This window comes from Chiloscyllium plagiosum, unplaced genomic scaffold (genome assembly GCF_037043375.1).
Source record: "Chiloscyllium plagiosum isolate Xiang-an unplaced genomic scaffold, Cpla_swu_hap1 HiC_scaffold_3, whole genome shotgun sequence".
Taxonomy (NCBI): domain Eukaryota; kingdom Metazoa; phylum Chordata; class Chondrichthyes; order Orectolobiformes; family Hemiscylliidae; genus Chiloscyllium; species Chiloscyllium plagiosum.
The window spans coordinates 6,859,802-6,931,890 of record NW_028270141.1 but is presented as its reverse complement, the minus strand read 5'-3'; positions in this window follow the sequence as shown (position 1 = coordinate 6,931,890).

The window sequence follows — 72,089 nt, the reverse complement described above, 5'->3', positions numbered from 1 at the left end:
TATGGAATTCTCAGATGGCTGCGGGATCTTCCCTCTTCCACATTCAGCTGTCCTAGCTTGCAAAGCTAAATGACCTGTTCTCTCTGTTGGCTGCACATGATCTCTGCTGTCTGTCTAAATTCATTGATTTATATGTAAACACGCAACCCTCTACCTTCTTTCCCACATCAATCCAAAAAGAAATATATGTTCCTCAATCAACATTAAATGAACAAGCAGGTCACCTTTGTCAATTTGAATTGGCAATATGCTTTTTAAATGAATTGCATTGCCCTAAAGTGTTTTGGGGTTCACTGCGGTTGTGAAGGGACCAAGCGTCAATTTTCTTTTCAATGACTACCAACATTCCAACCTTCTTAAGACAGTAGGAGAATTTCAACATTCCCTTGAAACAGATATAACACTGCTATACTGCTTGCTTAAAGCCAGAATTGTAAGAACTTAATTACTTGCAGGTTCATGCCTTCTTCGAAGGTACTCATGATTATGGAATATATACGTCTTTCTCTCTTGGTTTCTCACCTATCCTCTGTGAAGCCTTCCCTGTTGTCATGAAACCCATCTCCCTGTTCCCTCAATCCTATTACTACAAAAATGGCGATCACTAAAGTTCCCCTTCCAGCCTTCATATTAGCCAATATTGCAAATGGTTCTTTTTTTTCAGGTATTATTCCTGTCTGTTCGACCTCACTGGAGTAATGTGCTGAAATGCAAACCCTGCTACACAGGAGGCAGCACAACAGGTAAAGATTATAAAACAGTACACAATTTATTGGCTTTTATACCTAAATTGACAAAAAACATGGACTGGTTAAAATGACAATTGGTCACAACAAAATAGATTAGCTACATGTTGACAATTATAAACCATTGGCATGTAAATCTAGTAGTTAAAGTTCTAACCTCCTTATAAACCCCTACCTACACACACATAACTGTTACTTTTAAGGGGTCAATAATCACAGTAACCTAATGTAGGCAGTTGATGATTTGTAAGTAATTTTCTGGTAGTTTATTGACTTTGTTAAGAATCGGCAGTTTGGATGTTAAGTGGATAAAGGAAATATACAGCCCTAACAATTAAAGTTGGTTCTCTGTTAACAAAGGACACACAGGCTGTCAGCACAGGAATGTGTTGGTCTTGTTAAAGTTGAGGCAGGAACATACTGCCCTCTCTGTGAGGTGTTAGGGAACTCTTCCTTGGGTCTTCCTTCTCTTCTTTCAGTCCATCTTCCGCCTGCTTCATGAGGTTTGTTCAATGAAGAATGCTGTCTGGGAACCACCAAGGCCTGCTTGAAGAGAACTGTCCCCTGCCCTGAGCACTTAGGTCATATTTCTAGGTGTAGCGAACATATGTTGTGTCAATCAGCTGTTTGGACCCTTTGACCAATCGTCATGGGACAGACCATTGTTGCTTGCCACCATCCTCATCTGAGGGTTACTTAAATATTCTTTCTAGGAACAAATGCTTCCTGTTTTTCGAAAACAACACATTGATAATAGGGTGAGTTTGGTACCAGATAAATCATTGACCCTAGTTCAATCAACATCCTGACCTCTGTATTGTTTGTAATTTTTCCCTTTATTCTCATATGTTTGAATTTTGGAAAGTTAATTACAGTTATAATAGCTGTTGAATAAACTCTCATGCTACACAGTAAATATTAGGAAACACCAGTTTCTAATGGGTCACCACTTCCAACAATACAGGTAGACATGAACATGTGTGTTACACATAGAGGGGAAGCCTGGGAAGGCCGCTGTGCGGTTCCTGCCCTCAGGATTTGCTGAATGATTTGTGTTTAAAAATGTGTTGCTGGAAAAGCGCAGCAGGTCAGGCAGCATCAAAGGAGAAGGAGAATCGACGTTTCGTGTATAAGCCCTTCCTTATGCTCGAAACGTCGATTCTCCTTCTCCTTTGATGCTGCCTGACCTGCTGCGCTTTTCCAGCAACACATTTTTAAGCTCTGATCCCCAGCATCTGCAGTCCTCACTTTCTCCTGAATGATTTGTGTGCTGATCAGAATGCAGCTTCTCAATCTATCTTCTCCAGAATCTATCATCACTCTGTGTGTCTACGGTCTTCCTTTCTCACTGATGAAGGAGCAGTCCCCTGAAGGCTAATGTTTTCAAATAAACCCATTGGACTATTGTGTGATTTTTGACCCTGTCTGTAGGAGGCATCAGGTGACTAGTTCACACTCATGGAGGACTTTGATTATCGATTAAAAGTCTTAGCTTACAGCAACTGAAAAAGGCAAATAAAATCGCTATCCTCAAGCTTATCTACTGCAAAGCAAACACAACTCCTTCTCCTCTAGAGGTCTGCCAGTTTCTGCCAAAACATTCATAGCCCCAAACTGGTCAATATCCTGGGAGCCAATCACATAGTTGTTGGCAGGGAGAAGGCCCATTGATAACTGGTTGCTCAACCACACACCAATTAGTCATTTGTTGCCAGACAAAAGTCTATTTGTAAATACCCTTGGCTCCAGCTCATCTGCAAACTAGTCTTCCATTACTGCTTGAACAAGCAGCTGTGTAAACAGTGCTTACAATGAGTTTCAGATCATCTTGTTGAAAAAATAGCGCAGCAATCCTTCAACAATCCTTGAGCTTTATAGTAATGCATTCCTCATATTAGTCCACAAATCAAAAATACTGAAAAAATGTTAAAAAGAACACATTGTTTAGATGTCCTTTAATCTGTTTTCATTAGCCCTTTGCTCAAACAGATTTAATTACCTCTCTATTCTCACAAAGTATCATTTCATCTTCAATAGCTCCTTTCTCTCGACAATTCTTGAGCATGTTTTGCAGACCAAATCCATTTCCGTGTTTCCTGGAACTGAATGTTTGAATCAGATTTCTGCTGTTACACGGTACGAAAACCATGAAGTGATACAATATGACATGACATGCTGCTATTTGCATTCTGCATTACCAGCAACTGACAACTTGTGTTTGAGACATAGTGTTGCTGCTGGTCCTCTCGCCATGCTGAGGCTTGGACCTAACTGATTATTATTAACAAACGATAGAGACTGATGAATGCTGAATCTTAACAAGAAGAGGCTTTTGTCTTAAATGACAAGAGGCAGAGTTTTGCATTGTAGCAGTTATACCGAAAATGCATAATTACATAATCCTCAGGAGCCGGAGATGACATATTGGGTGGCACACTGGCTCAGTGGTTAGCACTGCTTTCTCACAGTGCCAGGGACCCGTGTTCGAATCTAGCCTCAGGTGACTGTCTGTGTGGAGTTTACATGTTCTCCCTGTGCTTGCATGGATTTCCTCTGGATGCCCCAGTTTCCTCCCACAATCCAAAGATGTACAGGTTAGCTGAATTGGCTATGCTAAATTGCCTGTAGTGTTCAGGGATTGTGTACGTTAGGTTCATTAGTCAGGGGAAATGTAGAGGAATAGATCTGGGTGGGATCGTCCTTGGAGTGTTGGTGTGGACTTGTTGGGCTGAATGGCCTGTTTTCACACTGTAGGGATTCTATGATTCTATGATTTCCTTCAGGACTTTGTGCTAGACTGTGACATTCTCCACTCAGACAACATCAGATTGGATGAAGCAAACTGTGATTTGAGCATTAATCCTTTCAGAACCATTGCCTTATACAGTACACACTGAGTGACTGTGACAATGAAACACTCCTGCTTTAGCTCCTTGACCTGTCTGCGGCCTTTGACATAAATGACCGGACCTTCCTCCTCTACTGGCACAACCACCTGATGAAGGAGCGGTGCTCCAAAAGCTAGTGCTTCCAATTAAACCGCTTGGACTATAACCTGGTGTTGTGTGATTTTTAACTTTGTCCACCCCAGTCCAACATCGGCATCTCCGAATCTTGGTTAGTTCTAGAATTGATTATCCCAATATGCTGCCAACTGATCTCTCACCACTATGCCAACTTTACAAGAATGCGCAATGTGGTGAATTGCCTGTCCTCTGGCAGCCAGTTAGCATTTAATTATTCAATTAAGATTCAAAGGTAACTAGGGAGGGGCAATAAATAATCACTTAGCAGGCAATGCCCACATTCTATCAATGAACAAAGAAAAAGTATTATGGATGAAACAGAAGTTGCTGGAGTAAAGGACAAAATTTACAAACGAAGCACAGAGGATGAGATTTCTAAACATTGAAGTGATGACTGACTTAATTGATGGATTGTATTGTGTATTATGAGAGAAGGCAAGAGTTCTCTGTTGCCAATGTTATCTTAAATTATCTGAGAAGCAAAGTACTCAAAGCTCTTGTGAACCATTGAGATTATCCTAAGTGCACATCAATTATGTAAAATGTAATTCTCTGTGGCTTACTGTGCTGTACGTAAGGAAATGGAGGAGGATCTGGATTCAGTATTGTCTGCAGCAAACATCTATCTGGAAATTTAGGATGCTTACTGTGATTTCCCTTTTTCAGAATTTAGTGATATCTACTTAGCATTCATTGGGTTGATTCCCCAGTTTGGTATTTCTGATCAGAATCAGTGTCCACAGGAAACCCTGACTGGACAATCGGGGTCTATGATGAGGAGGTGGAGAGAGAGCAAGGCTACTGCAGTTATAAATTAGATGGTGAAAGCTACTTTACCGACAGGATCTCATGGTCATCGCTTTACTCCATTTCCTGCCTGAGAAGCTGTGCGATTGACAGTTTGGGTAGCTGCCAGACTGGAAATCCAACACAAACACAAAGGTGATCATCGCACAATCGAACGCCTTGCCTCTGCGAAAATGGCATCCTCTGCAATATAAATTCCCAAAGCTGGGCCAATTATCTAGAGCCTAGATCTGACCTCACTTTATGACCATTGAAACTGGGCCAGATGTGAGCTGAAATTACTCCCTGGCATACCCCCTCCTCCCATGGGAGGGAGGGGAATGATTGAAATGAAGCACTTTAACTGACATGGTGATGGATTTCCTATCTAGCTGTCCAGTACAATCAGAGGCCTCCCACTATCGGAGGAACTCTCAAATGCAGCACAAGGTAGGTGACAGAGAGGCTGCGTAAGTAAAGGCTCTTTCTCAGCTCAATCTCAATTGCAGTTTAATGGTTACTTGCTGCAGTTTCAGTTATTATTGCTCTCATTCCCTCCAGCAGGTCCAGCTGGGATCTTGCTTGTCCCTTGTGATTCAACACCATTCCATAACCTCAGATAAAGCTGAAAATGTACATCAATCTTCTTTCCTTCTGAAAAGCGCTTTATTGCTCAGATAACATTTCCAATATGTAGGACTTATTGTGACTTGATGTTAGTGTGGACATTAGCTAGCTGCCAATGATAGGGGAGTTGGGTTTGGAAGGCAGTGTGTACAATGAGGTGAAGATTGAGAGTTAGACGGTGATCAGTCGCTTGCAATGGTTAGGAGAAGGTCTATTGGAAAGGGCTAGGGGAGCATATTTGCTTTGAAAAACATTCAGATCTGACCACTCCAAGCACCATTTAGTTTTGGAAGTCTAGCCAGTCAGTATTCTATTCAGTTCAGGCTCCCAGACTTAAGTGTGTAAGGATGGTGTAGGCATATATACTTGTTAACTTATGATCATCTGACAGAGTCAGCATGGATTAGCAAAAGGAAAATCATGTTTAATCAATCTGCTGTAATTTGTTAAGGTTATAATGAGTAGAGTTGTTAAGGTGGATGCAGTTTATTTGGACCTTCAAGAGGCTTTTGATAAATTTCCATATAAGAGATTAACATGTAAGATTAAAGTACATGAGATTGTAGGTAGTGTATTGAAATGGACTGACAACTGGTTGGCAGATAGGAAACAAAACATAGGAATAAATATGTCATTTTCTGAGTGCTAGGCAGTGACTGGTGGGATACCACAGCATCCCTGCTTGCACCCCAGCTATTCATAATATTTATGAATGATTTAGATGAGGAAACTAAATGTAATATCTCCAAATGTGCAGAAGACATAAAGCTATGAGGAGGATGTAGAGATGCTTCAGTGAGATTAACTTAGATTCTCTACTGTGTTGAAACAGGCCATTTGGTCCAACAAGTCCACACTGACCCTCCAAGGAGTAACCCACCCAGACCCATTGATCTGAAAAGAAGCACATTGGTGCAGCAGGCAGCAAAGAAAGCAAATGATATGTTGACCTTCATAGTAAGAGGATTCGAGTACAGGAGCAGAAATATCTTGCAGACAGATTCCTGGGATAGCAGGACTGACCTTTGAAGAGAGACTGATCATATATTCACGGGAGTTTAGAATAATAAGGGGGCAATTTCATAGAAGTCTATAAGATTCTAACAGGACTACAGGGTAAACACAGGAAGCATGTTCTCAATGACCTGGAAGTCTGGAACCAGATGATACAGTCTAAAGTAATGTGGTAGATAGTTTAGAACCAAATGTGGAGAAATCTCTTCACCCAAAGATTGGTGCGCCTATGGAATTCTCTGCACAGAATGGTTGAGGCCAAAACATTGTGTTTTCAAGGAGTTAGATATAGTTCTGAGGGCTGAAGAAATCAGAGTATGGGGTGAGAGCAGGAACAGGATATTAAACTGGATGAGCATCCTTAAGCCAATTAAATGATGGAGCAGGCTTGATGGGCTGAATGGCCTACTCCTGTTCCTATTTTCTATGAGTCTATGAGTTTTTTTTACATTTTAATCTACCCCCACTTCCAACACTCTCCTATTGATATCTGGGGAGATGGGAGGATAATATTTTCCCTTGTGTGTTATACATTTCAAATAAACTTTGTACTGGGATGATTTTCATTTTGGCTACAATTCAGCTTTCAGTGTTCTTTCTTCTTCTGAAATGTACAGTAGCCTCATGGGGAATGTCAGTGTAGGTCCTGATTGATTCTGGCTCAGGTTTATCTTTGTATTGAGTTCAGGAAATCCTATTGAAATGGATTGAGAATGAGGCTGACAAAGAGGCGAAAATGCTATTGCAAGGCTCGTATCTTGACTGCGCCGTGGATTTACCATCAGACCCAAGGTTTTGGTTAATGGTGCATAATCCCTTGTACTTAGAAAGAACTTGCTACCCTGTTCATTCATTCTCTAACCCACATCCTCTGATGATCTGACAACCCTGGTGCATTGAACAATCTTCAACATGTCAGAAAAAAAACATTGAAAGGTAAAACATTGCGTGACATTTAATCTTCATGATCTGCCTGCAGGGCTTGTTGGGGAAGCGTTAATGTGCAGAAAACTTGGAAGTCTTGCATGCCTTAGAGTGTTAACTATAAAGGTTTAACTCTGTAGGATGTGTGCGATATCACTGACAAGTTCCTTGCTCAGAAACCAGGCTGATTGACAGGGAAGTACTGTCTCATTCCTAAGTGTTGGGCAAAGGGAGGGAATCTTGTTCTTTATTTGCAGGGAGGTCAAATTCCCAGGGCACCTGAATGGGAGGCACAAACTAGATGCCTTCTTTGGGGCTTACACAATTTGAGGTCTTGATGGTAAATGGAGATCTAATGGAGGAGATTGATGGGGGGTTGAAAGTCACAGAGATTTGGATAGGCAGGCAAATTGAACCCATGAGAAGGTATTTACCTCCAGATCCAACTTCAGTGTAGCTGGTGGATTTCCAAAGCCCTGGCCAACCAGGGTTATACTTCAAATTCTGAATGAAGATATGACACACAGCCTCACTATAATATTGAAGGTGCTAACTCACCTACCTGGAGTGGGTTTTCACCCAACAGTCAACCATCCCACCTTAATTCCAGCAGCAATGAATGGCTTGGAGCCAGGTTGGGATTGGAATTCTGACTCTGTAAGCACATGCCGTCAGCCCCTAGCCAACCCAATCCGCTCCACCAGAATCTGCACATTTGTAGAGTGTTGTAACTCCCCATTGAAATGAATGGTTATGCCAGAACTGAGACATACAAACTGTAAATGATGCAAATGATGAAATGCTAAGGTTGTGAATGCTGATACGAAGACATTAATTTTAACTCCTCATATTTGGCAAACATTTCCTGCTTTTTATTTGGTAAGTCCATAAGTGGAATGGTGGTGTGATCTGATCATTAAAATGATCTGAACTTGTCTGAATTTTGCTCCTCATCAACTTTACTTTATGTTTCCCTCCTGGAGCCACTCAGAAAGTACCATCATGGCTGACCTGTAAATTTCCATGGTCATCAGTAGCTATTACACATATGAATGCTGTACAACTCAACAACTGTACCATGGTGCTGCTATATTTCCTACCTCACAGGCAAAACAGAATATCACTTGTGAGTCATGAATCTGGCAAACTGAATTTGGAAGTAGTGGCATATTTACCCTTCATAACTTGGGAGAGAAGAATCGGGTCGACCAAGCTCACAAAATGACTGATGGCCCAAGTCTTTCTGGACAGGGATGGAAATGATTAAATTTGATGATAATTGAAAGTGGTGGCACTGGAAAAGCACAGCAGGTCAGGCAGCATCCGAGGAGGAGAGGTGACGTTTCGGGCATAAGCCCTACATCAGGAATGCCCTGATGAAGGCCTTCTGCCTGTAACGTAGACCCTCCTGCTCCTCGGGTGCTGCTTGACCTGCTGCGCCTTTCCAGTGCTATCCTTTTTGACTTTGATGATAGTTGAAGCCAAACCAATGAAAATTGGTCGATAAAATGAATTTATTCATTGAAACCTGGCAGCAGTTTTTTGAAAAACATCGGGCATTGTCTTCAAACCAACAAAGAAGCTGATTATTGATTTGAAAAATTATTTGCTGATACAATACTTCTTTAACTGAATGAAACAGATTTTATGCAAAAATTTGCATAGGATCTCAAATTGAAGTTTTTAAAAATATTATAATTGGTGTGGATTTCTATCCAAATATATTAGATTCATAATGATGGAAAGTGCAAAAGATATGTAGTTGATTCCCTAGACTATTATAATTTAGGCTGCACAGAGCTCTTTGCAGAGCCCACATTCAATTCAAGGTAGAAATCACAGGGATAAAGGTTTTTACTTGTCATTCGAAGACATCAAGTTAATTAATTTAGTACCCTAAACACATTAGAAAAGCTAAACTAATGTAATTTGCAGGTAATGGACTGAGAGATATGCTGCAAACTTATGCAGTCATGGCTTTCTTCCAGACAAACAAAAATAAACCCTTGAGAACTTCTCATCTGGATTCACATTGCCAAGATGGGATTTGAACCCATATTGTTTGGATTATCAGTCTAACAATTGCTGCGCTGGACTTATTACACTTTTAACCAGCAAACTGCCTGTTAAGGAATATCGTTCAGCTTGACATCTTGCTGGTTTAATTTAGAAGTCACATGACACCAAATTATAGTCCAACAGGTTTTTTTGAAATCACAAGCTTTCAGAGCACTGCCCTTTCATCAGGTGGAGTGACTTCACCTGACTAGAGTAGTGCCCAAAAGCTTGTGATTACAAATAAACCTGTTGGACTATAATTTGGTGTTGTGTGACTTCTGACTTTGTCCACCCCAGTCCAACACCGGCATCTCCCCATAAAGATTTAATTTACATTAGGCCCGTCTGTGAAATTTAATGTAGACACCACTCTGTTTTGTGTGGACTGTACAAATTCCGTGTATACTCAACAACAGCAATTCATTTATATAGTGTCTTTAAGATTAGCAAGAGGCGTTTCACATAAGCATTACAAAACAAAGTATAATACACAGCTATTTAAGATGATATTAGATCAGGTGACCGAAAATCTTGGTATAAAGATAGATTTTCAGAGTATCTTAAAGCAAGTAAGTGAGGTACAGAGGTGCCGATGTAGGGAGGGCATTCCAGAGCTAGCCACATCCCAATAGATTTCTGCTTTACATCATGCATGTACCCGTTTGATTTCTAATTATTTGTTGATCTGGAATCTAAATGTTTGTCTGATGAAATGCTTGTTCAGCCTATCTTTTGAATGAAACTAATATGTAGTTGCTAATGATTTATTGCGTAAATTAGTGTAAAGTATACAGATTTCTGCATTATCCATTTCCTGAGAAGATATTGAGAAGGAAATGGCACACTCTAATATGCTGAGACACAGGGTCTGCCAGGAGTGGTCAATGTAGCTGAACCGAAGTAAAGTATCAAGAGCAAAATCTCGATGACATGACAGTGGTAAGAACTTACTGTGTTAACATTGTTTCTGCTAATTTCTGGAGGCTGGGTATAATTACTACACGTTTCCCAATTTTCTACATTAAAGATGTTATACCGTTAAGAGCCATTTGGATAATACTTAAGGTGAAATTGATCAATAAGCAATTTGTTTTATAAAATATCTTCCCATTGGACTGGTTGGGACCGTGTTCTCGGCAAGGTAAACTGGAGAATGTTCAGAAAAAATTTGCAGCCGTGAATAGAGAGTTTGACTTATAAAAATAAGCTTAATAGGCTTCGATTTTTTTACTGGAGCATAGGTGGCTGAGGGGTAACCTTATAGAGGCGTATAAAATCATAAGGGGAGAAATATAAGGTGAACAGCAAAGATCAGCGACATGTGGAGTTGAAATGCCATGAGCCATGATTAAGTGGCGGAGTGGACTCGATGGGCCGAATGGCCTTACTTCCACTCCTACGTCTTATTCTCTTATCCTTTCCCTAGTTTGGTGGAATTTGAATTAGGATCATTTTTTAAGGTGAGAGGAGAGATGATTTAAAAAGAGTATGAGGGGGCAACAGTTTTGCACAGAGAATGGTTCATGTGTAGAATGAACTGCTGGGGAAGTGGTAGGTGCAGATACAGTTACAACATGAGAAAGACATTTGGATAAGTGCATGCGAGGTGCTGCATTTTGGGAAAGCAAATCTTAGCAGGACTTATACACTTAATGGTAAGATCCAAGAGAGTGTTGCTGAACAAAGAGACCTTGGAGTGCAGGTTCGTAGCTCCTTGAAAGTGGAGTCACAGGTAGATAGGATAGTGAAGAAGGTGTTTGGTATGCTTTCTTTTATTGGTCAGAGTATTGAGTACAGGAGTTGGGAAGTCATGTTGTGGCTGTACAGGACATTGGTTAGACTACTGTTGGAATATTGTGTGCAATTCTGATCTCCTTCCTATTGGAAAGATGTTGCGAAACTTGAAAGGGTTCAGAAAAGATTTATAAGGATGTTGCCAGGGTTGGAGGATTTGAGCGATAGAGAGAGGCTAAACAGGCTGGAGTTGTTTTCCTTGGAGCGTCAGAGGCTGAAGGGTGATCTAATAGAAGTTTACAAAATGTTGAGGAGCATAGACAGGATAAATAGACAAAGTCTTTTTCCTGGGGTGGGGGAGTCCAGAACTAGAGGGCATAGGTTTAGGGTGAGAGGGGAAAGATATAAAAGGGACCTAAGGGGCAACATTTTCATACAGAGGGTGGTACGTGTATGGAATAAGCTGCCAGAGGATGTGGTGGAGGCTGGTACAATTGCAACATTTAAGAGGCATTTGGATGGGTATATGAATAGGAAGGGTTTGGAGGGATATGGGCCAGGTGCTGGCAGGTGAGACTAGATTGGGTTGGGATATCTGGTCGGCATGGACAGGTTGGACTGAAGGGTCTGTTTCCATGCTGTACATCTCTATGACTCTATGAATAGAAAAGGTTTGGAGGGATATGGGTCAAACACAAGCAGATGGGACTAGTTTGGTTTGGGAACATAGTCAGTGTGGATTAGTTGGGCTGAAGGGTCTGTTTCCGTTTTGTATGACTCTATGACTACTCACAGAAAACTTTAAAATGCTTTCCGCTAGGAGCTGAGTGTGGATCTGTGTAATAATGGCTTTTAGACATTTTCTTCTGGAAAATACTTTTTATCCAAGCAATTCTGCATCTGTTTATTTCAATGAATTGAACTTCACCAAATTAAATGAGATATAAGCAGATGTGGAAAAATGAGTTTGAACACTGGAATCAGGAATACTCAGGTCTGCTCAGTGATGAAATTACAGTTCAACACTTTGGGTTGGATTTTCATGGAGGGAACAGGAAGGATCAGATTGGAAAGCTTCCAGAACCTGCAGAGCCACCCCTTGAACAAGCTTGCACCACCATGTCTTCATTCTGGGGAGTGAGCGATGAGCTGGATCGAGACCTTTGTTCAGCCATTCTGACAGGCTGCCAACGCTGTTTACTGGGACATTGGTCCAACTTCAGCAGTGACTGTCAGACCCTCAATGCTCTGCAATGCCACCTGACCGGATGGCTGATTGGTGACCGAAGCCTGGGACAGGTTTGAGAGAATGCCTTTGACTAACTATGCTAAACCCCCTGATTCACAGATACCCCATGGACCCCTCCCCAAAGACTTGCAGATGTGCAGCATTGCTTGTTGCAGATGCTGTATGTTTGGCGTGTATAATGAGGTTGTGTGGCGCAGGTTAGAGTGGCACAGCATGCTGGCATTTGACAAGATGCACATGCCTTCGACTGATGACTGCTGTACTGCATGACCACCTCTATGTTCTGGTCACGACTACATTAATTGGCATGGCAAGGCCTGTACACTGTGAGTATGGCAGTGGGCCTGATGATTGGGTGCTGACAACACTAGTTGATAGCCTGCCGCACTGGTGCCAGTAGCTGTGCCACATGTGTACTCAATGCAGCTGTACAGTGTTGGTTGCTGGTGTGCCCTACAAAGCAACTGTACCCTTGCAGGGAAGATGTCAGGACGGTAGTGATGGCTGAAAGTGAAGTGTCAATATGCACGATTGAAGAGTACAGGTGCTGATCAATTGTACCTAACACTACAGTGGGCAGGGAGAAGGTCTCTTAGAGCAAGGGGTGAGTTGAACACACCAACAACTTGTTCTCGTTTCCATGTTGAGTTTTCTCGATGGCTGGTTTGGAAATTACATCATCAATGCAGATCCTCCACAATTTTCGGTTTGAGGAGCCTACCTGGGGCAGTGACTGAAGATAACATGTGTACTTATGCCACTTTGAAAGTGCATAAACTTGTTTTCTGTTATCAGCCATTTACCAAGACAAACACAATTACAGGAAAGCCTGAAGAGAAATCTACATTGAAGGGACAATGTGGTTGGTGCATCTGAAGGGATTCAAAAGTATGTTAAATGTTGAATTCCTACATTCAAACTGATGCGTACTTCCAGTTGCTATGATTTAAAAAAAAATTGTTGGGAAAGGAAACATAAAAGTGAGTTTGGATTTTATGTGTTGTCTGGATGTAGACAATGCTGGCAAATTTGTAGTTTGTGCCCAAACCTGTTGATTTGTGAAAGCTGGGATAGTTTTTAACAGATGGAACAAGCCATCACTTCACTAAAAAAAGTTAGTTTCCCCATCCCTCAATTACTCCAGTTTAATGGAACTTTAACCCATTCAGACCTAACTCTTAAATACATTGAATGGACTTTAAACCTGCTCAGAAGTTGGCAGCATTGTACACAAGCCATGCCCATTGCTATAGATCTCTGCTAGAATCTTGGCAGGGATAGGGCACATTTTGTGACGCCTGCCCTTTGGGTCATTTGAGGCCTATAAGTGTCCAGTTCATGATCACTGAAAGACGTCTTCACTATTGCTGGTGGCATTTTACCAGCAGCAGGAATGTCCAGACTATTAGCAATGCTGCCAATCTGGCAGTCTCACTCAGGATCCACCAAGAGCAAAGGTTTGTCATCTTCAGACAGCCCAATGGAAGATCTTCATTCCCCCCTCCCCCCAACTATCCACTGCCAACCTCTATCCAGAAGCACACTCAATGTTGACTGTCATCCTCAGTTCTCTCCCTCCAATCCTTGGCTGCCCAATTTCACTCCCCACATCCCTCATGTCACTTACTTTGCAATCTTGCCTAAGGCAGAACTGATTGCAGTGTTGGCAGTGCCCCATGCTCCTAGAGATACTGTTGAGACTTCAATGGCCAGTAGCTGTCATTAGTTGGCTGTTCCCAGAGTTGAAATACTCGCACAGACCTCTTCTTTAGCTAACCCATACGAGATTAAAAATGTTAACTCTGTTTTTTTCTCCACAGATACTGCCAGACCTGTTGAAATTCCCCAGCATTTTCTGTTTTTATCCCAGGAATCTTCTTACATGGATTACTGTTTAACGAAAAGACCTCCAAATTCTTGCCACCTTTTATGTCATAGAATCATAAAGTACACAAGTCTTTCAGTGCCCCCAGTCTGTAAGGCCAAAGATATACTGCTACCTATAGTCATCCCATGTTTCCCATTCTGAGGGTTCTCGCCTCAACCACCCTCCCAGGCAGTGCATTCCAGACTCTCCCCAAATTTGGGGGAAAAAAGCTTTCCTCTAAACTTCCTGCCCTTCATTTTAAAATTATGCCCCCTTGTTATTGACCGTTCAACTGAGGGGAGCAGCCTTTAGACTTTTGAAAAGGCCTCTCAAATGTTAATTCTGATCTCTCCCTCTGCACCTTCTCTGCAGCTGTGGCACTGTATTCTGCAGTCTGCCCTGCTCATCTGACACATTGTCTATGATATGATCTGCCTGTATAGCATGCAAAACAACATTTTTCACTGCATTTCGGCACACATGGAAACGATATATCAAACTCAAACTAATCTGCAAAATTTCAGAAAGTGCAACTTTAGTTTATATATTTCTCTTTGTAATGTAACCTCTGGAATCCAGGTATAATTCTGCTAAAGCTATCCTCCACTCCCTCTCAGACCAATAACTCCTTCCACAAAGGTTCACTGATCTGTGTCACCTCAGCAAATAATTCAAATACATTCATCAGATCTGACGTACAAATTGCCTCAACTGGAAGTTTTTAGTTATTGTCCGCTTGCTGATGGGGGCTGATTCTTGCTGCCCATCCCCCCAGGCCATCAGTCTCAAGACTGAGATTTGAAGTGGGAGCTGGCCTGGAGATTGACTGGCTCGGGAGAAATAGACGAAAGTGAGCTCTGCAGATTCTGGAGATTAGAATCTAGAATGTGACGCAGGAAAAGCGCAGCAGGTCAGGCAGCATCCGAGGAGCAGGAGAGTCGACGTTTCGAGCAAAAGCCCTTCATCAGGAATGAGCCTGACCTGATGTGCTTTTTCAGTACCACACTCTTGGGCTCAGGGAGAATGCTAATTTGGAGTTGCCATTTCTGGTTCAAGCAATTTTCACCAAAGCAAGGAAAGTGTGGGCCTGCCATCCAATTCTCCTCCCAGTTGAGGCCAATTAGGTTAGTTAAAAAGGTTCATTAGGAGTTTACTGGCGGAGGGGAGTGGGTTATCTAATAGGTGCATGGATTATGATCCACCTCTAGGTTTACTAGGACTTGAGCTTAGACCTTCTGACACAGAGATTGGAACACAAGTGAGTGACCTTTTTTGTAAAGCTTTCAGAAGCTGCTGGTAATGAGTCATGATTCCATTTGAGTTAATTGCCTAATGGTGTATGAATATTTATCTAACAGTGGTCATCCGTATTTCAAATGAACAAACATGACAAAGAGTCTGAATTTAGGTGAGGCTGACTTCACTGTGATGAGACTGCCCACAGAAATGGTCAAGCCAATAATGAACTTGCCAAGGCAAAGTTGAGCTGTTCCTCATTAGTCAAACATTTGATACAGTATTAAGGCATTGTTGCTATTTTAAATATGCGCACCATTGGATGAAATGAAGATGGTTGAGCAAAGGTGGTTTGTACTGTTAGTGTGCTCCTTAATCCAAATGTTGAAAATTGCATTTGATGCAATCCTTGCTTCACAAACTTGATCTTGTCTTTTCTATGATGTTGATCATATTTTTCTGTTGATATTCTGATATTAAGTTGCTATATTTGCAATACCAATCCCATTTTTTCTAGGGATCTGTGTGATATGGTTGTAGGATTTGTCCACCAGGTGGCTCTGTGGGCAAGTTCCTGAGGTCCCCCAAACTCTTTTGCTATCTTATAATTGAAAGAAAATCACATTCAACAATTAACCATGGGCAATGCCACAGATTATTAAAATGATCTTAAATAATACTAGTATATTAAGCTATATATGTTTAAAAAATGGTTTTCAAAAATCTTTACTGTCTCCAACCTGTACATAAGACTCTTCATTAGCATTTAAGTACCCCATTATTGTGTTTGGTGAATTGAAATTCAACAATACAGTGAGAATAAACTTATTTTTGATAGGGCAAGAAATATCAAAATGAGTGCAGATTTGAATATTTATGTAAAAAGTAACAATTCTGTGATTAACATATCACTCATCTATAATTAAATATCTCTGAATATCAATATCCATGCAAATAATTGATTAGTGAATGTTAGGAAAGGATGGGGCGCTGACTTGTTAAAATCCAACAATTGGAAATTCATGTAAACTATGCAGCAGGAGATGATTGCTGATCGCATGTTAGTTTAAACTTGGCATGAGGGAAATGTGATGATGCTGTCACTTTAAAAGGCTGCTTTGTCCTGGTTTTCTCATTGCAAGGCAGAGGTATCAAGCTGCCAGCTGAACATCACTCGAGTAAACAGCTTGGGCGGTCTTGGGTTTATTTTAAATGCAGCTTGCAATGGTGTGGGCTAGCTCTCACAGGTTGGGATTGCTAGTTTTTAAAAATGTTTTTAGGTTTAGCTATTGGGGTCTCAACAGAGTTGGAAGCTTCAGTGAATGTCTCCTGCTGCTACTCTCTCTGTATTTTCTCTTCATGCTTTTTTCCCTCTTGGATGGGAGTACTGCATATAAGAATCAGTGTATGAACTTTCCTTTTTGCCAAGGCGTTTGTTTATATTGGAACAGTTAATTAGTAATAGGTACTGTGTCTGTTATTCAGTTAAGCTTTCCAATAATTAAGTTATTCAAAATTCCTCTTTCTTTGATTGTATTTTTACTATACTGTTTAAATAAATTGTGTTTTGCTTAACATCGAACAGTTTGACAAGTCACAATGCACCTGAAACACAGCACTTCACATTTGCCTTTAAAATAAGAAAACATTAGGGTCTAGGTTACCTACTTACAACATTTTGAGGGAGTCTGGTCTGGTCCACAACAGAAGGGGAAGAAAAAACGTGCCCTTCAAAAGGCAACTGTTCTCACTTCTTTTTATTTATTTATTAAGAATTAACTGCACAGGTCACTGTCATAACACTAAAATGTGAATTTTTAGGTAGAGACTGTATGTCAGAGGGAAAAGTGCTAGTGGAAATGAGAAAGCTGCAAATAGATCTCCAAACATCCAGGAATAAAATGTATATTTTAATAAGTATCTAGTACTGATAAAATCAGATTAAACAAAGTAACTGTTTACTGCAAATGGTAATGGTTTAACTACAATTTCTGGCTGAACAATTGATCAGGAGCTGATTTGTAAATTTTTCCATAACGGTCCCTACATTTATTCAAGATGAGTTCAGAGCTGCGAGCTCAGTACTGACACTGGACATCTCTGCCCATGGCCATCTGCTTGATCTTTATTCGTTTAGGATAAATAGATAAGATCTATTTCCTGGGGTGGGTTAAGTCCAAAACTAGATGGCATAGATTTAAAGATGCTGTTGTTGGACTGGGGTGTACAAAGTTAAAAATCACACAACACCAGGTTATAGTCCAACAGGTTTAATTGGAAGCACTAGCTTTCGAAGCGCTAATCCTTCATCAGATGGTTGTGGAGGACACAATTGGAAGACACAGAATTTATAGCAAAAGTTTACAGTGTGATGTAACTGAAATTATACATTGAAAAATACCTTGATTGTTTGTAAAGTCTCTCATCTGTTAGAATGACCATGATAGTTTTACTTCTTTCAAATGTAAATCACAAAACCTTTTTTAAAAAAGTTACATTCTCAGGTTAAATGTAACAATTGGTGTCAGCCCAGATAAGATGTTGAAGGTGTTAGTCCCCTGTGTTCCCTGTCTGTGCCATAATGTTTAGACTGATTCTAATCTAAAAAATGAGTTAAGAGTCTTTTGCGATAAATTCTGATGAAGGAGCGGCGCTCCAAAAGCTCGTGCTTCCAGTTAAACCTGTTGGACTATAACCTGGTGTTGTGTGATTTTTAGCATAGGTTTAAAGTCATAGAGTCATAGAGATGTACAGCATGGAAACAGATCCTTTGGTCCAACTCATCCATGTCAACCAGATATCCTAAAATATACATTTGCCGGCATTTGACCCATATCACTCTCAACCCTCCCTATTAGTTTCTCATCCAGACACTTTTTACTGAAAGGGGAAAGATTTAAAAGTGACCGAAGGGGCAACTTTTTCACACAGAGTGTGGTATGTGTATGGAATGAACTGCCAGAGGAAGTGGTGGAGGCTGGTAGATGTACAACATTTAAAAGACATCTGGATGAATAGGGAGAGTTGGTCGACGAAATATCGAGAGCCGAAGGGCCTGTACTGCACTGTAATGTTCCATGGATATGGGCAAAATGCTGGGAAATGGGACTAGATTTATTCAGGATATTTAGTCAGCATGGACAAGTTAGACCAAGGGGTCTGTTTCCAACTCTATGACTCTAAATTTCTCACTGGAACTTTAGCTTCCATTTTTCTTAATATTTTTAATATATTTACTATCGCTTTTGTCAGGATTTGTTGCTCCTTTCAGAATATGTAATTTTCAGCTAATCTGATCTTGATGTGACGCAGAAATTGTTGAAAAGTGATGACTCAAACACAAAATACAAATTAGTTGTCATGTTTTTATGGTATATTAGAGGCAGGTTGAGCACAATATCGATCACAGTGTGCTAGAGAATATACACTTTTATAGCAACAGGATTTATTTAATGTACATCAGGTTCACCAAGAAGGGGTTTGATTCATGTTCGGATTTTATGACATAGCATTTTAGGATTTTTAAGAGAGCTTTGGGCAATGAATACTGAGAATCTATTTGTTGTTTTTTTGAAACCGTAAATAAGCTGCAATTAATTTATCAACGTTTCTTTTCTGTTTGTAAAATATTCATTCCTTACTTTTATAAAGCTGGTGATATATTGTAAGATCTAATGCAAAATGCATTATTTTAAAGCAGTGCTTGGTATATAGCAGTAATAGGGAAGGTTAGTATTAAGGCGCAGTCTTAGGAATTGATACCACAGAGAGTATAAGAAGGTAAGAATTTGAAGCAGCAATAGATCATAATAGTAGAGAGTGTGTTGCTAGAAAAGCACAGCAGGTCAGGCAGCATCTGAGGTACGGGAAAATCGTCATTTTGGGCTGGAGTCTTCATTGGGAATGAGGCTGGGAGCCTTGGGGTTGGACAGATAAATGGGATGGGGGTGGGGCTGCAGAGAAGGTAGCTGAGAGTGCAATAGGTGGTTGGAGGGGGGGTAAAGGTGATAGGTCAGAGAGGAGGGTGGACCGGATAGGTGGGAAGGAAGATGGACAGGTAGAACAGGTCATGAGGATGGTGCTGAGCTGGAAGATTGGAACTGGGCTAAGGTGGGGAAGGGGAAATAAGGAAACTGGTGAAGTCCACAATGATGCCATGGGGTTGAAGGGTCCCAAGGAGAAAGATGAGGTGTTCTTCCTCCAGGCGTCGGGTGGTGAGGGAGCAGTGATGGAGGAGGACCAGAACCTGCATTTCCTCGGCAGAGTGGGAGGGGGAGTTGAAATGTTCAGCTACAGGGTGATGGGGTTGGTTGGTGAGGGTATCCCAGAGATATTCTCTAAAGTGCTCTGCGAGAAGGCATCTGCATAAACCTCTGCATAAATCGCATCATCTGCCGACAATTCCGCCACCTACAAATGGACCACTCCACCAGGGATATATTTCCCTTCCCACCCCTTTCTGCTTTCCACAAAGACCGTTCCCTCCGTGACTATCTGGTCAGGTCCACGCCCCCCAACAACCCACCATCCCCTCTTGGCACCCTCCCCTGCCACCGCAGGAATTGCAAAACCTGTGCCCACACCTCCCCCCTCACCTCCATCCAAGGCCCCAAAGGAGCCTTCCACATCCATCAAAGTTTCACCTGAACATCCACCAACGTCATTTATTGTATCCATTGCTCCCGATGCGGTCTCGTCTACATTTGGAAGACTGGACGCTTTCTCACAGCGCTTTAGGGAACGTCTCCGGGATACCCGCACCAATCAACCCCAGCCTCATTCCTGATGTAGGGCTCTGGACTGAAACGTCGATTTTCCTGCGGATGCTGTCTGACTTGCTGTGCTTTTCCAGCAAGAGACTCTCAACTCTGATCCCTAGCATCTGCAGATCTCACTGTCTCCTAATAGATCATCATAGTCTACTCTGCCATTCAGAACAATGACCACTGATTTTTGACCACAGTGTAGTAGCACTGCTGCTTTGCAGCGCCAGGGACAAGGATTCAATTTTAGGTAACTGTCTGTGTGGAGTTTGCACATTCTCCCTGTGTCTGCATGGATTTGCTCTGGGTGCTCAGGGTTCCTCCCACAGTCCAAAGATGTGCAGGTTAGATGGTTTGGTCATTCTAAATTGCCCCACAGTGATGTGCAGGCTAGGTGGTTAACCATGGGAAATGCAGGGTGGTAGGGTAGGGGAGGGAAGCTGTTCGAAAGGTCAGCGTGAACTTGATGGGCAGAATGGCTTGCTTTCCCACTGAATAGATTCTTTAATTCAACTGAACTTGCCCACCTTCCTCTCATGCCTGTTAACTCACTGAAGGACCAGAAAGCGATCTATTCCATCTTTAAATGTACTCAATGCTGGATTATCCCCAATCCTCTGGGGCTTGGGGATAATCAGTTTAATGATTTGATTAGATTGATTGCATTATGAATGTGGTAAACCTGTTGATGTTTTTGGGAGGATGTTATGAGCAGAGCAGATAAGGGGTGGCAAGTGAATGTGATGTAGTTGGATTTTCTGAAGGTAGTAAGTGGGGAGGTGCTTATCAATGTCCCATTGGGGTTACAGGGGGAGCTGGTCCATCCAATTGTTTGTTGTGTGGAGATCTCTCTCCCAGATGGCTGTAAGAAAGCTGTTTCCTTGAAGCTATTGGCCTTCCCAGTGTTGAGTGCCCACTGTTATTTTGGAAAATTGGGCATTAAATTATTTAAAAAGGCTCCAGGCCTCCATTTTGTGGGTGATCGACCACTGGTCCCACTACCATTCTAATCTGGATCCTTGGTTTTTTTTTTCCTGCCTAACCCCAGCTCCCAGCACACCGTCATCTCCCGGCCTGGCACCTAATGTTGGGAAAATCCTTCATGCCCTTGTTATAGTGACGAGATGTCAACTACTTATTCTCTATTTATGCTCCCAGTTCATCTATCTTATTACAAATGCTTTGCGCATAGCAAATTAAGATTGTTTTGATTCTTTTTATTGTTATTCTTTAAATGAATCTTATTCAAAAGTGAAATAGGCATAAGGCCTTATGCCTATTTCACTTTTGAATAAGATTCCCTGGTATGGAGGGATTGTCTAACGAACAAAGATTAAATGAGTTGGGACTCTACTCACTGGAGTTCAGAGGTTTTGAGAGGTGATGTCATTGAAACATGTCAGATTTCTAAGGGGTTTGACAGGGTCAATGCTGAGAGAATGTTTGTTCTCTTGGAAGAGTCTGGGACCAGAGGGCACAGACTCCGAATAAAGATGTCCCCATTTAAGACTGAGATGAGGAGGAATTTCTTCTCTCGGAGGGTTGTGAGCGTTTGGAACTCCTTTCTGCAGAGACAGCAGTGGGGGCACAGTCCTTGCTTATATTTATGGCTGAGGTAGATGGATTCTTGATCAGTGCGGTGGAGAACCAAGGGTAATAGGAAGAATGCAGAAAAGTGGATATGAGGAATGTCAGATTAGGCATGGTCCTGTAGAATGGCACAGCAGGTCAAAGGGGCCAAACAGCCTTCGCCTGTTCCTATTCCTTATGGCCTTATGGTGTGAGAATGTACATCCTGACAACTGAAAACATTAGTTTGAAAGATTCTTCATTAAAAAAGATTGAAACCATTAAATTCAATATTGTGATTGGGGTTCTCTCTCTGTTGGTTTTGATTTCTGCCCATGTTTGTCCTGGCTGTAATTAATTAAAATGTTTATTTTCAATTAACAAAGTAGTGCTGGTACATGCCCTTTCCATTTGCCTGAGATTTCTGTTGCTTATTTTGAGAGAAGAGTCAGCTTAGGTCAAGATGAGAAAACTCATGGGGTGGTTTTCTGTTTGAGTGAATGGGATTATTGGATCTGTAGGTTTTAGAACAAAATTGGGTGGCAAGATTGGGCTCAATTTTCACTGAGTTAGCTGAATTTAAACCAAGTAATTTATAGTGGTGGATCATCGAATACGTTCCATAGTTTTTCTCACATGGTTTCCCTCTTTTCACTGATCGCAGAAAATCCGACATTTCCAAGCAGTAGCAGAAAGCTTTGTTACTTTAAAAAACACTCCACCTTCATTTCTGTTTCTTTGTGTTTTCCATTTGACTTGGTAAATTTTCTATAATGCTCATTCGTAGCTGTTATTTAAAAAATATACTTGAAGCACCACTTCATCATCTCGTTTGTTTTCATATCATTTTTAAAAAATGTCTGAAATGCATTATTGTTCTGGCTGCAATTTGACGTCTCCAAATAAAAGATAAATAATCAACTGTTTTCAATTTAAAAATAAAAACTCAGAAAGATTTAATGTGAAGTTTGAAGTGAGGTTCTTTTATTTCTTCTCTCACAGCATCTCTGCCGTAAACATGCTAAACAAACCTGACTTGAACAGGATTTTTGAACGATTTCCTTCATATTTCCTTTAAATTTTCTTCAATCATTTTGAAAAACAACACTTCAGGCACTGTTGTAAGCTGAAGAGAAATATATTAGCAACAGGGTTGACTGATAGACCATGAGATATTGAACACATAGTGCATGCTCAAGTTAGAGAGTCTGCTTTCATTGACAACAAAAACATTCCCAGGACAAAGGCACCAAATCTAAATTCAAGCATTTGAGACAAGTTGAGATCCTTGAATAAAACTAAATGACTAAGACGACAACTTAGTGAATACATTAAATCAGGCTATTCCACGCTATCTTTAAGATGGCTGAAAAGAATTTTTACGAGTATGTTACCAAGACTGGAAGGTTTTCATTATAGGGAAAGTCCCTGGATAGGCTGGGAGTTTGTTTGCTGGAGCCTAGGAGGCTGAGGGGTGACCTTATAGAGGTTTAAAAAATCATGAAGGGCATAGATAAGTTGAACAGCCAAGGTCTTTTTCCCCAGAGTAGGGGAGGGCTTAGGTTTAAAGTGAGAGGGGAAAGATTTAAAACGGGCCAGAGGGGTAACTTTTTTAGATAGAGGTTGGAGCGTGTATCGAACAAGGAAGTGGTAGAGGTGAGTACAAAACAACATTTTTAAAATGTGGACAGGTACATTTTTCAGGAAGGGTTTAGAGGGATATGGACCAAATACTGGCAAATGGGATTAGGTAAGTTTAAGATGGGTTGGGCCCAAGGGCCAGTTTCTGTGCTGTATGACTCTATGACTATTAGTCTAGTCAATAAAATATAATGGTGACAGTAAGAGAAATAACTGTCACCCTTGTAAGTAATGATTGGTGTATGCAAGCATGATCACATTCTATAAGTTGAACTACAGGTTGATGTATATTGATTAAAAAGGAGAAATATCTGCATTGTGTTTGAATTTCCAATCAGTTGCTGGGTTGATAGCTATTGGAAAAACTATCAAGTCCACGATTCAATTTCCGAGAAAGACTTTGTTCTAAACCAAATAAACTATTAATGAAGTTATTCAGTCACAAAAAGAAAGCTTGAAAGTTAATCACATTATAACATTGATTTTGAAAATGTTCTTATTTTTCTCTGATCTATGATTTTGAACAATTTAAAAGTGAAACAGAAAGGAATGCAAAAAAAACTTCCATCATTATGTTTGTTAATCATAGATAGGAATGCAATAAGATCTATACTATTCAAAAAAATATCATTGTCCATTTCCAGCAATCTATCAATTGGAATTACAGGCTTCTCAGTCTTTATTGTTTGTCTGAGTCACCATTTCTCAGTATTTCTGTGTCCATATGCAGGAAGACCTGGATGACAATCCAGTTTTGACCGAAAAGTGGCAACTCCGTTAAAAGCAGGGATAAAAAAAATCCCATTTTATTCTCTCTCAGAGGGTTGTGAGTCTTTGGAATTCCCTTCCTCAAAAGGCAGTGAGACAGAAATGGTATTTTTTTTATCCCTGCTTTTAACGGAGTTGCCACTTTTCGGTCAAAACTGGATTGTCATCCAGGTCTTCCTGCATATGGACACAGAAATACTGAGATAAAAAAAATCCCATTTTATTCTCTCTCAGAGGGTTGTGAGTCTTTGGAATTCCCTTCCTCAAAAGGCAGTGAGACAGAAATGGTATTTTTTTTATACGCCACAGAGGTAGTTAGATTCTTGATGACCAAGGGGATGAAGGATTATTTGGGGATATGCAGGCATGTAGAGTTGATATTTAGATTAGATTCCCTAAAGTGTGGAAAAAGGCCATTTTGCCCAACCAGTCCACACCGACCCGCCAAAGAGTAACTCACCCAGACCTATTCCCCTGCTCTACATTACATCTGACTAATGCACCTAACACTATGGGCAATTTAGTGGCCAACTCACCTAACCTGCACATCTTTCAATTGTGAGAAGAAACCAGAGCACCCAGAGGAAACCCACACAGACATGGGGAGACTGTGCAAACTTCATGATCAGCCATGATCGTATTGAATAGGGAAGTGGGCTCGAAGGGCTGAATGTCACTCTCTTGTTCCTTGTTTGTATGATCGTAATGTTTGTAGCATACCATTGCCAGCCAACGACCAATAGCCACAAGTGGGAATCTCACCAGCTACCCTTGACATTCAACTGTGTTACCATTGGTGAATCACTCACCATTAATCACCTGCAATTTATCATTTATCATAAACTGAATTGGATCAGCCATATAAATGCTATGACGACACAAACAGAAGAGAGAATGGGAATTTTCTGCAGAGTAACCTCCCTTCTGTAGCCTAATACCTGTTTATCATCAACAAGACACAAGTCAGGAATATGATGAAATGCTGTCTCCTTGCCTAAATAGGTGCAGCTCTAACAGTATTCAAGAAATGTGACACCATTCAGGACCATGTGGTTGGCACACCAGCCACCAGCTCAAAAAATCCACTCATTCCTACACGTTTCCGTTGAAACCACATATCATCTTGACTTGGAGGTATATCTCCATTCCTTCATTGTCACCGGGTCAGACGCCTTCCCCAACAGCAATGTGTGTATGTCTACACCTGATAAGGGACTGCAGCAATTTGAGAAAGTAGCCACTGTGCCAGTGTTGCTGAGATCTCAGGAAAAAGTATTAAGAAACAATGATTGTGGTTTGTTGGCCCCAAGGGAGCCCTATTGGATAGACGACAGAGTGTTCTCACTTTTGAGTGACTATTGAGAAGATAGTCAGTCCCAGAATGCTAAGATCCAGCCAAACCTCATACTCAGCCTTTGCCAAAAATTCATCACAGACAGACAATATCCATCGCCTCCACAACACCACCGCCAGTAACACTGGACCCTTCTAACAAGTTCTCACTGGGAAGTCAACCAGCATTTTTAGTGCGTTCAACACCAGCTAGCTCAGCTGATTCACCCTCAAGCGCTGACTTTGTATTACTAATGATTTTATTTAATAATTCATTCTTTTACTTAATTATCAAGAACACAATGCATCTAACTATGTTTTATGAAAGTATTGAACATTTCAATTAAATGGTTTGTAGGAGAGGCATATGGATTTCCAGACAAGACCGTGCTTTTACCAGGGGTATTGTGTCTCTCTTACTTAAAGGTTTGCATATGGATATAAGTATGCATTTAAATGCATTGATTAAAATGGATTTAATCCTGTTTAATTAACCTAAATTCTATGAGAAATGGACTGAGAAACAGAAACAAAAAGGCTGTATGCATAACTTATTATTCCCAGTCTTGTTACTGATCATTTGGTGTATACAGAATCAATAGAAAACTCTGAGCACGAGCAAGGAGATCTACTTGTTACGGGTAATTCTTGATGCAAAACATAATTGATTAAATCTGTGCACTAACCCTTAGTAAAGAGCTTATAGAATGGTTAAATTAGTGCTGGGTAAGTGTTTGTTTAATTTCAAGGTTCAGTACATTTTGCACAATATATAATGACAACTGCTCGGCCATCTGGCATGTTTGACTCCTCTTTAACAATAAAACAAATTGAATCTTAATTCTACAGGCAAGTGAAGGCAGGGTGACATTCAAGGGGAGGTATAAAAGACTCATTTTCATCAGTTACCGTACTGCTGTCTGACTTCTGCTGTTAGTTTCACAGTATACACTAGAAAGAAATTTTCATGCATATTGTAATCTAGAAATTCAATACCATGGCAGAATGCAAATCATAAGTAATACTTGAATGCAATCTGTAAAACAGGAATATCATAGAATCCCAACAGCGTGGAAACAGGCCCTTCAGCCCAACAAGTCCACACCGACCCTCCAAAGGATAACCCACCCAGACCCATTCCCCTATTACTCTACATTTACCCCTGACTAATTCACCTAACCTACCCTTCCCTGGACATTAAGGGCAATTTAGCATGGCCAATCCACCTAACCTGCACATCTTTGGATTGTTAGAGGAAACCCATGCAGACCCAGGGTGAATGTGCAAACTCCACACAGACTGTCACCTAAGCCACTGTGCCAACCCATTTTTCCTGTTTTGATTGGAACTTGTTATTGCTTTGAAAAATATTTGTGGGTGGGACATTAACCTGCATTGTTAATAAGTTTAATACAAAATGGATAGCTTGGTTGACTCATCATTAAATATTGAAGTTTTACTATAAGAGTTACAAAGTGATTTAGATTATATGTTGCAAATAAATATGTACAGGTTAGATGAACCGGTCAAAATTTGGCAAGTGGTGTTTGATGTGGCTAAGTGTGAGGCTATCCATTTTGGTTGGAATAATAAAAAAAAAACAGCATAGTAATTATTACCTAATGGAGAGAAACTTAAAAATGCTTAGGTGCAGAGGGATCTGGGTGTGTTGGTGCATGAGTCACAGAAAGCTCGAATGAAGGTACAGCAGATTAATAAGGAAGGTGAATGAAACTGGTACTTCTTATTAAAGGAATGGACTTCAAAATTAAAAGCAAAGAGCTGTTGCAGCACTTTTACAAGGCCCTGGTGAGACTGCACCTGAAGTACTGCTTATTTGAGAAATTACATAATTGCATTAGAGGCAGTACAGAGAAGTTATGCTCAATTTCTTCCAGAGATGTAAGGCTTGTCTTATGAAGAGAGACTGAGCAACTTAGACCTATATTTTCAGAATTTAGAAGAATTGGAGGAGATCTAATTGAGGTATATAAGATGCTCAATGGGATTGAAAAATAGAGGGAAAGTAGATCTTTCTCGTGTGGGGCAATCCAGAATTAGAGGCATCCAGGCAAAGAGAAGTGGTGGCAGGTTTAAACTACAATGTGGAAAAATTACTTCTTTCAAGGGTTCATGCATCTGTGGAATTTATTACACTAAAGCACAGTGGATGCTAGGACACTGAAAGGAGGAGACAGACAGATATTCAATTAGTAATGTTTTAAGGAGTGGTCAGGGAAGTTCAATTGAGGCCAAGATGTGATCAGCCATGATCACATTAAATGGTGGAGCAGGCCTGAGAATGTGACTCCTGCTCCTAGTCCTTGTGTTCTAATGTTCCTTTAACCGCTTGTAAATCACGTAACTATCATCACCTGTTCAGGATATTGTCCATAGCATAAGTTCAGTGTGATGGCTTTAAATTAGGTTAGAAGTCACACAACATCAGGTTATAGTCCAACAGGTTCATTTAAAATCACAAGTTTTCGGTGCTGCTCAGTTGTCAGGTGAATTGATTTGTCCACCCCAGTCCAACACCGGCATCTCCACATCTTAAATTAGATCAGGTAAAGTGCTCTGGTGAGCCAGAGTTCAAATAGTGCTGAACATTGTATAATCATCAGTGAACATCTGACCTTATGTTGGAGGGAAGGTCATTGATGAAGCAGCTAAATATGGCTTTGAACACTGCCCCGTGGAGCTCCTGCAGAGATGTCCTAGAGCTGAGATAAGTGATCTCCAACAATCACAACCATCTTCCTTGCTGCTGGTATTTCTTTAACCAGTGGAGAACATCCTCCCAGTTTCCACTGACTCTAGTTTTGCTAGGGTGACTTGATGCTGTATTCATCTAATGTTGTTTAGTTGCTGTTACCTGATATCTGGAATCCAACTTGTCTGTTTATGCTTGGAGCATGGATATAATGAGGTCAGGAGCCAGAGTGGGCCTGACTGTTACTCCCGTTACCAACTGCAAACCTACACTCTATAGTTCCAGCTCCCACAATGACAACAGTACAACAATCTTAGAGACATGTATTATCACAGCTTGACCTTTTTTAATACCAGCCAGACAGGTGGGAGTTTGGAAGGTTTTCTTTGAATATTGCCATCTTAATGCCAATGACATTGTATGAAAAACAATGAAACTAAAAAGCTGACTTTTAGAGCATTCTTGATCAAAGTATTGTGTATATTTGATGATATTTTAATAGGCATTGCAAAGTAATATCTGAAAATGAATGCACAACCTGGAGAATTGCTCCCATGCACACCTGATAAATTTCCACATCGTTGAGGTGACCGTTGATCATTATGTGTTTGTTTAAAATGTGCGATAGTAAATTGGCAGCCTAATCCATGCAATAGAATGAAAGCAAATCGTAGATTTGCTCGTCACCCATTACAACAACAACCTCATTTCAGACCTACCTCATTAAGAACCTTGGGGCATGTTAAAATGCTGAAGGCTTGATAGAAAGTTGTTGCATTACCCATTTCATATTATCAAACAATATCATGATCTCTTTCAACCATAATTATTAAATTAATTCATTCTGTAAAACTCTGAAATAATGCAGAAGACATTATATTTTCCTGTATTTTAAACATAAAGTGTATATAAAGAAACGAGTTTCCGTTGTAATACCCTAGATAATAGTGTTCTGCTCTGAAAGGAACATTGTCCATCTGTTCCTGTCAGTTGGAATAAAACTTGCAATTCTTTCCATAGTCCCCTGGTGCTGAGTTTGTTTAAATGTAGTAAAACTGACACTGTTCAGTGTTTTACTTACCCTTTAACATTTAATGCAGGAAACATTGCTAATAGCGTGGATTTTTAATAAATTTAGAGTGATCTGAATATAAAACTATTGCCCACAAAATATAGTATGCTTGTTGGAAGAGATTTCATAACTTTTTTTTTAATAAATGTGTGATAATTATGTGGACTCAGCATAACTGCAACCTCAGTGAATAAAACTCTAACAACATAATGATGGCTGTATTGTGCCCAATTGTCATCACTTAGTTATTCGTTTACTAACAATTTTTTCCACTTTTTAAGTTCAGGAACATTTCTCTTTCCTTCTTCAGTGTCATCACACAATCTGAATCTGTCCAAAGATAACTGAAGACTGAAACAAAAACAGAAGTTGCTGGAAAGTCTCAGCAGGTCTCACAGCAACTGTGGAGAGAAATCAGAGTTAATGTTCCAGGTCCAGTGACCCCTCCTCAGAACTGATGGCAGCTAAGAAAATGCTGATTTTTATGCCGAAGGAAGGTGAGGGAGGGGTTAAGGATTAAACGTTAGGTGGAGATAGAGCCCAAAGAGAGGGGGAAGGACAGTTGGAAAAAGGAGCAGATAATGATCAGGCTAAGAAGGTGAACAGCTGTTAATGGATACTGTTAGTGGCGACCAATGGGTTGTGTGTAATGGCAGACCAGATCATAACTAGTCCTGGTGTGTGGGGGTTGAGGTAAGGACATGGGAGAGCTTAAGCCCGAAAATTGTTGAACTCGGCATTGAGTCCAGATGGCTGTACAGTCCTCATGTGGAAAATGAGGTGCTGTTCTTCCAGCTTCCATTGAGCTTCAATCGAACACTGCAGCAAGCTGAACAGAGATGTTGGCCAGGGAACATGGTGGGGTGTTAAAGTGACAGGCAACTGGAAGCGCAGGATCATTGATAACCGATGACTGTTGGTTATTGGCCAAACTTGACTCAAGAGCAAATACCATTAAATCATCGCTACAGCTTCTAAACAAAAATGTACCCACAGACATGTGAAGCCATGACAAAACCTCCAAATGTAAATCTTGCAGCACACAATAGTTCAACAATTCTATGTGCAGGATCAATAATGCTAGAGTACAATCAATTTGTACGGATGTCACAAAATTCTGCATTACAAACACTGCTGAACCAGTAATTCTGATAATGCCAGTAATAACAGCCTGCCATGATCTTGCATTAGTCACAATCCATGGAATCAATCAGATTTCAGAGACACAAGAGTTTGTAGAGGACTATTCAAGAAACACTTGCTGAACTAATTATGAATAAAAGAATAGAGAAGAAAAGAAAATGAATAGTTTTTTTCAGCTGCAATTGGAATAGGAGGAGCAACAGCAAGGACCAGGGGCCCGACAAGAAGTTGGAGTGGGCGGAGCAACATTGAGGACCAGAGGCCCGACAGGAAGTTGGAGTGGGAGAAATGACAGCGAAGACTAAAGACCTGATAGGAAGGTAAATTTTAACAAATATAACAGTTTACCTTGTGTATAGGCGGAACGCACATTGAGCAGGAGTGGACACGGGACTGCTGGGTAAGTGAGGCTTTATATTTGGGTGGTTGCTTTACCTGAAACACTACTTGAGTAGTGTCTCCCACCCATCCTCCTCCTCTGACCTGTGCGCCGATTGGTAAGGTGACTGGTTTCTCTATTTTCAATTTTTCACTATTCTTGTTGGGAATTTAGAATGGTGGGAATGGAGATTATGGCAGCTGAATATTCCTCCTGCACAATTCAGGAAGTGAGGGTCACCAGTAGTGTCCCTGCTGACTGCATCTGCAGAAAGTGCACCCAACTCCAGCTCCTCGAAAATCGTGTTAGGGAACTGGAGCTGGAGCTGGATGAACTTTGGATCATTTGGGAGGGGTTTTTGAGAGGAGTTACAGGGAGGTAGTCACACCTCAGATACAAGAGAAAGGCAGATGGGTTACCTTCAGGGGATGGAAAGGTAACAGGCAGGCAGTGCAGGGATCCCCTGAGGCTGTTCCCTTCAACAACAAGTATACCATTTTGGATACTGTTTGGGGTGTGGGCCCAGTCTTACGTGGGGTAAGCAATGAAGCACAGCTCTCTGGTACAGAGTCTGTCCCTGTTTCTCAGAAGGAAAGGGGAAGAGGAGCAGAGCATTAGTCAGTGGGGACTCCATATTTAGGGGGACGGATAGGAGGTTCTATGGGAATGAGGGTTGGTGTGTTGCCTCCCAGGTACCAGGGTTGGTGGTGTCTCTGATCGTGTTTTCGGGATCCTTGAGGGGGAAGGGGAGCAGCCCCAAGTTGTGGTCCACATTGGCACCAACGACATAGGTAGGAAGAGAGACGGGGATTTAAGGCAGAATTTCAAGGAGCCAGGGTGGAGCTTAGAGCTAGAACAAACAGAGTTGTTATCTTTGGGTTGTTGCCCGTGTCACATGCTAGCGAAGCAAGGAACAGGGAGAGAGAAGAGTTGAGCATGTGGCTACAGGGATGGTGCCAGAGGAAGGGTTTTGGATTCCTGGATAATTGGGGCTCATTTTGGCGTAGGTAGGACCTCTACAAACAGAATGGTCTTCACTTGAACCAGAAGGTTACCAATATCCTGGGGTAAATTTGCTGATACTCTTCAACTGGGTTTAAACTAATGCAGCAGGGGGATAGGAACCAAAATTGCAGTTCGAGTATATGGGAGGTTGAGAGTCGTGAGGTCAGAAATAAGGTTTCAAGATTGCAAGAAGCCACCGGCAGGCAAGATGTTGGTTTGAAGTGTGTCTGATTCAACGCCAGGAGCATCTGCAATAGGGCGAGTGAACTTGCAGCATGGGTTGGTACCTGGGATTTCGATGTCATGGCCATTTCAGAGACATGGATAGAGCAGGGACAGGAATGGTTGTTGCAGGTTCCAGGATTTAGATGTTTCAGTAAGGACAGAGAAAATAATAAGAGAGGGGATAGTATGGCATTGTTAGTCAAGGACAGTATTACGGTTGCAGAAAGGACATTTGAGGAATCGTCTATTGAATAGACATAGTATGGGCTGAGGATAGAAACAGGAAAGGGGAGGTTACCCTGTTAGGAGTTTTCTATAGGCCTCCAAATAGTTCCAAGATGTAGAAGATAGGATAGCAAAAACGATCCTCGATAGGAGCGAGAGTGACAGGGTAGTTGTTATGGGGTCTTTAACTTTCCAAATATTAACTGGGTATACTATAGTTCAAGTACTTTAGATGGGTCAGTTTTTGTTCAATGTGTGCAGGAGGGTTTCCTGACACAGTATGTAGACAGGCCAACAAGGGGCGAGGCCACATTAGATTTGGTATTGGATAATGAACCGGGCCAGGTGTTAGATTTGGAGGTAGGTGAGCACTTTGATCATAGTGACCACAATTCGGTTACATTTACCTTAGCAGTGGAAATGGATAGGTATACGGTCCGCAAGGCAAGAGTTATAGCTGGGGGAAAGGCAATTACGATGTGATTAGGCAAGATTTAGGATGTTGTGGTTCTGTTCGCTGAGCTGGAAGTTTTTGTTGCAAACGTTTCGTCCCCTGGCTAGGCGACATCATCAGTGCTTGGGAGCCTCCTGCGAAGCGCTTCTTTGATGTTTCCTCCGGTGTTTATAGTGGTCTGTCCCTGCCGCTTCCGGTTGTCAGTTTCAGCTGTCCGCTGTAGTGGTTGGTATATTGGGTCCAGGTCGATGTGTTTGTTGATGGAGTTTGTGGATGAATGCCATGCCTCTAGGAATTCCCTGGCTGTTCTCTGTCTGGCTTGCCCTATGATAGTAATGTTGTCCCAGTCGAATTCATGTTGCTTGCTGTCTGCGTGTGTGGCTACTAAGGATAGCTGGTCGTGTCGTTTCGTGGCTAGTTGATGTTCATGTATGTGGATTGTTAGCTGTCTTCCTGTTTGTCCTATATAGTGTTTAGTGCAGTCCTTGCATGGTATTTTGTACACTACATTCATCTTGCTCATGTTGGGTATCGGGTCCTTCGTTCTGGTGAGTTGTTGTCTGAGCGTGGCTGTTGGTTTGTGTGCCGTTATGAGTCCTAGGGGTCTCAGTAGTCTGGCAGTCAGTTCCGAGATGCTCCTGATGTATGGTAGTGTGGCTAGTCCTTTTGGTTGTGGTATGTCCTCGTTCCGTGGTCTTTCTCTTAGGCATTTGCTGATGAAGTTGCGCAGGTATCCGTTTTTGGCGAATACCTTGTATAGGTGTTCCTCTTCTTCTTTTTGCAGTCCTGGTGTACTGCAGTGTGTTGTGACCCTTTTGAATAGTGTCCTGATGCAGCTTCGTTTGTGTGTGTTGGGGTGGTTACTTTCATAGTTTAGGACTTGGTCTGTGTGTGTGGCTTTCCTGTATACTCTTGTAGTGAATTCTCCGTTTGGTGTTCTCTGTACCATCACGTCTAGGAATGGGAGTTGGCTATCCTTTTCTTTTTCTCTCGTGAATCGGATTCCTGTGAGTGTGGCGTTGATGATCCGGAGAATTCACTACAAGAGTAAACAGGAAAGCCACACACACAGACCAAGTCCTAAACTATGAAAGTAACCACCCCAACACACACAAACGAAGCTGCATCAGGACACTATTCAAAAGGGCCACAACACACTGCAGTACACCAGGACTGCAAAAAGAAGAAGAGGAACACCTATACAAGGTATTCGCCAAAAACGGATACCCGCGCAACTTCATCAGCAGATGCCTAAGAGAAAGACCACGGAACGAGGACATACCACAACCAAAAGGACTAGCCACACTACCATACATCAGGAGCATCTCGGAACTGACTGCCAGACTACTGCGACCCCTAGGACTCATAACGGCACACAAACCAACAGCCACGCTCAGACAACAACTCACCAGAACGAAGGACCCGATACCCAACATGAGCAAGACGAATGTAGTGTACAAAATACCAGAGAGGTAAAAACAATGACTGCAGATGCTGGAAACCAGATTCTGGATCAGTGGTGCTGGAAGAGCACAGCAATTCAGGCAGCCTGTCCTCGGATGCTGCCTGAATTGCTGTGCTCTTCCAGCACCACTGATCCAGAATGTACAAAATACCATGCAAGGACTGCACTAAACACTATATAGGACAAACAGGAAGACAGCTAACAATCCGCATACATGAACATCAACTAGCCACGAAACGACACGACCAGCTATCCTTAGTAGCCACACACGCAGACAACAAGCAACATGAATTCGACTGGGACAGCACTACTATCATAGGGCAAGCCAGACAGAGAACAGCCAGGGAATTCCTAGAGGCATGGCATTCATCCACAAACTCCATCAACAAACACATCGACCTGGACCCAATATATCAACCACTACAGCGGACAGCTGAAACTGACAACCGGAAGCGGCAGGGACAGACCACTATAAACACCGGAGGAAACATCAAAGAAGCGCTTCGCAGGAGGCTCCCAAGCACTGATGATGTCGCCTAGCCAGGGGATGAAACGTTTGCAACAAAAACTTCCAGCTCGGCGAACAGAACCACAACAACGAGCACCTGAGCTACAAATCTTCGCACAAACTTTGAAGATTTAGGATACATAGGATAGGGATGGAAACTGCAGGGGCTGGGCATAGTTGAAATGTGGAGCTTATTCAAGGAACAGCTACTGCGGATCCTTGATAAGTATGTCCCTGACAGGCAGGGAGGAAGTTGTTGAGCACGGGAGCCGGGGTTTACTAAGGAAGTTGAATCTCTTCTCAAGAGGAAGAAGCAAGTTTATGTTAGGATGAGATGTGAAGGCTCAGTTAGGGCACTTGAGAGTTATAAGTTAGCCAGGAAAGACCGAAAGAGAGAGCTAAGAAGAGCCAGGAGGGCACATGAGAAGTCATTGTCGGATAGGCTCAAGGACAACCCTAGGGCTTTCTACAGGTATATCACGAATAAAAGAATGACAAGAATAGGATTAGGGCCAATAAAACATGGTAGTGGGAAGTTGGGTGTGGAGCCAGAGGAGATAAGCAAAGCACTCAATGAATATTTTTCATCAGCATTCACAGTGGAAAAAGGCAATGTGGTCGAGGGGAATATTGCGATACAGACTACTAGACTAGACAGGATTGAGGTTCATAAGGAGGAGGTGTTAGCAATTCTGGAAAGTGTGAAAATAGATAAGTCCCCTGGGCTGGATGGGATTTATCCTAGGATTCTCTGGGAAGCCAGGAAGGAGATTGGCGAGCCTTTGGCTTTGGTCTTTATGTTGTCTTTGTCTACAGCAATAATGGCAGAAAACTGGAGGATAGCAAATTTTGTTCCCTTGTTCAAGGAGAGTAGAGACAACCCTGGTAATTATAGACCAGTGAGCCTTACTTTGGTTGTGGATAAAGTGTTGGAAAGAATTATAAGAAATAGGATTTGTAATCATCTAGAGAGGAATAAGTTGATTAGGGATAGTCACACGGTTTTGTGAAGGATAGGTCATGCCTCACAAGCCTTGAGAGGGTGACCAAACAGGTGGATGAGGGTAAAGCGGTTGATGTGGTGTACATGGATTTCAGTAAGGCATTTGAGCAGGTTCCCTATGGTAGGCTATTGCACAAAAAGTGGAGGAATGGGATTGAGGATGATTTAGCAGTTTGGACTAGAAATTGGCTAGCTGAAAGAAGACAGAGTGGTGGTTGATGGGAAATATTCAACCTGGAGTTCAGTTACTAATGGTGTACCACAAGAATCTGTTTTCAATCTACTGTTGTTTGTCATTTATATAAATGACAGCAATGAGGGTGTGGAGGGATGGGTTAGTAAATTTGCGGATGACATTAAGGTCAGTTGAGTTGTGGATAGTGACGAAGGATGTTGTAGGTTACAGAGAGACATAGATAAGCTGCAGAGCTGGGCTGAGAGGTGGCAAATAGAGTTTAATGTGGAAACGTGTGAAGTGATTCACTTTGGAAAGAGTAACAGGAATGCAGAGTACCGGGCTAATGGTAAGTTTCTTGGTAGTGTAGCTGAGCAGAGAGATCTCGGTGTCAAGAGGACATACGGTGTGTTACTTTTATTAGTAGAGGGATCGAGTTTTGCAACCATGAGATCAGGCTGCAGCTGTACAAAACTCTGGTGTAGCCACGTTTGGAGTATTGCATACAGTTTTGGTCACCACATTATAGGAAGGATGTGGAAGCTTTGGAAAGAGTTCAGAGGAGATTTACTGGGATGTTGCCTGGTATGGAGGGAAGGTCTTATAAGGAAAGGTTGAGGGACTTGAGGCTGTTTTCGTTCGAGATAAGAAGGTTGAGAGGTGACTTAATTGAGACATATAAGATAATCAGAGGGTTAGGTAAGTTCAACAGTGAGAGCCTTTTCCTCGGATGGTGATGGCTGGATTGAGGGGACATAGCTTTAAATTGAGGTGTGATAGATATAGGACAGATGTCAGGGGTAGTTTCTTCACTCCGAGAGTAGTAAGGGCATGGAATGCCCTGCCTGCAACAGTAATAGACTTGTCAACATTAAGGGCATTTATATGGTCATTGGATAGGCATATGGATGAAAATAGAATAGTGTAGGTTAGATGGGCTTCAGATTGGTACTGCAGATTGGTGCAACATCAAGGGCTGAAGGCCTGTACTATGGTGGAATATTCAATGTTCTATGTTCTATAGAACATTTCGCCTCCCTCTGAGTTAGTACAGCTGAAATCTCAGCTCTCTGCTGTGAAGAAAAATGACCATTCAAAGAGCCAAAGGCTGAAGATCTAGCTCAGGATAATTCCAAATGTGAGAGATGAAACTTTTAGGGGCTTTGTCCTCTCGGCTCACAAAGAATGAATAAAGAGTTGTAAAAGAAAGGGAGCAGGATTTATCATCAATGCAATGCAAAGATTGTTAGTTTAAAGAAAGCTTTGGAAAAATTCACATGTAAACAGATCAGAGCCAGCAGGATAAGCTACGGGAACATTGGCCTGAGCTCAAAGTTGCGCCGGAGAAAATGACACAGCTGCAAAGACAGCTCGAGGTGAACAGTACAAGGAGCTGTAAATTACTTTTCAGACAGTAAATGTCATCTGGTCCATCAGGGTCTGCTCTAAGAATGTAACACCAATTCGACCATTGGCCTTTCTGTCTGTGACACTTCTGTATAATTCAAACTTCTGTACAATTCTAGACCTGATCCAGAGATTCCCCAAATCGAATCCTGTCACACACATACCACACGGATTCTTCCATGAAATATCTGTCTGCTTCCCAACATCTACTAATGTCTGACTGTGCAGCTTTCATCTCGAGATTCTCAAAATATGTCCAAGTCTTCAACACTTCCAAATTGATAAGCTGCCAAATGCTTTATGTCTGACCAGAAGTGATGATATAGAGGGCTGTACTGTTTGCTCATTCTTCATTCTTCTACTGTTCATATCGTTCACACTCCAAGGACATCGGAGAATAACCAAACCACAATAATTTACATGATTCGGAGATGCTGGTGTTGGACTGGGGTATACAAAGTTAAAAATCACACAACACCAGGTTATAGTCCAACAGGTTTAATTAGAAGCACACTAGCTTTCAGAGCGACGCTCCTTCATCAGGTGATTAAGGAGCGTCACTCCGAAAGCTAGTGTGCTTCCAATTAAAACTGTTGGACTATAACCTGGTGTTATGTGATTTTTAACACAATAATTTACAGTTCCTTACTGCTGTCCTCCATAATGCCCATCAGAATGGGAGTTTTCTGTCTCATTTTCTTTCGTCAACTTCCAGTCCTAGCGGGTTTTGAGAAGATTTGTAGCTTAGTTTGAGGTTCTGGATGCAGGTTTGCTCGCTGAACTGGAAGGTTCATTTCCAGACGTTTCATCACCATACTAGATAAAATCTTCAGTGGGTCGCAGGCAAACCATTGCTGATAATTACTGCTTTATATTTATATGTTTGGGTTTCTTTGGGTTGGTGAAGTCATTTCCTGTGGTGAAGTCACTTCCTGTTCTTTTTCTCAGTGGGTGGTAGATGGGGTCTAACTCGATGTGTTTGTTGATAGAGTTCCGGTTGGAATGCCATGCTTCTAGGAATTCTCGTGCGTGCCTTTGTTTGGCTTGTCCTAGGATGGATGTATTGTCCCAGTCGAAGTGGTGTCCTTCCTCATCCGTATGGAAGGATACTAGTGAGACAGAGTCATGTCTTTTTGTGATTAGTTGGTGTTCCAGTCCTTTTGGTTGACATGTGAGGGAAAGGTGAACAGGTCAGGCCTGTGTGCATTGGAGCCTAGAACAGCTAGAAGAATGTGCGTAGAAGAATCTGAAGAGGCTTTACAGAGTTAATTTGGAGATGATGTTGCATCTCTAATTAAGGACAACATTTCAAAATAAGGTGTCTCACCAATAATATGGAGATTATGATGGATTTCTTTTTTTTAAAAGAGTTATAAATCTTTGGAATTCTGGAGTCCAGAAAGCAGTGAAGGTCATTGAATGTATGCAAGACTGAGTTAAACAGATGTTTAATCAAGGGGAAGTCTTGGTAATAGAGATGAGCAGGAAAGTGCAGAGTAGGCACAAGATCAGTTCTTGTCCTAGTGGATAACAGTCCAGACTTAAGCGGCCAAATGGATGCAATCCACTCCCGTGTTTTAATATGATGTGTTTCTAAATTGAAGCATTAATCCTGTACCACCATGTTGTATCCTAGAAAGACATTTGGTCAAGATTAGGATTGGAGCCAATCTTAACAAGGTTTTATATTTATTTGCAAAGCTGCACATTATAAGCATATCCTTCCTAATTCAGCGACTGAGTTGTCAGTCCGTGAGATTTGAATGTATCATCAGACTAGCGGAGATTAATTATAGCCTCAAAATAATCTGTTTGATGAAATACAAAGTTGGAAAGCATGGTGCTGGAAAAAGCACAGAAGGTCAGCACCATGCTTTTTGACTCTGACTCTCCAGCATCTGCAGTCCTTGCTAACTCCCAGTTGACGAAACCCAAGATTATTCTCACTGTCCATTGGAGATTCAGGTGTCTGTTCAGCCCTCCATCTTTGTTCTCCCTGAATTACAATTTTCCATAATTTATAATAATTATATAGCCCATTTTGGCTGGACATTTCTAATACTGTACAGCTAAATGCAAGCACATGATCAGATCATGTTGTTCTAACTGCAATTTCCAACAGCTATCTTTGGAATGTTGCACTGAAATTGCTTCTGCTCATTCTAACTACATGACTACCTAAGATGGTACCGTGTGTGCTCACTAAATGCACTTTTACTGTATTCCTGCACAAACAAAAAAAACAAAATTCAACATCAAAATCAGCTCTGAGAGTGCAGCACTCCCCAACTCCAATATTGGAGCGTTAACCGATCTCCTGCTCACGTGGTGAAGTGCAACTTTACCACACAACCATCAACCTCGAAGGTAAAAGCATTACCAGCTGAACCAGAGCTGATTGATGACGCAGAGCTGGCCGATCCCACGGAGCAGACGGATCTCACAGAGCTGATTGATCACACAGATCTGACCGATCACGCAGATCTGACCGATCACGCAGATCTGACCGATCACGCAGATCTGACCGATCACGCAGATCTGACCGATCACGCAGATCTGATTGATCACGCAGAGCTGATTGATCACGCAGAGCTGACTGATCACACAGAGCTGACTGATCAGGCAGAGCTGATTGATCACGCAGAGCTGACCGATCACACAGAGCTGACTGATCACACAGAGCTGACTGATCACACAGAGCTGACTGATCACACAGAGCTGATTGATCACGCAGAGCTGACCGATCAGACAGAGCTGATTGATCACCCAGATCTGACCGATCACGCAGAGCCGATTGATCACGCAGAGCTGATTGATCACGCAGATCTGCCCGATCACGCAGAGCCGATTGATCACGCAGAGCTGATTGATCACGCAGATCTGCCCGATCACGCAGAGCCGATTGATCACGCAGATCTGACCGATCACGCAGAGCCGATTGATCACGCAGAGCTGACCGATCACACAGATCTGATTGATCACCCAGAGCTGATTGATCACCCAGAGCTGATTGATCACCCAGAGCTGATTGATCACCCAGAGCTGATTGAATCACACAGAGCTGATTGATCCCACAGAGCTGATTGATCCCACAGAGCTGATTGATCCCACAGAGCTGACCGATCACACAGAACTGATTGATCCCACAGAGCTGACCGATCACACAGAGCTGATTGATCACACAGAGCTGACCGATCACTCAGAGCTGACCGATGACGCAGAGCTGACCGATGACGCAGAGCTGATTGATCACACAGATCTGATTGATCACGCAGAGCTGACTGATTACGCAGATCTGATTGATCACGCAGATCTGATTGATCACACAGAGCTGACCGATCACACAGAGCTGACCGATCACACAGAGCTGACCGATCACACAGATCTGATTGATCACGCAGAGCTTACCGATCACGCAGAGCTGACTGATCACACAGAGCTGATTGATCCCACAGAGCTGACCGATCACACAGAGCTGACTGATCACACAGAGCTGACCGATGACTCAGAGTGGACTGATCACACAGAGCTAATTGATCACATAAGATCTGACCGATCACTCAGAGCTGATTGATCCCACAGAGCTGACCGATCACACAGAGCTGACCGATCACACAGAGCTGACTGATCACACAGAGCTGACCGATCACACAGAGCTGACCGATCACACAGAGCTGACCGATCACACAGAGCTGACCGATCACACAGAGCTGACTGATCATACAGAGCTGACCGATGACTCAGAGTGGACTGATCACACAGAGCTAATTGATCACATAAGATCTGACCGATCACTCAGAGCTGATTGATCCCACAGAGCTGACTGATCACACACAGCTGATTGATCCCACAGAGCTGATTGATCCCACAGAGCTGATTGATCCCACAGAGCTGATTGATCACACAGAGCTGATTGATCCCACAGAGCTGATTGATCACAGAGAGCTGACCGATCACACAGAGCTGATTGATCCCACAGATCTGACCGATCACTCAGAGCTGATTGATCCCACAGAGCTGATTGATCCCACAGAGCTGATTGATCCCACAGAGCTGATTGATCACGCAGAGCTGTCCGATCCCACAGAGCTGATTGATCCCACAGAGCTGATTGATCCCGCAGAGCTGATTGATCACGCAGAGCTGATTGATCACGCAGAGCTGATTGATCACGCAGAGCTGACCGATCACGCAGAGCTGACCGATCACGCAGAGCTGACCGATCACGCAGAGCTGATTGATCCCACAGAGCTGATTGATCCCACAGAGCTGATTGATCACGCAGAGCTGACCGATCACGCAGAGCTGATTGATCCCACAGAGCTGACTGATCACACAGAGCTGATTGATCACATAAGATCTGACCGATCACTCAGAGCTGATTGATCCCACAGAGCTGACTGATCACACAGAGCTGATTGATCCCACAGAGCTGATTGATCCCACAGAGCTGATTGATCCCACAGAGCTGACCGATCCCACAGAGCTGACCGATCCCACAGAGCTGATTGATCCCACAGAGCTGATTGATCCCACAGAGCTGATTGATCACACAGAGCTGATTGATTCCACAGAGCTGACTGATCACACAGAGCTGATTGATCCCACAGAGCTGATTGATCACGCAGAGCTGATTGATCACACAGAGTTGATTGATCACTCAGAGCTGACCGATGACGCAGAGGTGATTGATCACGCAGAGGTGATTGATCACACAGAGCTAATTGATCACATAAGATCTGACCGATCACTCAGAGCTGATTGATGACACAGAGCTGACCGATCACACAGGGTTGATTGATCACACAGAGCTGATTGAATCACACAGAACTGATTGATCACATAGATCTGACCGATGACTCAGAGCGGACTGATCACACAGAGCTGACTGATCACACGGAGCTGATTGATCACCCAGAGCTGATTGATGACACAGAGCTGACCGATCACACAGAGCTGACCGATCACACAGAGCTGACCGATCACACAGAGCTGACCGATCACACAGAGCTGATTGATCACGCAGAGCTGACCGATCCCACAGAGCTGATTGATCACCCAGTGCTGACCGATCACCCAGTGCTGACCGATCACCCAGTGCTGACCGATCACCCAGAGCTGATTGATCACCCAGAGCTGATTGATCACCCAGAGCTGACCGATCACCCAGAGCTGACCGATCACCCAGAACTGACCGATCACCCAGAACTGACCGATCACCCAGTGCTGACCGATCACCCAGAGCTGATTGATCAGCCAGTGCTGACCGATCACCCAGAGCTGACCGATCACACAGAGCTGACCGATCCCACAGTGCTGACCGATCCCACAGAGCTGATTGATCCCACAGAGCTGATTGATCCCACAGAGCTGCCCGATCACCCAGAGCTGATTGATCCCACAGAGCTGACCGATCACACAGAGCTGACCGATCCCACAGAGCTGACCGATCCCACAGAGCTGACCGATCACACAGAGCTGACCGATCACGCAGAGCTGACCGATCAAGCAGAGCTGACTGATCCCACAGAGCTGATTGATCACACAGAGCTGATTGATCCCACAGAGCTGACCGATCAAGCAGAGCTGACTGATCACACACAGCTGATTGATCACACAGAGCTGACCGATCAAGCAGAGCTGATTGATCCCACAGAGCTGACCGATCACGCAGAGCTGACCGATCACACAGAACTGACCGATCACACAGAGCTGACCGATCACACAGAGCTGACTGATCACACAGAGCTGACCGATCCCACAGAGCTGACCGATCCCACAGAGCTGACCGATCCCACAGAGCTGACTGATCCCACAGAGCTGATTGATCACTCAGAGCTGACCGATCAAGCAGAGCTGATTGATCCCACAGAGCTGACCGATCACGCAGAGCTGACCGATCACGCAGAGCTGACCGATCATACAGAGCTGACTGATCCCACAGAGCTGACCGATCACGCAGAGCTGACCGATCACACATAGCTGACCGATCCCACAGAGCTGACCGATCAAGCAGAGCTGATTGATCCCACAGAGCTGACCGATCACGCAGAGCTTACCGATCACGCAGAGCTGACTGATCACACAGAGCTGATTGATCCCACAGAGCTGACCGATCACACAGAGCTGACTGATCACACAGAGCTGACCGATGACTCAGAGTGGACTGATCACACAGAGCTAATTGATCACATAAGATCTGACCGATCACTCAGAGCTGATTGATCCCACAGAGCTGACCGATCACACAGAGCTGACCGATCACACAGAGCTGACCGATCACACAGAGCTGACTGATCACACAGAGCTGACCGATCACACAGAGCTGACCGATCACACAGAGCTGACTGATCACACAGAGCTGACCGATGACTCAGAGTGGACTGATCACACAGAGCTAATTGATCACATAAGATCTGACCGATCACTCAGAGCTGATTGATCCCACAGAGCTGACTGATCCCACAGAGCTGACTGATCCCACAGAGCTGACTGATCCCACAGAGCTGATTGATCCCACAGAGCTGATTGATCACAGAGAGCTGACCGATCACACAGAGCTGATTGATCCCACAGATCTGACCGATCACTCAGAGCTGATTGATCCCACAGAGCTGACTGATCCCACAGAGCTGACTGATCCCACAGAGCTGATTGATCCCACAGAGCTGATTGATCCCACAGAGCTGATTGATCACGCAGAGCTGTCCGATCACACAGAGCTGATTGATCACGCAGAGCTGATTGATCACACAGAGCTGATTGATCACGCAGAGCTGACCGATCACGCAGAGCTGATTGATCACACAGAGCTGATTGATCACACAGAGCTGATTGATCCCACAGAGCTGATTGATCACATAAGATCTGACCGATCACTCAGAGCTGATTGATCCCACAGAGCTGACTGATCCCACAGAGCTGACTGATCCCACAGAGCTGATTGATCCCACAGAGCTGATTGATCCCACAGAGCTGACCGATCCCACAGAGCTGACCGATCCCACAGAGCTGACCGATCCCACAGAGCTGATTGATCACACAGAGCTGATTGATCACACAGAGCTGATTGATCACACAGAGCTGACTGATTCCACAGAGCTGACTGATTCCACAGAGCTGACTGATTCCACAGAGCTGATTGATCACGCAGAGCTGATTGATCACACAGAGTTGATTGATCACTCAGAGCTGACCGATGACGCAGAGGTGATTGATCACGCAGAGGTGATTGATCACACAGAGCTAATTGATCACATAAGATCTGACCGATCACTCAGAGCTGATTGATGACACAGAGCTGACCGATCACACAGGGTTGATTGATCACACAGAGCTGATTGAATCACACAGAACTGATTGATCACATAGATCTGACCGATGACTCAGAGCGGACTGATCACACAGAGCTGACTGATCACACGGAGCTGATTGATCACCCAGAGCTGATTGATGACACAGAGCTGACCGATCACACAGAGCTGACCGATCACACAGAGCTGACCGATCACACAGAGCTGATTGATCACGCAGAGCTGACCGATCCCACAGAGCTGATTGATCACACAGAGCTGACCGATCACACAGAGCTGACCGATCACCCAGTGCTGACCGATCACCCAGTGCTGACCGATCACCCAGAGCTGACCGATCACCCAGAGCTGACCGATCACCCAGTGCTGACCGATCACCCAGAGCTGATTGATCAGCCAGTGCTGACCGATCACCCAGAGCTGACCGATCACCCAGAGCTGACCGATCACCCAGAGCTGACCGATCCCACAGTGCTGACCGATCCCACAGAGCTGATTGATCCCACAGAGCTGATTGATCCCACAGAGCTGCCCGATCACCCAGAGCTGATTGATCCCACAGAGCTGACCGATCACACAGAGCTGACCGATCACACAGTGCTGACCGATCCCACAGAGCTGACCGATCCCACAGAGCTGACCGATCCCACAGAGCTGATTGATCCCACAGAGCTGATTGATCCCACAGAGCTGACCGATCACACAGAGCTGACCGATCAAGCAGAGCTGACTGATCCCACAGAGCTGATTGATCCCACAGAGCTGATTGATCCCACAGAGCTGATTGATCCCACAGAGCTGATTGATCACACAGAGCTGATTGATCCCACAGAGCTGACCGATCAAGCAGAGCTGACTGATCACACAGAGCTGATTGATCACTCAGAGCTGACCGATCAAGCAGAGCTGATTGATCCCACAGAGCTGACCGATCACGCAGAGCTGACCGATCACGCAGAGCTGACCGATCGCACAGAGCTGACTGATCCCACAGAGCTGACCGATCACGCAGAGCTGACCGATCACGCAGAGCTGACCGATCCCACAGAGCTGACCGATCCCACAGAGCTGACCGATCCCACAGAGCTGATTGATCCCACAGAGCTGACCGATCACGCAGAGCTTACCGATCACACAGAGCTGACTGATCCCACAGAGCTGACCGATCACGCAGAGCTGATTGATCACTCAGAGCTGACTGATCACACAGAGCTGACCGATCACGCAGAGCTGATTGATCACATAGATCTGACCGATGACTCAGAGCTGATTGATCCCACAGAGCTGATTGATCCCACAGAGCTGATTGATCCCACAGAGCTGATTGATCCCGCAGAGCTGATTGATCCCGCAGAGCTGATTGATCACGCAGAGCTGATTGATCACTCAGAGCTGACCGATGACGCAGAGGTGATTGATCACGCAGAGCTGATTGATCACATAAATCTGACCGATGCCTCAGAGTGGACTGATCACACAGAGCTAATTGATCACATAAGATCTGACCGATCACTCAGAGCTGATTGATGACACAGAGCTGACCGATCACACAGGGTTGATTGATCACACAGAGCTGATTGAATCACACAGAACTGATTGATGACACAGAACTGATTGATCACACAGAGCTGATTGATCACCCAGAGCTGATTGATGACACAGAGCTGATTGATGACACAGAGCTGACCGATCACACAGAGCTGACCGATCACACAGAGCTGACCGATCACACAGAGCTGACTGATCACCCAGAGCTGACCGATCTCACAGAGCTGACCGGTCACACAGAGCTGACCGATCACACAGTGCTGACCGATCACAGAGCTGATTGATCACACAGAGCTGACCGATCCCACAGAGCTGATTGATCACCCAGAGCTGACCGATCACACAGAGCTGACCGATCACACAGAGCTGACCGATCATACAGAGCTGACTGATCACCCAGAACTGACCGATCCCACAGAGCTGACCGATCCCACAGAGCTGATTGATCACCCAGAGCTGACCGATCACCCAGAGCTGACCGATCACCCAGCGCTGACCGATCACCCAGCGCTGACCGATCACCCAGAGCTGACCGATCACCCAGAGCTGATTGATCACACAGAGCTGACCGATCACCCAGCGCTGACCGATCACCCAGAGCTGATTGATCACCCAGAGCTGACCGATCACCCAGAGCTGACCGATCACCCAGAGCTGATTGATCACCCAGAGCTGATTGAATCACACAGAGCTGACCGATCACACAGAACTGATTGATCACACAGAGCTGACCGATCACCCAGCGCTGACCGATCACCCAGAGCTGACCGATCACCCAGAGCTGACCGATCACCCAGAGCTGACCGATCACCCAGAGCTGATTGATCACCCAGAGCTGATTGATCCCACAGAGATGACTGACCACACTGATCTGACTGACCCCACAGAGCTGGCTGACCACACAGAGCTGATTGATCCCACAGAGATGACTGACCACACTGATCTGACTGACCCCACAGAGCTGGCTGACCACACAGAGCTGGCTGACCACACAGAGCTGGCTGACCACACAGAGCTGATTGATCCCACAGAGCTGATTGATCCCACAGAGATGACTGACCACACTGATCTGACTGACCACACTGATCTGACTGACCACACTGATCTGACTGACCCCACAGAGCTGGCTGACCCCACAGAGCTGGCTGACCACACAGAGCTGGCTGACCACACAGAGCTGGCTGATCCCACAGAGCTGGCTGATCCCACAGAGCTGGCTGACCACACAGAGCTGACCGATCACCCAGCGCTGACCGATCACCCAGTGCTGACCGATCACCCAGAGCTGATTGATCACCCAGTGCTGACCGATCACCCAGAGCTGACCGATCACCCAGAGCTGACCGATCACCCAGAGCTGACCGATCACCCAGAGCTGATTGATCACCCAGAGCTGATTGAATCACACAGAGCTGACCGATCACACAGAACTGATTGATCACACAGAGCTGACCAATCACCCAGCGCTGACCGATCACCCAGAGCTGACCGATCACACAATGCTGACCGATCACCCAGAGCTGATTGATCACCCAGTGCTGACCGATCACCCAGTGCTGACCGATCACCCAGAGCTGACCGATCACCCAGAGCTGATTGATCACCCAGAGCTGATTGATCCCACAGAGATGACTGACCACACTGATCTGACTGACCCCACAGAGCTGGCTGACCACACAGAGCTGATTGATCCCACAGAGATGACTGACCACACTGATCTGACTGACCCCACAGAGCTGGCTGACCACACAGAGCTGGCTGACCACACAGAGCTGATTGATCCCACAGAGCTGATTGATCCCACAGAGATGACTGACCACACTGATCTGACTGACCCCACAGAGCTGGCTGATCCCACAGAGCTGGCTGACCACACAGAGCTGGCTGACCACACAGAGCTGGCTGATCCCACAGAGCTGGCTGACCACACAGAGCTGGCTGACCACACAGAGCTGGCTGACCACACAGAGCTGGCTGATCCCACAGAGCTGGCTGACCACACAGAGCTGGCTGACCACACAGAGCTGGCTGACCACACAGAGCTGACTGATCCCACAGAGCTGGCTGATCCCACAGAGCTGGCTGATCCCACAGAGCTGGCTGATCCCACAGAGCTGGATGACCACACAGAGCTGGCTGACCACACAGAGCTGACTGATCACACAGAGCTGATGGATCTTTGATTTAAAATGGTTGGGCTACAATTCTGGCTAAAACTGGCCTGAAAATGGGAAGTGAATGCCATCCGACAGTGTGCCACCTGCGAACATCTGTTCTTCCTGCACGAATGCCTGGGGAACAGGTGCTATCTAAATGTGTTCAATACAAACCTCCCCTTAACACCCCACTAGCCATAAGAATCGCAGAGCAAAACGGCCACAGAATGGGAAGAAAAATGATTAATGATGCCCACAACAGATGCCATAAATACAACCGGGAAATTTTGCATCAAAAATTTTTACTCAGTCATTCGACAGACACAGTATAACAAGCCATAGATATTAGACAGCGACAAACACAGAAAATGAAATAAACTTGATCTGCAGATAAACTAGACAAACTTACACAAAGTAACAACAATGACAACACAGAAGCATGGATTTAAAAAAAAACTTATCTGACCGATCCTTAACAGACACTGAAAAAGCCATCTTAGTAAGAGGATTAAATTACACCTTCCAGGGTGCAGACAAGAAAGATTTCTTAGCAGCATTAGAAACAACACTAAAAGACAACCAACTCACAGAAGAAACCCAGCAAACTGTCAGACAGGTAGTTGCACCAACATTAAGCAGGAAAAAGGAAGTAAACAAACTAAATACACAAGAAAGGAAAACACTTGAAAAACTAAAAAAAAATAAAAACATTGTTACCCTACCTGCGGATGCTTGACAGTCATTCTAAATTGAAGAGACGACATTGAAAAAGCAAACACACTACTTACAGATACCAACACTTACCAACAGGTGGCGATAGACACGAGCCCACAATTAAAGAACCGAATCACAGCCCTACTCAAAAACCTTCAGAAATCTGGAGAAATAAATAAGACCGACTTCCAAAAAATGAAACCAGATGGATTCAACACACCAAGTTTCTACAGATTACCCAAAATTCACAAACCAGGAGCCGCCCTCAGACCCATAGTCTCGCTACCTGGAACACCAACTTATAGACTGGCCAAGGAGCTACACAAAAGACTAAAACACTTAGCGGAAGATTCACGCCACTCCATCCACTCCACCCAAGAATTCCTGAGGACCATCAAAGACACTAAGATAAAAGAGGATGAAATAGTGGTCTCCTTTGATGTAACAGCCCTGTTTACATTAATCAACATTAACCTGATCAAGGAAACACTGACTACACCATTAGAAGACCGAAAGACACATACACCAAACACCACCAACTTCATCAGCAAGGACAGTATCGTCAAGCTAGTGGACCTTACCACCCACTTCACCTTCAATAACAAAACCTACAGACAAATCAACCGGACGCCCATGGGATCTCTGAGATCAGGGTTCTTAGCAGAGACAGTAATGCAGAGACTCGAACAAACAGCTCTGCCAACCATCCAACCCAAACTTTGAGTCCGCTATGTGGATGACACCTTTGTAATCACTAGATGAAACAAATTAGAGAAACCTTGAAGACCATCAATAATATCCTTCCTGGCATAAAACTCACTAAAGAGGAGGAAAACAACAACAGACTGCCATTCCTAGATGTCACAGTAGAGCAAACAGCCAATGGGGAATTTCAAACCAGCGTCTACAGGAAAACAACACATACAGACCAAATATTGAACTGCAGAAGCAATCATCCCAACACCCACAAACGAAGCTGCATCAGAACATTGTTCCAATGAGCCAACACACACTGCAGCACAGAGGAACTATGCAGAGCAGAGGAAAATTGCCTATACCGTGTATTCAAAAAGAATGGGTACCCAATGAACACAGTCCGCTGATTTCTCAGCAACCAACCCCAACAAGCAGACAAAACATGTCCATAAACCTTAGCCACTCTCCCCTACATCAAAGACATCTCGGATATGACTGCCAGACTACTCAGACTGAGGAAAATCGACGTTTTGGGGCAAAAGCCCTTCATCCGGAATGAGGCAGGGAGCCTCTGAGGTGGAGGGATAAATGGGAGGGGAGTGTGTGGCTGGGGAGATTGTAGCCTAGAGTACAATAGGTGGATGGAGGTGGGGATGAAGTGATAGATCGGAATAGGTTGGAACTGGGGTGAGGAAATGTGGAAACTGGTAAAGTCCGAGGTGAAAGATGAGGTGTTCTTCCTCCAGGCATCAGGTGGTGAGGGAGCAGCGGTGGAGGAGGCCCAGGACCAGCATGTCATAGGCAGAGTGGGAGGGCGAGTTGAAATGTTCAGCCATGGGGCGGTGGGGTTGGTTGGTGCAGATGTCCCAGAGATGTTCCCTAAAGCGCTCTGCGATAAGGCGTCCAGTCTCCCCAATGTAGAGGAAATCGCATTGGGAGCAACGGATACAAAAATGACATTGGTGGATATGCAGGTAAAACTTTGATGGATGTGGAAGGCTGCTTTGGGGCCTTGGATGGAATTGAGGGAGGAGGTGTGGGCACTGGTTTTGCAATTCCTGTGGTGGCAGGGGAAGGTGCCAAGAGAGGAAGGTCGCTTGTTGGGCATGGACCTGACCAGGTAGTCACAGAGGGAAAGGTCTTTGTGGAAAGCGGAAAAGGGTGGAGAGGGAAATATATCCCTGGTGGTGGGGTCTGTTTGGAGGTGGCGGAAATGTCGGTGGATGATGCAGTTTATGTGGAGGTTGGTAAGGTGGAAGGTGAGGACCAAGGAGGTTCTGTCCTTGTTGCGGTTGGAGGGGTGGGGTTTGAGGACAGAGGTGTGGGACATGGATAAGATGCATTGGAGGGCATCTTCAACCATGTGGGAAGGGAAATTACCTCCACACTTGAAACTCTTCCTCCCTTTGGACCCAACCCTCCTCTCTCTGTGGCAAATTTCACTGTCCTCTTACACCAAGATCTAATAGCTCCTCTTCCTACCAGATCCAATAGTCCCCACTGACCCTAGCTGAGTCTAAACTTTCAATCACTTACCTGGTACCTTTCCTATTTTGTGTTTAGCACCCTATCCTGGTACTTCACATCATACCCTCCTGGCACCATAACCATCTGGGATCCTACTTACTTGGCATAGTACTTACCTAGAAGCCAGGTACCCTACTTACTTGCCATCCTAACCACCTGGACACCCTACTCATTTAGCACCCTAGCTCCATACTTACCCTGCATATCCTTTCACAGGCCCTATCAAAGTGGCTGTCTATGTTAATGGATGTTGAAATCACTTAGTAATGTGACTAAAGCCCTGAAAAAGGCAGTAGATATCTGGCATGGTTTGACCTCCCTTGACCATTCTTCACGATGAAGGAGCTGTTAGATTTAACATACCGTCCACATTTCTGAAGAAACCGTGATTGGAATCTCCTGTCAGAAAAGTGGAGCTTGTTGTCAACGTGAGAAGATAAGAGCAGAATGGCAATTGGAGTGTGATTGCCCTCCTCAGATAATCTGACCTACTGAGCAAGGCTATCTTTTGCCAGTCCTGGTTAGAGGGCTATTTCAAGCACTCTGTATTGCTGCTGTTCCAATTAAAGGGACATATTTGTGATAGGCAGCTGTTGGTGCAATTCCATCATTGCTTAGTGATGTTGCACTGCAGTGCTGTGTTCCTATGTGTGCATATGTTGATCACCTGACTGTGGCGTTTCCAATATAATATGACATAGAATTTATGTGCATGTAATGGGGAAGGAAATCTGCTCTCCTTACCTGATCTGGTCTACATGAGGTTGACTCTTAACTGCTGTCTGGCCAATCAGGGATGAGGAACAAATGCTAGGCAGCAAGGCTTACATCCCATGGACAAATTAAAAGAAAACAGCCTTTAAACATAGCTAAGCATTCTTAGGTTAAAAACTTGCCTCTATGATAGTTTGTTTCTCCTTGGTTCAAAATCTCATCACATTACACTTTTGTTAAAATTCAATGATCGCGGCTCAAAAGAGCAAAATTCAAGTTCAACCATAAATAAGTTTGCAATTGGCTGAGAACACTCTTATTAACCTGACATGATAGTGACAAGTGGATGATTGAGACACATTCTGGGAGATGGAGAACAGTAAGATCTAAGTTTATTGAATTGATTGATGTTGTTTTGATCAAAACAGGACAAGGAGATTGAGTGTTAGCCAATGGGCATCAATGACTGTAACATTAACAACTGCAAGTGAACTGAGAGACTTTTTTATATTTGAAAGTAATATTGCTGTGTCGATTCATACCTTTTAGTTTCAGTGAAATAAAAATGGCTGTTCCTATAACCTCTCACATAAATGATATGGTGCTCTGTGTCACTTGATTATTAATGATTTTCTGGCATGGCAAAGATGTCACAATAAGAAAAGCAATGAGTCAAGCATGGATAATGTAAGATGAGTTGAATAACTGTAAAATTGTTCTTACGTGTCAAAAGCAATAAAATAGACAGCAATCATTTCCTTTAATATGAACCAATACACAATGGTGTGACTTTTAATATGATTGCAGCAGCTAAATTATCTTGAAAATGCAGGTCCGTATTTTTGCAATGTCAGGGAGCATATCTGTTGGGTGATATTGGGAACCCTATATCTCACCTCCAAAACAGGTTTGCTCAGTTTAAGAGGTAGGGATTGGGGATAGTCCATGGTTTGCATGAACATGGCTGTCGGGAGCAGCTGGCCATTTCACTGGCAAGCTGCCTCTACTTAAGCCTGGCTTCAGGGTCCCTAGCATCTGGAAGCTGGAGTGTGGTGATAGTCCACCTAATTGAATATCAATTCACATTGCATTTAATTTGTATAACCAAGTCACCCCTTTTGGAAAGCTGAGGTACCTCTGTACACATGGTCTCAAGATACTTTGGGGGCAGGGATCAGGGGATCATGAGGTTGCAGGTAAAGTATACTTTGGAGTGGCAACTCAGAGATTCTCGTGGAAGGGGCATTTAGGTGTGCTTTGCAATAGATAACAGTGGAAAGTTGCATAAACATTTTGGAACTGTCCAATTTTCCAAGACCTATCAAGAACTGTCAAGAAATGTTCAGAAGTGTCAAAATGTGTTCGTTTTTTACGAACGAGAAAACCTTACTCTAGAATGTAGCCTGAAATATGGAGCTTTAAGCAGTAATACTATACTTTTTTCCTATTTACACAGGCATCTTTTGTAACAAAGCTTGTTCCTTTTTTTCCCAAAAGCTGTTCCTTGGCTCAAGGAGACTCTGTCCTTGATTTTTTTTCAGAGGGGCAATAAACCGGGCCGGACTCCGATCAGACTGGTTTGGTACAGAGATGCAAAAGGCTTTGAGAGGCCTTTTGTTTATATGTAAACAGATGAGACTTCAGGCCAAAGTGGTCATGTTTTAGAAGTGACCTGTATAAAGAAAGGAGAGTGGTCAGTTCTTTAGCTGGGCTGAGTAGTTTTAGTTCAGTCTTGAACTGGTTGGGAGTTCAACAGGAAGCTGCGTGGAAACTCTCTCTCTCTCTCTCTGCCCTTCGACTTCAACCACTTACACTGGTTTTTAAAGGGGGTTTGCTTATTGGGACTGTTGTGTATATTTGGAACAGCATAATCAAGTCTCATTGGATAGGTTGAGTTCTGCAGGTGTTCTTTATTCTATTCTTTGTGTTTCATTGTGTAATTTTGTGAATAAAGTTTTGTCTGCTTTAAAATCTAGTTGTCAACCTAGCTAACTTAATCCGGGTAATTTTCACTGTACACTTACCGAAACAAATTGCAAAGTTATGGTCTGAGCTGCCTGATTAAGAATGTTTTGAGTGGTCTAGCCTAGTCCATATCATTTTGGATACTCAATGGTAGACGAAGGGAATAAAAAAGAAGTCGTAACTACATTTGACATGTATAGAGGGTGCTGGGTTAGCCTGAGTGGAGGTGAGGGGAAGTGAGGTGTACATGAGGAATGAAGGATAGAGGAAATTTCATATGTCACCTCCTTAGGAGAGATTCAATATTCCTTTGGACCTGGTGCTAGGGCACCATTGCTGTAGGTAAAACACACTTTGGGAAAGGGAAATCATCCTTTGTGCTTGTTTCTGTGTAAAATATGAATAAACTTGAATTGCCAGGAACTGTTCAAAACGTAGTGTGGCATTAAAAAAAACTTCAAATGACCCGTTAACATGAAACCATTATGGAATTTGTGCAGCAGGACTATTTCCTAAACACATTTTTACACTATTGATGAACAATGCCAATTGCTTATTGAACAGCATTTGTTGGCGTAAGAGGTAAAGATAAGACTTAAATAAAATGCTTCTTTACATATAATATTGAGCTGTTGTGTGAAATGTTTGTTTACACAAATCAATGTGCACTTAAGTGCGATAAGACTTTAGTTGAGGTAATTTCAATATATTGGCTTTTTTTCAACTAACAATACAATAAAAAGACTGATAACATTATTTTCTGATAAGATGTCTCATTATGTTGCATCATGCTCGATAGAGGGTTAGAATGGAGAGAAATGGGCAAAGCCTGATGTGTGAGGGGTATAAGTTGGCACTGAGTTTGCATAGGGACTATAAATGGTGATGGGAATTATTAAGGGCATATGGGGTATGAGTCCTATGCAAAATGGGTAGATTGGCATTTGTTGGCACAAGATTCATGGATTTGGGGACAGAGGCATAGGTTCCTGTGGGTTGGCATGTGTGGGAAATGACAACAATGACAGCAAGAGGAATATTTTGTGTTTGATCTTTATTTTAAATTTTTGAATATAGTGCCAGAGTCCCAAAGCCAACATTTTTTCCAGTCTACCTTGATCCAGCAGCTTAGTCTGTTTTTCCCATTTTTCCAATCCAGTCCATCTTGTCTGGTCAAAAGTGGGAAGTGTTTTGGATTTGTTTGGGTCCACTGCTGTTTGTCATTTTTATAGATGACCTGGATGAGGATGTAGACGGATGGGTTAGTAAATTTGTGGATGACGCTGGAGTTGGTGGAATTGTGAACCATGCGGAAGGATGTTGCAGGTTACAGAGGGACTTAGATAAGCTGCAGAATTGAGCTGAGCTGGAGTTTATTGCAAAATAGAGTGAGGTGATCCACTTTGGAAGAAGCAACAGGAATAAAGAGTACTGAGCTAATGGTAAGTTTCTTAGTGGTGTGGATGAGCAGAGAGATCTCAGTGCCCATGTGCATAGAAACCTGAAAGTTGCCAGCCAGGTTGAATGGGTTGTTAAGAAGGCGTATGGTGTGTTAGCTTTTATTGGTAGAAGGATTGAGTTTCAGAGCCATGAGGTCATGTTGCAGCTGTACAAAACTCTGTTGCAGCCACACTTGGAGTATTGCGTACAGTTCTGGTCACCGCATTATAGGAAGGGTGTGGAAGCATTAGAAAGGGTGCAGAGGAGATTTACCAGGATGTTGAAGGTCTTATGGGGAAAGGCTGAAGGAATTGAGGCTGTTTTCATTAGAGAGAAGAAGGTTAAGAGGTGACTTAATAGAAACATACAAGATGATCAGAGGATTAGATAGGGTGGACAAAGAGAGCCTTCTCCCTTGGATGGTGATGGCTAGCACAAGGGGACATAGCTTTAAATTGAGGGGCAAGTCATCTTTCCCCCAGTAAAGAAACAAAAACTATACAGTACTCCAAGAATGGTCTCACCAAATTCTGTCATTTTCATAGCAAGACTTCCTTACTCATATATTTCAACTCCTTTGTGATATAAATCAAGCTGTCATTTCAGAGGATACAGCAGGATATAGATCAGTTAGAGGCATAGGCTGAAAAGTGGCAGACGGAGCTTAATCTGGACAAATATGAGGTGATGCATTTTGGAAGGTCAAGTACAGATGGAAATTATACAGTGAGTGGCAGAACCTTTCGCAGTATTGATATGCAGAGGGATCTGGGTGTGCAGGTCCACAGATCACTGAAGGTGGCAGTGCTGGTAGATAAGGGAATAAAAAAGGCCTATGGGAAGCGACATTGAGTATCAGGATAGACAAGTTATGCTGCAGCTTTATAGATCTTTAGATAGACCACGCAAGGAATATTGTGTACAGTTCTGGTCACCACACTACCAGAAGGATGTGGATGCTTTGGAGACGATATAGAAAAGGATTACTGAGATGATGTATGGTATGGGGGATTTTGGATAGACTGGGTTTGTTTTCACTGGAACGCAGGAGGTAGAGGGGTGACCTGATAAAAGTTTATAAGATTGTGAATGGCATGGATGGAGTAGAAAGTATGTGGCTTTTTCCCAGGGTAGAAGGGCCAATTACTAGGGGACACAGGGTCAAGGTGCGAGGAGGGAAGTTTAAAAGAGATAAGTGAGGCAAGGTTTTCACACAAAGGGTGGTGAGTGCCTGGAACACGCTGCCAGAGGAGGTGGTGGAATAATAGCAGCATTCAAGAAGCACCTGGATGAATACATGAACAGGAAGGGAATAGAGGGAAACAGATCCTGTAAGTGAAGACAGTTTTAGTATGGAAGGGTAAAATGTGGTGGTGCAGGCTTGGAGGGCCAAGGGGCCTGTTCCTGTTCTGTATTGTTCTTTGTTCTTTGTTCCATTTCCTTGCTGTGTTATTTAACAAGGATTTCCAATGCTTTCTGAATAGCACCATTTACTGATGTCCCTCCTTTAAAAAATCCCCTGATCTATTTATCCTATCAATCCCATATTTCTCCACATGAGATAGGAATTTTGTGGAGGAAGTACAATCAGTTAACTGACCAATATTGATTTGTAAACTTTTTGCATCCACTTCACAGCTAATTTTCTACCAAGACTTCTATCATTGATACAAGTGGATACACTCCCCTGGATCCCTTTAGTTAAGTCATTGATTGGAAAGTACAGAGGCCGAAGACGCTTCACAGTTGCATCCTACCATACCCAAAGCATTTTGTTTTTTTTGGTCCACACATCTCTTTCTTTGCTATAACATTACTCTCCAATGCATGAGACATTATCAAAAGTCTTCAGAAAATCCAAATTAAGTCAACCCTAAATAAATTACTGATGCGTATTTAATGTTAGAAAGCAAGATTATCATTGAAATCTTGTTTGCAATTTGTTCTCTCCACACTGAACAGGGATTTTAGACTATTAATATTGGAACCACTAGGTCTGTTAAAGCAGTAGAGAGAGCAAAGCAAAGGTCTGAGTGCAGGAGATTTTTTTTTACTCAGAATGTTATGAACATTTGGAATTGTCAGTCATAGAGGGCTGTTGGATCTCACAGTTTGAGAGTGTTCAGGGTTGATAGATTTCTGATCATCAATGGTGTACAGGATTATGAGGATGGTGTGGGTAAAAGGCATTGAAGTTTTTGATCAAGCATGATCATATTGAATGGCAGGGCAAGATCAGTGGGCTGAATGTCTTTCTCCTGTTCATATGTTCCCAAGCAGTACAAATGCAATAGTTATTTTAGGGTTAAATTTTCCACCATGGGTATTGCATGATGAGAGATCAGCAGTGAGGAAATTCCTTTTATCAAGAGCAAAGATTTTTAACCAACTCTGGAACAGGAAGATCAGCAAAAGTCATTAGCATGCATTAAAATCTTGTTATTAGTTCATCTTGCCTCATTGATACACAGAGTCAAAAAGTGTGGTGCTGGAAAAGCACAGCAGGTCAGGCAGCATATGAGGAGCAGGAGAGTCGACGTTTCGGGCATAAGGCCTTCAAAAGGAATCACAGATATGCAGTCTAGCCGCCCAACAAAAACTAGATGATGAGTTCCTGATGTGAACTGTCAGAGCAGTCACCTGGCAAATCCAGCTCAGTGTTTGCTCCTCCTGCTCTCCGATTTCAAGCCAAGTCATTAATATCTCAGGGCATTCTCCACAGCCAGCTACTTCACACAACCTCCAGGTCCCTGTCAACAAAACCAGGCTTTCAATTTTCCTCTGTCTGACACATCTGGAGGAATTGACTGGAACTGCTTGAGGCTCAGCCTCAAAGACGATAGTCCTGGCAGTGGCAAGTCCTTCTGCCTGTGACAAGTGAGACAATGTTATCAGTAAAGGGGATGCGAGTTTGGCAAGACAGCGTGAGCAGTCTTGTCCTAGGGGTCAAAGGGAAAAGAAAACCCTCCATGAATCTTGCCAAAATTGTCACTGCCAATTTCTGATAAAATAATCAGCCCTAAGTAATTCCCAGGCTATGGCTCTCAGCAACTGCTGCCTGAAGATGGTATAATCTTTTCTACCTTTCATAACATAGATGTTAGTGCATGTTACTGAGAGAATGAATGAGTCCATGGAAGAAGACCAATTTAAAAGTGAAGTAATTGGCTGATTCAGGAACTGGCTGTGTTGTTAATCCACCAAGTGCTTGCTTCTTTCTTTTCTGAAATAAAATCCTGCATGGAACAGTGTTTGTTCTAACCTTGACTATGAGTGGATTAATTTGGTATTACTGCGGAATGAGATAGTTCCTTCATGCAATGAAAACTTTCATTATTAAATCACATTGTCAGACCATGTGGTATATTACTAGGATTATTGGTTAATTATTGGTTAATCTTCCATGCAGGAAATATTTTTGACAGAAGTGTGTATTTCAAAGGTGCATTAATTCAAGCGATAACTCCTGCCTGATAAACATTGTATGAATGATTAGACAACCAGATGACATTGCTAACATAAAAATTATAAATAATTGTTTTGCAAAATCAAAAATGGTTCAATTGAAACTTAAAACTCAATATCATTTAAATATGCATTTAAGCACCAAAATTTAACTATTTGATGTATTTTTTTTTTATTTTAGGCAAAGAATGTTGGTCCCGAAATGCGTAGAAACCAATACATTTCAAATTTCAATGTTAACACTAGCTTCATGGAAGTAATTTCCTGTAACGGGAAATGACCTTCAAAAAGTAATGGAGAAAATAATTAATATCAGATCATTTTTTCACTAAGAAATTAAATGCAAATGAACCAGTTAAATGTTAAGTATTATCATTATCATTATTTATGAGTTTTTTGGTTACCTCTTGTACATTTTAATTAAAATGCAAAATGCACTTTTATTTTGGCACAACTCCCAACGTCCGGTATAATACTTACCGAAAATATTTTACTAATTTAAGTTCAGGGAAACAGGTTACATATTAAAGGTCAGTACTTCATTTTATAACAGTGTGACTTCAACATTCTTCATGATTTTTGGTGCAATTTAAATTTCACCTTCGTTAATTTTAGTGAAGCTTGGAATTTTCAATATACTTTTTAGTGTCACTCTACTTCACAAGATAATAATAATCAAATCAAAAGAGGGATTTCATATGATAGCTAATTAAAACATTTTTTTAAAAACTCCCATCTGTTTATGCTATCAACTAAAACACTAATTATTATTTCAGTGTCAAATAATTATGTTCATTGGTTATCATCGGCAAGCAAGTGGGGATTGACCCTGTATTTATGAGGAATAGAGAGACACTAAAAAAATCTGCATTCGGACAGTATGGCAGGAGAAGTCCGAGGTGTGGATAAACCGATTGCCCTGGTCCAACTAAAGATGAAAGGCACTGCCGGGGACGTGGACCACAAATAGTGGAAAAGAGCAGAAAAGTTGAAGAAAAGTTAACAAGTGCCAAAAGATAACAGTGAGCCTGAATTTTACCTTGTCAGAGAGCCTCTCTAACTTAGTAAAAATAAAAGAAATTGCCTGAAATCCCAAATCTCATGCATGAGCACAACATTTCCTGTTTTCATGGGTTAAAAATCACACAACACCAGGTTATAGTTCAACAGGTTTATTTGGAAGCACTAGCTTTCGCAATGCTGCTCCTTCGTCAGGTAGCTAGTGGAGCAGGATCATAAGGCACAGAATTTATAGCAAAAGATCACAGTGTCATGCAACCGATACGATGTGTTGAATAAACCTAAATTGCTGTTAACTCATCTTTTAGAATGGGTTGCAGTTTTCAGTTAGTTAATATGTAAATCCCAGAACTTCTTTCAAGTCACATTCTCGAAATAACTCAAGGTTTTATAAAAAAAGGTGACATCTCAGTTCAGGCGATGCATTAAAGGTGTAAGGTTAGAGTCTGTCTGTATCTCAATCTTGAGTCAGACTGGTTCTATTTCCAAAGTAGGAATTCATAAAATGTTACATGGATTGACTGCCTGTATTGACTGCCTGCAGATTGTGTGCTTTTTGAACAAAATAGAATGTATCTACAATTATAATTCTGCAAATAAAAATTCACTCCAAAGACTTACGCGTGTGTGTGCTTGCATGTGAGGAGAGGGTGGTGGTGGGCAGAGAGAGAGAGTGTGTGTGTGTGTGTATGTGTGCGTGTGTGTGTGCAGGCATAAAGATTGCTTAAGATTCATGTGCATTTGACAGACGCAGTTAGGTATTTAATTCATTGACTGACTCCACTCCTGTTTGGGTTGGGTGAGTTTCTGAAATGTGTGGATTCAACCAGATTACAGCAGTTCTGACCCTTATGCTTTCGAAAGCCTCCTGCCCACTATCTTGTCTATGGTGGTTTCAAACAACATCATGCACCCCAAACAGGTAAATAGTTTGCCATCATTGAGCTTGATTCCCTTGATGGCAATGTTCAGTTGTAGATATTTGTCTGGAAGTGCAGTCTGATGCAAGGTGTCAGTTTGCTTTCATCTGATTTTTATTTCAGAGTAGGGCTGCTTTGAAAAAACAAAGTATTGACTGGCTACCCATGGACCAGGAGAGCACAGTCAGCAGCAGAAAATAAATTCCCAGATAAGCTTTTCCTGTATTGCTATAACGTGCATTTTGTTAATGCAAATTCGCTCTAACGCGATAGACGAATTGGAGATGCTTTCTATAGAGCGAACTTTTAAAGTGTATATTGGTTATAACGCAATTCTTGCCCCATTAGTTTAAACGCTGCTGCTGTTATACTATTTTCTTAAAACACAGAGTTGCATAAGATTGGAACTACTGTGTTATAACAGAACTGACAGTATCTTTGTTTGAGTCTAAAGCTATGTTCTCCTGAAGCTGCAGTCATTCAAAGGGCCTGCCTGATGTGGAGACACATTGAGATCTGCTGCACGTAGGCCTTGAGGTCCACTCAGTGGCAGAAGCAATTCGAGAAAACATAGAACTGAAGTTGTCTGAGGCTGAAAAGACCTCCATCAGTCATCTTAATCAGCTCTTCCATTGATTGTTGCATTGATTGTTGCAGTTTCCTGCTGAAGAAGGTACTGGAAGGTCAGGGTCAGCACATATCCCTGTTTCACACCACTGGAAGGAATTCAAGAAGTCACTGATGTGTTGGTATGGCTCATGAAACTGCTTCACCATGGTCAGGAACCTTCATGACATCCACGTTTTTTAAGGATTTTCCAAAGTCCATCTTCTGCCCACAAGTGTCAAATGCAAGAAGGTCTATGAAAGTGGTTTACAAGCCTTTATTTTGTTGATGACATTTTTCCTGCAGTGTTTGGGTGAGGTGAGCTCACAATGTTCACAAGGACGTGGATTCAGCAGGAGACATATTGGTTCCATTTTCTAGCCTTCTCTTGCTTTGTATCAGAGTACAATTCAACTCTACTGATTTATTTTTTAAAGAATTTCATTTTGTAGAAAACACTTCTAAAACTTGCAATGAACTTTGTATTGCACTTTTAAGTTTGAGAAACAAAGTACCAATCCATGTTTTAACACGGAGTACAGGACAAAGCTTGATTTATTTGGCTATTTATTTATTTATAGTTTATTTATTTGGCCTCGGTGGCACCAGCACATTGAGGCAGCCAATTTGTGTAAACAAACACATTGCACAGGGCTGCTCTTGTGGCATTTACAGTCTGCTTAATACCAGCACTGGCCAACTCTGACTCATACAACCAGCTTTCCTTCTTCACTGACCAGCCAAAGGACAATTAAGGAAAGTCAAAGGAAATAATCTATTTAAAATATGCATGAAATTATCTTGTCATCTCAGTTAGACCTTATGAGACTAATGATACAACATGAATGCTGCAGTAATGGATACATATTAATAAAGGCTATTTCTTTCATGAAAAGTCTGTTTACACATTTATATTTTTAAATGCTGAAACCCCTCAATGTTTCTCGGAGTCTGAATTGATTGATGCACCATAGAGCAATGCTTATTAAATGCAAAAATGTTTATCCAAATGCACAATGTGCATCCTTCAACAGGACACTAATGGTCTCAACTTTTACCTTTACAAATAGTGAACCATTCATTATTTTTACAATTTGTCAGTTTATTAAGCATTCCTTCCAATCAGCCAGTTTCACATCACACAGTTCATTAAATGCAGGAGTGGGGTCACCGTGTCAGTGTAAAAACTAATCCTTCACATCCCTCCACAAAAATCACAAGACAACTTAACCTCAGTATATGTGATTCTCCAATTTATCATATAGATGAATTCAATACCTTATACTTCATTAAGCACAATCATATCATCAGAAAAAATGTCATAGGTCTTGTGGTTCCATTAAGATCCTTCCTTGACCTTGTAAGCAAAAAATTGTTTTAAATAAATTTGAAATTAATAAATCAATGGCTCTGTAACATAGGTTTGACCTAATGTCCAAATCTTATCCCAGTAATGTTGAAATCATATTAAGATGATAATATTTGATTTTGAGTTACAGAATAAGGATGTAGTCGGTTGTGTATGTTTGCTGACATGTGTGGCAAACAGAATGGACTTGCATCCAGCCAAGTGGGAAAGCTGGCTACATGAATCTGAGTCTGCCAATGCTGCTGTTAGGTAGACTGTAAGAAGAGCAAATGCAGCTCTGTGCAATTTGCTTGCTCTCACATATTGACTGTCTCCATGTGTTGATGCCATTAAGGCCAGGAACTAGCCAAACAAGCTAAGCTTGGGTCTGCATTCCACATGGGTACCTTGTTCCCCCAACTTAAAAATGTCATATAAAATTCTTTGGCAGTGTTAGAAATGTTTTCTACAAAATAAGAATTCTAAAAACAATTAAAAGCTCGTCATATTTATTTTGGAATGATAGAATAGATTTCAATAGATTTAACTGGCCAACCGAATGCACAAATTCCAAATAACAGCATATAACCTTAATGCTATCCTGCACAACCGCATGGACACCATGTTAAATGGCTCGGCATAATAAATTATTCTTTGAATTTCTTTTTCTTTATTGCCTCTTTATTCTTTTCATCATCCTGTAACACCCTTTTCTTTAGAAAATCATGTCGCATTTATTTTATCTCTCTGCCTTCTGGGTTCTAATATATTGTTTTGTAGGTGGAAGGTTTGACCTTTGAAAAGATGTAAATTGGCTGCACGAGCTGTTAATTTCTGGCACTTGGTCATTAGTAAGAATTATCGACTGAATCACATTGCTCACTGATATATTTAAATGCCAAACAGGGAATTGCTTTTGCAGGGTTAGACTATCCTTTAAAATCTCTTCACCCCAGATTTCTTTCCTGCTATTTTTCCTGCAGCTGGCTATGAAGCCTGGAGTATCTTTTGTAAATGTCAGCACGACCCTTTGACACCTCAATAAGTGACTTTATTTTTGAACCTATTGAAGACTCAATACAGGCAATGGGAGCATCATAGCCCAGTCAGAGTAGGAGCAGATTACTGCAGAATCTGTACTGAAAACAACAAATGCTGGAGATCACAGTGGGTCAGGTAATGTTCATGGAGAGACAGCAAGCTAACCTCTCAAGTCAAGATGACTCCTCATCAGAATTGAAGTGAAGTGTGGCATTTATGCTATAGTGTGGGAGAGGGGAGAGGGAGGTGGTTGGAGTGCTGGGGGAGAGGGGATGTTGATAATTCAGATTAAGTATTGGGAATGTGAGAATGGTAGAACAATGGTGTGCTTAACTGTTAGACTGTGAAAGGCAGACAGTCCCACTGGAGGGGGTTGGGAGTGGGGAGCGGGTAGGAGAGAGAGGATATGGTGGCAGAGAATATAGCAAGCAAAGCTAAAAGAAAGGGAAAGAATGGGTTCACAGTTTGAAGACGTTGAACTCAATATTGAGCCCAGAAGGTTATAAAGTGCCCTGTTTGAAGATGAGACATTGCTTGGTGAATCACAACAAAAAACTGGAGCAACGTCTCATCTTCAAACTGGGCACTTTATAACCTTCTGGGCTCAATATTGAGTTCAACATGTTCAAACTGTGAACCCATTCCTTCCCTTTGTATTAGCTTTGCTTGTTATATTCTTTGTCACTCTCTCCACCCCCACCTCCATCCCGGTGGGTCTATCTGTCTGGCAGTTAGACACACTATTGTTCTGCCATTCTCACATTCCGATCACTTAATCTGAATTATCAAACCCTTTCCACCCCAGCACCCCCTCCCCTGCATTAAAGCATAAATGCTGTCCCTTCAGCTCTGATGAAGAGTCTTCGAGACTTGAACATTAGCTCGCTCTCTCTCCATGGATACTGCCTGACCCGCTGTGATCTCCAACATTTGTTGTGCTCAGTACAACTCAATTAGACTTTTTTCTTGCACAAAAATGAGGCTGGGGCATTTTACATCTGGGAATCACTGGTTGATATTGCCCCCATTCCTATAACAGAAACTGGGATACATTTTGGGATCTTTACTAGTACACCATCTAAAAACAACTAACTCAGAATAAATATCAGATCTGCAGCCTTTTTGTGACCAATCGGACGATGAGTTTATCAGCTGGTCCATGAAGAGAGCTGGGAGAAGCTGGGAGCTAGTGGTGACATGGTGGCTCAGTGGTTAGCACTGGTACCTCACAGCATCAGAGACCCAGGTTTGATTCCCGCCTTGGGTGAATGTCTGTGTGGAGTTTCCATGTTGTCTGTGTGGCTTTCCTGTGGATCATTTTGTTTCCTCCCAAAGTCTAAAGGTGTGCAGGTTAAGTGGATTGGCCGTGCTAAATGCAGAGTGATAGGTAGGAAATTGGTTCTGGGAAGGATGCTCTTTGGAGGGTTGGTGTGGACTTGATGGGTCAAATGGCCTGCTTCCAAACTGTAGGGATGCTATGAAGTACCTTACTCACAGGGTCAGACATGCAATAGTACCAGACAAGATCAAGTCTACCTTATAATTATATGAATTATCCTTAATATTGTAATCATATTAATGACTGATTAGATATTAGTCTTGGCTCAGTGTGTCCCTCTTGACTACAAGTGTTGAAGTCTTTGGATTCAATGTCTCATTCCTGAAACTTCATCATATAATCTGGGCACAACTTTCAATTATTGATGAAACGCTAAACTATCGGAGCTGTCTTTGGCATTTGTTTGACCTCTTTTGTTTATGGAAGGTTTTAGCACTGTGTAATTCCACATTCCTCAGATGACTCAATACCTTTGGGATGTAATGTTGACTTAATGCTCCAGCCTACCTTCTCAGAATGAATGAAAAGAATCCCAAGGTACTATTCAAGATGACTTTGCTTGTTGACATAGTCAAACATTTATGCTTCAACCAAAATCTGAAACATTTTTTTTCTGTCTAGATGGTTCTTGTTTGTGGAATCTGACTCTGAACAAATTACCTTCATTGGGTCCACTACAGACACAATGACTATATTTCAGAAGTACTTCAATATTTTTGGGACATACTGAGGTCATGAAAGATACTTTATAAATGCAAGTTATTGCTTTTATCTTATGCTCTTCCTGCCATTATATACTGAGGGTCCCTGAACATGTTTAATAAAGGCTACTTCACTTGTACTTGGCTTAGCACCCAAAATGAGGAATTCCATAACTATATTTTCTGTAATGCCTTACTGAACTGACTTATTGGACTTGTAGATATTTTATGAATAAAGTATATTATTTCAATAAATATAAATTTGGACCCAGATTAGAACAATGCATTATACTGATACCAAGAGTAAGTAAATATTCATCCTCTTGTTCTCATTCCAGTTTGAATATTGTGTATTGTAAATGTATAATGCAGTTATTCATCATATTCAAATTACTGCCATATACTTAGCAACACTGAAATGGGCATATTGATCATCTCGTGTTATTGTTGCTTTTATTTCTTTGATGTGGAATTTTAGCAGCACTGAACCCTCCTGTGAACAATATAGGTCAAGGTCAGTATTTAAATGGATTAAATGCCGCAGAAAAATAGCTGAATCATGGATTATTTCAGAACGCAGGAAAGCTAAGAGCATATGACATGGTAGAATGATTACTTAATTAGTTTTCTTCAAAGGCATTTAGCTTTTTAAAAATAAATTCTGACATGATTTGTTTCTTTGCTTACAGAAATAGCAATCGTGTAATGTGAAGAAGCCCAAATAACGGAATGCACCAGTGCTATTTCTGCTGAGCTTTATAAATAACTAGTAGGTACTTAATACATAAATTCATGGCAAGAGTGATATTTCAATAGTGACATATTATTGATTAAAAATGTTTGGCTTTAAGTCCATTGGTGTTTTTATCACTACTTTGCAAAAAATGGAGTGCTGTAATTAAACTTGACCTTATGTATTGGGACAAAATTGTAATATTAAATTGGCAACATTTGTTTTACATCTCTTCTGATTTTCATTCCCATTTATTTAAAATGAGAATCAAGACCACATATATATTGAGCTGGTGTTCAGATATAGATGAATGAAGCCATTTTCTCATAAAAAGATTGTGGATGCAAGATTGGTCAAGGATTTAAATTCTGAGATTAATGGGATATGTATCTGTGATAACCCCTTTAAGGTCAACGAGGAGTCACTAATTAACCTCAGCATGGAGCTCACTGTGTATGAGTTCCCTTGATAACGGGCAATGGTCTGCCCAGTTGGAACTTATCACCTGAGCCCTTTATAAAGCAGACCAAGGAATGGGTCTACAGAACAGTCTGTCCCAGGCTGAGACTAGCCTGTATGTGCCACAAGTAGTGGCTTGAGTTTGGTGTTCAACGATAAACAATGTTCCTTTCCAGTCAGGCTTCCTGAATTATTACAACATAAAAGGCTATAAAATTAAATAACAGATCAGCCATGATGAGACAAAATGATGGAAAATGCATGAGAGACATTATGACTCATTCCCTTTCTATATTCCTATGTTGTCATCCTTCATCCAGACTCCAAGCATTGCACGTTTTGAATAATTCCAGAAATTTTATCTTCATTTTCTTATCTGAGTGACTTTTGTTTACAGTAACAGCTGTGAGGTTCTTAAGATTGTTGTGTTTTGGGACTGTGTCTTTAATTGACGATAACCTGAAAGGAGTCATGTGACATCCTGGGTGAAGGCTGTTTTAAAGACTAAGGGAAGGTTTGGCTGCTTTGCCAGAAAAAGTGGTCACATTTCGGGACAATGAAAACAACACTCATACTTACAGTGATTAAACCGTTAGTCTCCAGAGTCCTGGAAAGATGTTCAGAATGCCATTTAATAAAGATATGTTTTAACTTGTTCATTTACATCATGACAAAAGAAGCTTAAGGATAATTAATCAGTATTTTTACTTGGATAGAAAGCTAATATAGTTCATGTTATCATGGAGATGACTTTGAGAGGCAAAGGTTTCGAAGATAGCCCTATGAACTCTGACATAGAAAATGCTTCGACCTAGGAGAGAGAGACAGAGCGAGAAAGAGAGTCAAAGAGAGAGAGAAAGAGAAAGACAGTCAGAGAGAGAGAGAGAAAAATCTAGTATTGCATGAACAATCCATATTACTGTCCCCCATGTTGTATGAGGTATCTGTTCTAATGCTCACTATAAAGTAGATTTACTGCCACTATACTTTCCCACAATAGGGAAATAATCAATTAGGAGAAAGTAAGGACTGCAGATGCTGGAGATCAGAAAATGATTCCCAGGATGGAGCTAGCTACTGACTGATTATGGCCAACACTCTGCACTGTAAACAAGCAAGCTCCTTGACTGGCTGTGGTGATGCCCCCTGACTGACTCCATGAAGGACTGGTCCCCTGTGACTTTTGGACATAGCCATTTGAGTTTGTTTGCCACATAAGCAGTTGGCACATGCTGTAGGAGTGACGCTGATGTAGCACAGTGCTGTACCTTAACTTGTTCACCATCTTGAATGTTCAGTGCTGCCAGCCACGCCAAGCTGCAAGCCTCTTTGTCTGTTCTAATAGCCCCTCTAAGGCAGGGATACTGTGAGATTGTAAGTTCTCCTTCAAGTACCAGTGAACCAAACAAAAAGACATTGCTGTGAGCCTCAAAGTAAACCCACAGAGAGTGAATGTTAAGCAAGCAAGGTGAGACATGGGCGATGCACGTGTTTTTCCTGCCAGCAAAGTGACCCAGCAGGAACATGCAAAGCACAAGTGCTCGTGATTCCATAGTGAAGTCCTTAAGAGTTGAAGTAGTGTGAGAGTTGTTGGAAAGCAGCCATGATGATGTGGTTAGGTCGGTGGTTTGCTGGTGAAACCCATTGCATGATGGAAGAGCGGAAAAGGATGGTGCCCATAGCACATACAGGGAGATGGGGCTAACACTGAAACCAGTTGAAGACCTGGAGATGTGAGTGGTGAGATGTGACATCAGGTAATGTCTCTGAGCTTCCTGTGGAGAACTGGAATCATTTAGACTTTTGATGAAAGAGGAGTGAATGGGGAACTACAAAGAAATGAGGTGAGATTAGCTCGTCATAAATTGCAAATGCATGGAGATAAACCACTCACTAGCAAGGTTTAGAACCTTAAGGTGGAAATAGGAATTTTTTTCTTCTCTAGGTTGGGAATCTACTCGTTGCATTCTTGCAGTATTTTCCCAACTCTGTTGTCAATGCTCACGCCACTCATAGCTCGGGAATTCTATACTGTGTTTTTCTCCATCAAACACAATGCCAAGGATATATCTAAAAAGCATAAATGGTATTCTTACTTGATTGCTCTGGGTAAATGTGCATTTTTCCATTAACCTTGTTCTGTTCTTTTCTTAAACAAAAATGCAAGTAGTTATGGTGTGATTCTTCAGCAACTTGGCTCCATTTGGAATAAAATGCAATTAAGTACAAATATCTCTTCTAGCCTGCCACAGTCATGTGAACAAAGTTAAAAATCACACAACACCAGGTTATAGTCCTACAGGTTTATTTGGAAGTACTAGCTTTCGGAGCACTACTCCTTCATCAGGTAGCTGTGGTGCAGGAAAATACGACACAGAATTTTTAGCAAAAGATCACAGTATCATGCAACTGATATGATATAGTGAACAAACCTAGATTGCTGTTAAGTCTTTCATCTTTTAGAATGCGATTGAAGGTTTCAGTCCATTAATATGTAAATCCCAGGACTTTTTTCAAGTCATATTCTCGAGATAACTTAAGGTTTTATAAAAACATCATATCAGTTGCTAGTAGTCCAGAAGTGAAATGAAATGCTTAGCTTCCTAGGCGTGAGCTGCAACTGAAAAAAAACACAAAGGTCACAATTAAATCACTGCTTGAGAGAAAATGGCTTCAGCATTTCTACCAGTGGCTTTTGTTGAACAGAATGGAGGTATGAGACAGAACTAGGAATTCTTCCATGAACAATGCCAATTTATGCAATAGCTACACATTTGTTGAGCAAATCAGAATAAGTTAAAGTTCCTACAATTTTAGGAAGGGTAGAGACTGTGTTAAATCTTCTCTGAAGAACAGGAGAAAAAAACACATAGAAGAAATTTACAAACGTTGGAGGCATGCTTTCAGCCCCAAATGAAGGTTACATATGAATGTTAAGTATTCAATACTAGGGATCCAAGTGAAAACAATCTATTGTCAATACATAACACCATTAATCCAGCTTGCCAAAACCTGTGAATTTGTGCAATTAAAAATTAGCTATTTAAATATGGAATCATCTTAGTTAAAAGAGAGTGGGACTGCTAACAGAAGGGGATCAGAGCTTTGAGTAGGTTATAAACATATGGTATGAGCTTGTTTATCAACAGCTATAGTACAAAAATGGGAGAGAACAGCTGAGTTTGTCCACAAAATAGCCCAGGAGCAGTAAAATCGACGTTTCGGGCAAAAGCCCTTCATCAGGAATAAAGACAGAGTGCCTGAAGGGACTCTGCCTGTATTCCTGATGAAGGGCTTTTGCCCAAAACATCGATTTTCCTGCTCCTCGGATGCTGCCTGAACTGCTGTGCTTTTCTAGCACCACTAATCCAGAATCTGGTTACCAGCATCTGCAGTCATTGTTTTTACCCACAAAACAGCCCAGACCAATGCACAGTGTAGACAAGCTCAGACCCGTCCACTCTGTTGAAAAACAGCTTACACCTGACATATGCAATAATGTGAAGAAGACATTGAAAAAATTGAGCCTAATGGACATGTTGTAAAACAAACAGAGGCCTTTACATAAAACAAAAGAAACCATGTATGGGTGGAAAAAATATGAAATATTTAACTGCAAGAAGCTAAACCATTTTGCACAAAAATGTTTAACCAGGATGCAGACAAGCAAACCTATAAAAAACAATAAAGATAATTCCTATAAAGATATCAGACAAAAACAGAGACAAATCAAGTGTGACTATAAGAGTGATGTCAGATGAAGATTGAAACGATTCAATCCACACCTGTTAACAGGTTGGGAATTCCAAATCTAAAGGAGAAAAGAAATAGCTTGTAATTATTGTGATGAAGGCAAAAGAATGAGAGGGTCAGATGAATGTGATGTGACAGACAGATATTCGTTTTTTTCACAATGCTGTGAGCTTCCCCAACCTGTGAAGGTAATTCCAAAGTGAAACTCTCAAAGGCTGTGTGATGGAACAACCACTCACCCGAGAGGACAAGTTAGTATGAGAATCTAATCTGAAAATTAGATTAGATTCCCTACAATGTAGAAACAGGCCCTTCAGCCCAAACTGACCCTCCAAAGAGTAATCCACCCAGACCCATTTCCCTCTGACGAATGCACCTCACACTATGGGCAATTTAGCATGGCCAATTCACCTGGCCTACACATCTTTGAACAGTGGGAGGAAACCCACACAGACAAACTCTAGATGTCCAAAGCTGGAATCAAACCTGGGACCCTGGCACTGTGAGGCAGCAGTGCTAACCACTGAGCCACAGTGCCACTCCAAATTGTTTCCCCAGTTTGGGATTCCAGCTTGGAGACACAAAGCTAAAACACCTCATCTCAGCAAAGGGGGATGTAAGATTGGACTAGAAATCTCAATACTCCTAGAGAGAGTTATAGTATTTCCCAGATCACAACAACTGACAAACAAATAAACAGCACAAAGCAGAGAGAATCCAACTGCTGGAACAGAAAATAATCTTGAAGCTGGAGTCACAAAAGGAAAACAATTGGTATATGGCACACAGCTAATGCACTGAAAGGGGCAGCCATAAGTATTTTTGGCAACTTGGATAACTCAAAATGTACCCAATAACAATTTTTTTTCTTTTTCTATATAAAAAGGGAATGTTCGTATTGAAATGCAATTATAGATAAACATCTGTCATAGTCTGCTGTAGTTCATACGGCATCAATTATGAGGCACACCCACTGTCTGGAGACATACATGCTCAGGATTCCATGTTTGAGTTCTGCAGGGATATATCGTTCCTGATTTCATTATAAGATATGAGGTGAGAATGACTGCACTCAGCCTCAAGATTTTATCATGAAACTCCATCATCATTAAAACACTTCTGAATTGTTTTCACTAGTCTATAGGCAAATGCAACAGATATTTAGAGGAATCACACAAAGTAAATAAATGACTGAAACACAAACAAAAATTGCTGGAAAAGCTCAGCAGGTCTAGCAGCATGTGTGGAGAGAAATCAGAGTTAATGTTTCAGCTCCAGTGTTCAGTTTTCAGTTCCAGCATTTGCAGTTTTATTTAGATGAGTGACTGACCTGTGTTTGCTTGCTTAGGAATGTTGGTTAAAACACTGGAAGGATTCCCTGTTTACATTATCCAACTGCTGACAAGATCATAATTTATCATCATTATCCTTCTGCTTAACTTATTGAACATCATTATGACCCATCTGCATTTGGATGCTCTATCTGCAGTGACACAAGAAATGTGGGCAGTGTATCT